Source organism: Quercus robur, chromosome 8 (assembly GCF_932294415.1).
Source record: "Quercus robur chromosome 8, dhQueRobu3.1, whole genome shotgun sequence".
NCBI classification, from domain to species: Eukaryota; Viridiplantae; Streptophyta; class Magnoliopsida; order Fagales; family Fagaceae; genus Quercus; species Quercus robur.
Window position 1 is genome coordinate 66331298 of NC_065541.1, and position 71042 is coordinate 66402339.

Below are 71042 nucleotides of genomic sequence, written 5' to 3' on the forward strand. Positions count from 1 at the left end.
ATAGATAACTAATAATTTCCTTATTTAAGATTTTTATTGCATTTTTTTCTTAGGAACCAAACAGAGCTTACATATGTGATTCAGGTCGTATGAGCTTATTTTTTGTGAAAGTTAGTGCGATGTTTGGTTGATTTGAGCTTTAAGTTGGATTTCTTGATTGATTTCGGTCTCTGTTTGGTTCAATGATGAAATAAGAGTAAAAGGAATCAAAATTCCTTGAGTTATGATAGAAAATTAACAATTTCTTTCTTTAAAAATCTTCTTAGGAACCAAACAGAGCTTATGTATGTGATTCAGAGCATAAGATATTATTTGTATGAAAGTTAGTCTGTTAGTGTGAGGCTTGGTTGATTTGAGCTTGGAGCTTGATTTCTATCTGATATATTGGCTCTGTTTAGTTTGATGATAAAATGAAAGGGAAAAAGAAAAAGAAAAAGAAACTAACTGATTTGAATTTGTGATTCAGATCGTACGAGCTTCTGGATTTGTTTTTAAAGAGATGCCTCATATGTGTGTTTGTTTTCTTAAGTTAGATGGATATAAATTAATGAAGAATCTCAAAGTCTTTTTTTTGTTCCTTTTTCTTCGAAGGAAATGGAACTGTGTAGATGAATAAGTGAGAAGAACAAAGTTACGGTACAGATTTTATGAATTTATTGGGGTCCTGGTTAATGAGCTAAAAAATAGTAAGAGGATTATAAATGTTTAATTTGGATAGAAAACTCTTGTCTTTTTTTCTAGCTAGCTGCATTGTAATGATGCAAAAAACTTGCTTCCATGTTCATAAGGAAAACTGCCTTGTTTGTAGGTTGCAAACATTTGCATTACATTTCAAAACCACAGCAAAACCTCTTTTTTGGTTATTTAGAATTTTATGTCAATTACCAAATAACAAAGGTTTCCTTATTTGTTGGTTGCAAACACTTGAATTACCTTTCACAACCTCACGAAGCATATTTTTTGGTTTATTTAGAATTTTTAGTCATTTACCAAATATCAATTTTTTTAAGTGAGAGAGATTAATGGTGGGTTCTCAAAATTATTGCCTTTCGTTCTCATAAGTTTTGGAAGTTCTATGTGCTAACTGGATAATAGCAAGTTTTTACTTGTCAAATAAAATTTTGGAAGTTCTATTTGTTAACTATATTATATACTTGTTAAAAAAAGTTTTGGAAATTCTATGTACCTTACAAAGCTTTTTTTTGGAAAAGTAATAAATAAGGTCTTAGCGGATGCTTCTTTGATTGATTGCATATTAATAACTGTCTTCAAATGTTTTATAAGGAATATGAGTAAATTGTTTATAGTTGAGTACCATTAGCCAGCAACTTCAAATGAGAAAACAGATCCCTTTGGTGCATGAAGAAAACAAAAAAATTTGTGAAAGTTTAATTGGGCCCCTTTCTGGAAAAATATAGTATGTTTTCGGTTAGTAAAATGTGATTTTTCTCTTGGATGGCTGAAATTCTGTTTGACATTTTTTAGTCTAATGAATTGAACCTGACATTTATGGTTGAATTTTGTGCTTAGTATTACATTACTTTATAGGCATATATTGGTTACATGTTCATATTTGTATAATCCTTTTCACTTAACTCTGCAAAGCGCAAACCATGGAGCCATTACCAAAGCTTGATCTGCATTTATATGCTTATTTGGCTCTCTTGAATTCCAGATTCTGTAGGGAGTACATCAAATATGCAGTCCTTACTTGAGAAGCCTGGTGTGGTACCAATATATAATGCCAGCTGGCCCATCCCTAGTAAATGGTGCACTCAAGGGTTGACAGTTGGTGGGAAGCTTGTTTTTTCACCAACAAAGCGGAAGGGAGCAATAGTATCATCTGTCAAGATATCTGAAGTTACTGAATCATCTAACAATGGTGAGGTTATTTTATGGCCAAAATGATGTAGAGTTTGTGTATCAGTACCTTTGATATTCTGTTTTTTTGTAGTTGTAGCAGACATGAAACAAAGTAGTAAAGATTATTATTTGTGTACTAAATAAATTAATTACCAGTGAGCTTATGGTCCATTGTTACCCTAGCCCCTTGTGCATTGCCCCGTGGGCACGCTATCCCCCCGCCCCCCTCCCAAAAAAAAAGATACATAAATTATGCTTCTGTTTCAGAAGCTGTGTGATCTTGCTCTATGCATAGTACCAGAAATGTAAAATATTTCTCAAGAGTGTGTGATTATGCGTAGGGGAAAAAAGGAAAAGGGAATACAAGCATTGATTCATTCATAATGGAGTGACTAAATTTTACATCCGCCATCTGAGAACCAATTTTTAATTTGGACACTAGAGAATGAAATGACCATATGTCGTTTTTTATCATCTTTATTCATACACCATATGTCATACTAAAGATAATAGTTATCGTTGAGAAATCTGGGTACATCTGGCATTTTACTCTTCTTCAAACATGACACCTCCTTTCTGCTACTTGATATCCATGGTATTCATGAAACCATGATGGTTTGAAGTTTCCTATGTATATGAATACGTGTTTCTAATATGTAATATTTTATTATCTGAGTTCATATTGTATTTGCATCGTGAAACTGAATGATTAATATGCAACAGTTATATCAGATAGCACCACCCAAGGACCATTGGAGAAGAAAACTCAAGGAACATTGGAGAAGAAAACTCCACGAACTGCTACTTTTCCTAATGGGTTTGAGGTTAGAATGAATCTTTGAATTTTGGTAGCTTTTTCCCTCCATATGTTTATCTGTTGGTGTAGTGTTGACTAATGATAGACCTACAGAAACTAGCATAATATTACCTGTACATTTTCTATTATTAAGCTGTCCAAAAACAGAAAAACAAAATGAAATGGTCATTTAGTTAATTGTTATTTTCAGTCGTGCTCTGTGAAGATCAAATGCTTCTAAACTTGCTAAGGTTGATGCATGATGAACTCATATATGATGATTTTCAAACTCCCGCAAATCTACAACCCTTACAAGCACATGCTCAGCGCTTCGCCTCAGTCTTTCATAACTATTATCCCTAAATTATGTTCATTTTATTTTTTTCTTATCATCTCTTAGTTGAACTTCTCAGTTTGTTGTTGGCTCACAATGATTAGGAATCTTGTTGCCTTCATGTTTTGCATTTTTTTTCATTATGTTTTAAATTGTAATGAGTAACGTATTGTTTTTAAATAATCAGGCACTGTTACTAGAGGTCTGTGATGAGACAGAAATTGCTGAGCTGAAATTGAAGGTTAATTTCCATACCCTCAGCTGCAGGCTTTCGGTTGCATTAGCATATAGGTATTCATGCATTATCTTATTTTGAAACCGATTATATATTGCTCTTTGATAGGTTGGAGATTTTGAAATGCATCTTAAACGAAACATTGGAGGAGCCACACAAGTTCCCATGTCTGGAATTTCGCCGACAATACCACCACCTATTCCAACTAAACCAATGGTAGATTCAGCACCTGTTGCCCCACCACCACCACCAACAAAATCCTCCCCAGAAAAGACCAGTCCATTCACGAATACCTCTGTAGAGAAGTCTCCAAAGTTAGCAGCCTTGGAGGCTTCTGGATCCAATGCATATGTCCTAGTGCCATCTCCAGCGGTATGTGGTGTTCTTATCTAGTGTGAATCCAATACATATGTCCTGGTTCTCACTATTCATTTTTCTTATCAGGTTGGCTCTTTCCGGAGGGGTAGAACTGTGAAAGGGAAGAAGCAACCTCCTATCTGTAAAGAGGTATCTGTGCATGCATAGATTTTGTTGTCCAATTATTTTTTGTATATCTAAAAGTGTTCAGACTTTATGTTGCCAACAAGTACAGGAACACGGCCTTGGGTACAAATACACATTCAATTTTTCTTATTTCTTGGATTTACAGGGTGGTTTAATAAAAAAAGGACAAGTTATCGGATATTTGGATCAGTTTGGCACTGAACTTCCTGTGAAGGTGATTAATCTGCTTCAGTTTCTTTATTTTTGTGATTTCTTCTCAATAGCTGCTTATCATGATGATTTCTTCTTGCTATTTTGAGCAGTCAGATGTGGCAGGAGAAGTCTTAAAGGTCCTCTTTGATGAGGGAGGTAAAATGGCTATTATCTCTTTATTTATGACTTGATATTTTTTATTTGTCTTGAAGCACTTCGTCAAAGGCTAAATTTTGGGGGGATTTTTGTTTAACGCTTGAGTACATTCACCTTAGGTGCACCAGGAGAAATTCATAAGCCGAAAACCATTATGATAATTTCGTGCTAGTTTATCACCGATGAGCTCTAGCTCAAATAGCACGTCCTTCCCTTGTAAGAGCAAGGTGGAGGGTGAGGTTATTGATTCAAGACCCACCAGATGTATGTAACTTACAAAAGCGCACACACATAGACACATTAGTGTCTAGTTTATAAGTCATATGAACATTCAGGATGAATATGAACAAGGATATAAAACTTAGATCTGTTAAAAATATTAATATAATTGTTAATATTTCTACTTATTAAAAAAATTAATATTTCTAGGATATAGTTAATAATTATATATTCCTTCCCTCCACTCTCCACTGAAATTGTGCATAATTTGCTCATAATATGTGAATCAATGCCATTCTAAGGAGCAGCCATAGAGGTTTACAAGATTCATTACAATTCTTGATGATCAGTTCATGTAATTGCCAACAGATTGTGTGAAGTGGATGGAAAAGAAACTTCAGGCCAGCTAGGCCCCTTTTCATGTGGTTTCTCTAGTGTTTGTTGCAGTATAGCCTTTCAAAAAGGGATTGGTGCCAATGAGCTCTAGCTCAACTGGCACCTCCTCTAATAAGTTCTAGGTAGAGGGTGAGGTTGTGGGTTCAAAATCTATTAGTTGCGTGTGTAAATTACAAATTAAAAGAAAGTTGACTGTGTGAAGTGATTGTGAATTAAGAATTTTTATGATATTTGTTTGAGACTTAGAATTTCGTACTTTAAAAGTCAGTGAATATGTGTTTCTCATGATGAATTCTGTACTTTAATTTAGTTACATCAATTGATGGATGAGTTTTATAGTAGAAGTGGTGATGACTCTCTTTTAACTGTTTGATTTAAACTGTTTATGGTTTGCAGAAGCTGTTGGTTATGGAGAACCTCTTATTGCTGTCTTGCCTTCATTTCATGGTATCCAGTGAGCTCTCTCCTTTTATTCCCGGTAATGTTGTTAAAAGAGCTCCGAAGTTTGTTTCTCTAGTCATGTTATTCTTTCCATCTTTTGCGTCTTTACCTTTTCTAGGTAGGGGATGCAAGTGTAGTTGGTAATCTGTACTTGATATTTCTTGTCAGTTAAATTGGCTATAGATCCGGGAACAAATTGATAAAGCATCATGTGTTGAGAAGGTGTCATTCTCTTAGAACAACGTCAATAATGCTCCATGTACCGTTTAAGCTGTAGATGTTTGTTACTTAGCTGGATATTGTTAAGCACAATATGCTTGTTGCATATGCAGGCAGGACATACAGCTTAAATGATTTTGAACCTTGTGTGACTAGGAAAATACATACAACACGTTCATTTGCTGGAAATTCGCTTCTTTTCATTTGCGTCAGGCTTCTTGATTGTTAAAACCACGGTAAATTACAAAGAGTTCAAGACAAGTCTTACAATTCAAAGGTCATATAAAATGCAGCCTCCAGCCATTTTGTGTTATTTAAATATTTAGACTTGAGATATATTTGATGTGTTTTGCTTTATTATTAATATTTATTTTAACTTTTAAGTACTTAAAAAGAGGAGGGAGAAGAGTCCAAAACGATGGGCTTCTTCTGAGCTTTCCAAACGCAAGCTCAAAATGTGATTAGTAGATTGAAAATGCAGTCAACCTCAAACCATTGAAGCCACCATTTTAGGTTCCATAAACTCCCGAAAAAGTTTTGATCCCCTTGAAATAGGAGGATAAAGGTGTCCTTCGCAAAACCATTTTAATGAACCAGGAGATTATATGCTCTAAAATCATATCTACCATCCTTTTCCTTTACACTCATTTACCTCTTTACCATATCAATTTCTGCAATTTTTCTGGTCACGTTTTTAAATGCTGAGGTTGAAATTTTAAAAGCGGCATTAACGAAAGCCATAAACAAAGCCCAGAATGCGGAATAGCGCTAGCATGGGATTGGGCCGGATGCACAATCTGATAAAAACAGTCCACATCAGATATAAAGGTGCAATCAAATCCAAGAAAAAGCTTATCTTAAGCCCAACACCTACACTCAAAATCTAATACCTGACTAGATCCTAAATCTGAAGATAGTTGCCCACGTAACACTGCTTCGACCGAAAGAAACTCACCAAATTTTTGGCCGAAATAAAAGGCCCATCATTAATATTTCTGGCCTCCTTCCTCTTCTTCCTGGTAAAATTGGATCTAAGAACACGAAATCGAACGAGACTTTTTTTTGGGTAAGAAATACTTATAGACCACTACTCTAAAGTGTGAACTATGAACACCATTGACACACATTAAATTTGCTAGAAAAAGAAACTCTTCAGTCCATAACCTCATAACAGAACGGCAGAGAAGGAGCACCTTTTCCCAACGCCTCTAAGTTTTGTCAACTGCCACCCATTACCCTCCTTGTAACACTCCACCTATTATCATATCAGAAAAAGATTTTTAAAAAGAAAAAACGATGCTAAAGAAGTCAATATATCTATGAACAAATTTAAAAGATTAAGCCTATGGGGATGGATGCATTTTGCATACCGTGTGCAATATTTTCAACTCTTCATTCACTCCCCCCATGACATAAATCGAATCTCCAATTACAACAGCACCGGCATACTTCCTGGTTTCTTTCATGGGCTCCCCCTTCATCCAAAAACCAACACGAGGGTCTAAGACCTCAACAGATGAAAGTTCATTAGCTCCATCATAGCCACCAATAGCATATCTGAAAAAAAAAAAAAAAAAAAAAAAAAAAAAAAAAAAAAAAAAAAAAAAAAACCTTCCATAGTAAATGACGTCTATACACACTAAGCATGCGTGTTGCTCCAAATTAAAAAGTAAGCTTATTTTACTATTTAACTTTTTTTGGTACTATTCATGTACCCCACTGCACTTTCAGCTAATTTTTACTTTCAGCTAATTTCAGGAAAATTTTAATTTTCAGCAAAACATATGACACTTTTTTTAGTGAAACCCTTTTCTAGTTAAGCTTCATTTTATATAGTCATTTAAAAGTTCTCAACAATTAAAATAATAATTAAAAAAAAATGGAACAAAGACGTGTAAGTTATAAAATGAGAGGGGTCAACTTACAGTTTCTCATTCAGCATAGACAATGAATGACTTCCTCTCCTTTCGGACATATTCTTAAGTCTAGTCCAAGATTGCTCCCGAGGATCAAATCTTTCCACTGAGCTGAGATAGTAGAGAAGTTAAAAACAAGCAATTAGGAGGAATTTCCTAAGTTCGCTCCATATCTGTAAATAACTTTGACATAATTTATGGTAAAGAGGTTGCATATTATTCCCATCAAGTTTAAATTAGGGAACCATCCAAATCATATTATAGCAAGATCAAATAATATAAATTTAAAAGTATATCCAATTCCGCATCATTTACAATATCATGGTGAGATCAATATTATCACAATGCTGTATCAATTAAAATAAAATCTTAATTGTGAAATGGAGAGGATCCCGATAGGTGTATCTAAGCTCTAACACCATGTTCGAGCATCCAACCCAAAAGCTTAAGCTAGTAAGTAGAGAAGCCCAACAAGTACATATACTCAACCAAGCACAAACCCAATCTATGTGAGATTCTTAAATATAACCATCCTTACCAGTTGGTTCGTATGGTGGAGATGCTAATGAAACGGAGTTTTTCCATGTCATAACAGGACAATATGACTACTCAACCTCCTCTAAAAAATGTCATGCCTATTTTATGTAGGGATAGCTAATAAAAGAAATAATGTGTTGAGGTAGAAGGGGTAGCACATCTTGTTCTTAATTCTTATAGGGCTATCAGCCATCACAAATTAATTGGTATATATATTGCTCTAGAATTTAAATATATTTGAGCAGATCTGTACAAACAAATACAAAATCCAAACAATCATGTATCAAATTAGTGCTCAAAAAAACAATAGTGTAAGGTTCCCCTGCATTACACTGAAAACTTATTAGTCCAGGATTCAAAAGAGCCAGATCCAAGAATAAAACATTCTACAACTAGAGAAATTGAGACCATATCAACAATACCCCCTCAAAGGAAAACAAAACAATTTAAAAAAAAAAGCAATTATTATTAAATGAAAATAACATAGCCTCCAATTTACAACTATTCTGGAAGAAATTCCAAGCAGCCAAGGCAGTGTTGCAACTGATCTTGGCTTTTCTAATATCAAGATCACATGTAAATGAAAAGGCCCAAAAAAGAATTATGTCTTTTTTTTTTTTTTTTTATGTCTTCGGGGATATTTATATTTCAACTATTCTTCACAACTCAAGTATAGCACAGTAGATTGACTTCAAGTATATGCCCACAGCATTTATTATGCAGTAAGTGTGGATGAACTCATCCTTTTTTCTTTTTCTTTTTTTAACTTGGATAAGTCGCAGAGAATTACTCATCCACCAAATAAGTAAAGATTTAGGGCCCGTTTGGATTGAGAGGAGAGGGAGAGAGTGGAGGGGAGTAAAGTAGAGTTGGTTGAAAATAGGCTAATTTTAGGCCAATTCTACTCTCCCTCAATCCAAACGGACCATTAAGAAACAAATATTGAAACTAAAATGACATCTTACTTCAAGTAATCCTTTCCATCATATCCTCCAGCAACATAGATCGCACCATTGATTTCTGCCGCAGCAGTCAAATATCTCTGACAAGGGTAAAAAAGGATTCTTAGTTGGATGGACCATACAGAATATCTTAAAACATATTCTTCTATCTCATAATAATTTGAATGCAAATGATAGCTAGGGTTGGACGTTGGTGTAGGGGTTGGACAAATTGGGGAGTTTGTAAGAATTTAAAAAAAAAAATAAAAAGGGTTTTTGTAGTGTTTAGGGGTTGTTGTACAGCAGTACCACATAAAAAAGAGAGAAGAAGAAATCACAAAAAGAGAAAGGGAGAAAAGAACACACTAATAAGTCAAAAAGGCCAACATGCCTCAATACACAAAAGTCAAAACACTTAATAATTTTATTAATCAACTCTATTTTCCTCTTGGAATACTTTGAGCACATATATATATAAGATAAGGACTCTTTCTTGTCCTAGTAGTCTTATGACTAGTTTGCCTAGTAAAGTAAAAACTTAATAAAAAACTAACTTAGACTATAAAAATAAATAAAAACTAAGATACTTAGAATCTCCTAGAAAATTCTAGATCAACTCAATTACCAAAATACCTTTAAATTACATGAAATTGCGTAAATTACAGATTTGCCCCTGGATACAAAATTGACCATAATTGATGAAATAAAAACCCAAATTAAAAACTGTTTTAACCCTAAAAGACCCATACCTAGACCTTGAAAAGCATACAACTTTTACTTCTATTGGACTTCACACGTGAACCCCACATAATAATTCTTGAATAAGCCTATTTGCAAAGTAATGGCAGACCAATCTTCCATGGCCCCATCACGTTAACTTCACATTGTTTGTTCGCATACTAATGCAAGTTAACAGTGAGAGGTCTCGCATGAAGAATTATTCATCTTTTGGAAAAATTCAGCATTTCCTTTTAAAGGTAACTACAGATCTTTCCATATACATAAAAACATTTTAGAATTACAATTGTGGATCATGTGACATCCTTGATTAGTTCTCACTTAAAAAATTATTATCAAAATGTAATTTTCTTTTAGAATGTATTATCATGCCACTATTTGGTGCAAGCAAACCTAATGTGAATCAACACTAAACAGTAAACACTTGAAACCCTATTAAGAGGTACCTTTTTTAGCATTGACTGAGTGGGAATCCACCTTCCTTCGTCTGGATAAAAAACATGCACCTCAGAGAAAAATTCAACGCCAATTCCACCACCAATTGCAAAAATCTTCTCATTCAAAGAAACTCCTGCTAAGCCCCCCTTCTTTTGATTCAATGGAGGACGACTGACCCACTGATTGCTTATTGGGTTGTATGATTCAACTTCACATAAGAACCACACTGTCATTGATTTGTGAACAAGGCAACTAGTTGCACAAAATGATAAGTTTAAAAGAAAAAGTCCTCGCTATTACCTGTATCATTCCAACATTCACCAAATACACCACCGAGCAAGTAGACTTCACCATTTAGCTTTGCTGCTGCAGCGCTTGATCGTGCAAAATTCATTGGACTAAGGGATTCCATCAGATCATAAGAAGGAGAATAAGAATCCACAGCTGATAACCACATAGAGCCATCATAACCTCCCACAATAAGTACTTTCTCATCAAGTTCTGAAGGAGGTTCATCACATGACTTAAATTCCTCTACAGTAACAAGTCCGCATCGATCTTTTAATTCACCCTAAATTTCCAATTTAATTAAGCATGTATTCAGGATCATTGCAAGGGAGATTGATCTAAGTAAATAATTATGTTCTGAATGTTATGTTTGCTCTGTTTGGTTCCTCAGAAAGAAAACAAGAAAAATTTTAAAGAAAGAAATTGTTAATTTTTTTTTATAACAATTCAATGGATAGTTAAAAGGATATCGTTGCTTTTTTTTTTTTTTTTTTTGATAAGTAAACAGGATATCATAACTTGCAGGATATTTAACAGATTAAAGACAGACACATTAGAAAAACAGTTAATTATAAATGCCTAATCTGAAAATTATGCTTTGTGATCAGAAAAATACCAGGTACAGCTCCAAGGAATTGATTTTTTCACTTTGTTTTAACTGAAATAACTTCAGCTCACTGACTTCTTGTAGCAACTTTAATAATACACCACAGACATTATACCATGTAAAAAGATAGATTAGTTAAACATGGAATTCAGAATTTTAAATAAATAAAAAAAAGTACAATAAACATTACTAATTACCTTGGCTACAATAGACTGAAATTCAGAAGACTTTGTTTCTAAAGTCCTTGATGCTTCTGGAATGTAAGTATCATCCGATGACATCTTATGCTTCTGGAATGTAAGTATCCCATGTAGCCCAGTGTCTTCGGCATGCTTATGCTCTGATGACTTCTCCTTTGTCATGGCCAAATTTGAGGAGCAATCAACACTTGGTTTTAAGTGTAAATGTTCGTTGTAATGCATTCCAGTGTCTTCGGCATACTTATGCTCTGATGACATCTCCTTCATCATGGCCAAATTTGAGGAGCAATCAACACTTGGGTTGAAGTGTAATTGTTCGTTGTAATCTATTTCTGATGCAACCTCATCCGTTGTTTCCTCATCCTTACCAATGAGATTTTCTACTGCCCACAGACAAGGAGCATCCCAGGACTCCGATTCTTCACTAGCCTGGTCTGGACGAGCATCGCATTCTAATTTATGAGTGGCATGAGTGTTTGAAGCTCTAAACAAATCACTCCACTTTTTCGGTGATGGATATGATGGTCCACAATCCCTTTTTTCCCTTTCAGCTACCCCCTCACCAATGAGAGCTGGGACTCTGCACAGACCAGGAGCATCCCAAGATTCCCATTCTACTCTGGCCTGGCCTGGATGAGCATTGCATTCTAATGAAGGTGTTCCAATGTTGCCACTTTCTTGGACAGATTTGAATGGGCTGCTCCACTTCTGTGTGTTGCTTGGGAGGGAAGTACTCACAATGACTGATGAAGCTGAAAACAAGGAAATCAACTTGTCTGTTTGCTCCTGGTCAAGTTCAAACCAAAACAGTCTTTGTTCATAGTAATTTTCGGCAATTATAGGTTTGAACTGATCTTCCAGCAATGGCTGGCACTGCTTACGGATTCGAATCTTGACCTTAAAAGCACAAACAACATAAAATGTATGAACTCCATTCATTGACTATGATATACTTGACAGAGTGGTATAATGGCATACAATACCTGTGCAGGAAATGGGGTAGACTCTGAACCATCAGTCCAAGCATATGGATTAATATTCATTTGTCCTGGACTTGCAGCCTCAAAGATACCATGAAGCCTTCTGTCACTGTAATTGAATAAGAAAAGTGGCAAACCAACACTAATATTCCTTATATAAGAGAAATGTAGAGCTGGTAATCCTGTTCAAGAATTTGAATCATATTTTTCTAGTATTAGTCAAACAGTATGCACAAATAATTTACTAAACATACACAAAACTTAACGTGTGCAACAAATATGAGGTGCTAGTCAACTAACCAAACAATTGTTTGGACAAACATTCTTTGATCGTGTGATGCTTACAACCAAAGATAACACCGCGTAGTTCGCTCTTCCTTAGATTCCTTGCGGTTGTACTAGAATTTTTCGAAATCAGAGATTGAGAATTCTCCTTCAATGAGTGTGTCTGTGTCTTCCTCCCTGCACCCATTCTGTTTTTACAGAAAACTACACGACCATAAATCCCTAACCATAAATTTCAGTAATTTTAAGTAATAACTCAAGGTGTAGTATATAAGGAACAGTTTTGCATCTTTTACAGTTTTACTATCTTCCCTATTCAGCATGCCAAAAATAAAAACCCGTAGAAGACACGAAATGCAAGTACTAAATCTTTTACCACCTCCAAAAGTAAAGGCTCTTATTCAAAATTTAAGTGCTAGGAAATTTTATAATCATAATTAATCAAGCAAGGTTTATCGATTTTCCATTAAGGTTACATTTGGATTTGAGGATTTAAAATCAAGGGTTTCGACGAACAATTCCTACTATAAATTGTTTGATATAAATTCAAGATTCAAGAACACGTGATGATGTGAGCTTCGGAGATTTTGCTTAAACAAAAAACCTTGTGATATTATGGATTTCAAATGACATCTTATAAGTAATACCTAGTCATTTCAAATCCATATACTAAAAAAGTTCAAATCCTTCCAAAATTTTCATCAAGAAAATAATTTGTTGTTTCATTCTCTATTCACATAATCTAAACTAAAAATTGAAATCCAAATCCAAATCCAAATCCAAATCTTCAAATAACTCTATCCAAACCTAGGTCAAGATAAATTGTAGAACACACATACATAGGAATTTTAGAACATATATATTTGATAACTAAGTAAAGGAATTATATAGAATATTTACTATCAACAACTCAACGAAATCTCTTTCTTGAAAATATTATTATTATTATTATTATTATTATTATTAATAAATAAAGAAATAAATAAAAATTGAGCAAAAGAGCTTTATAGCTCAAATGGCACCGACTCCAAAGCAAGGTACAGAGTGAAGTACTGAGCTCAAAACTGATCGAATGCATGTGTAAATTAGTCTAATACTTCATCAGATTCTACAAATAAATAACTAAATTCAAGAAGATTTTTACTCAGAGAAAGCGGTTGAAAAGTGAGAGCTATTATATATACATCTAAAAAGAAAAGATACAACGAGATGAGAAAGAAAGGTTTGCAGAGAACGCCATTTCCTCACCTTGAAACCGAAGTTTGTACGATCAACGATCCTCAGATTCTTTGTTTTCTTTTCTTTCTTTCCACGTCTTTGAGACGTGAAAAAAACACGGGAGTTTCGGCGTTTGTTTCTCGAGAAAATAAGCTCAGAAAGAAAAAGATATGGCTCCTAGGGTTTATACATTGTGAAAATTTGTGATGTGATGGTTCTGAGAACTGAAATGAAAGATTGAGAGAGAGAGAGAGAAAGGTGGCAGAGAAGAGAAACTATAGTCTATATATATGAAAAACTGAGAACTTCTCTGAAGCGCGGGCATGCTGATATTAGTGATATTCCATTCCATTTGTGCTTCAAAATCCGTACGGACTTTCACTAAATTACCATGCTACCCTTTGAAGATTTGCTTGTTTTCGACAACTTTTGGTGTTTCTGCCACGTGGCGATGGTCTAATGGCCCTATTCTTTTCCATCAATCACCACATTTTGATTGTCCAGTTAAATAATCAATTCTGTGCTTTTTTTTGGAAACTGGAAAAGGCCTTTCAGCTTAAAGTCCAGTTGGTGATGACTACGGTGGGGTTTGGTAGACTTAATTAAATGTTTGTTGATATTTATATTTAAGCGTCGGTTTGGGAATGGATTAAAAAAAAAAACTAAAATACAAAATTGATTTTTTAACTTTCTTTTGATTTTATTTTACTCATTTAACTCTACTTTTATCCATTTCAATCTTTTAAATTTCAGATTTATTTAATTAAGTCATTTTCATTAATTTTTGGTTAAAATTTTTTGAAAACAAAATCTAAAAAATATTTTTCAAACATTAATTAATTTTTTTTAATATAAAAATTTTGAAAATAAAAATTATACAATTGAAAAATTAACCACAACATATAATAGCAGTCGATAAAAAACTTAATTGAATAAACTTGAAAGTTAGAGAACTGAAATTAATAAAAGCAGAGTTAAAGGATTGAAATGAAATTTAAAAATTAACTAAGTTGAAAATTAAATTATTAAAAATAAAACTGAAATAAAAAGTGATGTGAAACTTGCAAACAATTCATAAAATAAGCACAAAATTAACTTATAATCATTCACTAAACACAAACTTAAGTATTCCCATAATAAGATTTTTTATTTTTATTATTATTATTATTATTATAGTAAAACCGACTATTCAAATTTTCAAATGAATGAAACTTATAAAAAATAGTTTACTCAAAAAAGAATTTCCTTTTAATAGGTTTGAAAAACGTACCGTTTGAATATCTCAATTTTCAACCACCACTTTACCAATTCGTGGAGTTTTCATTTGCAACCTATTTTACGGGTTGAAAATTTGAAATTAAATTAATATAACAAAGCTGAGAAACCACTTTTTTTAATAATAAAAAAGTTACCTATAAGATTTTTTTTTTTTTTTTTTTTTGCAGAGTACTTAAAAGAAAGTTGTGAGATGTGTGAGTGGAATGTTGAATAATTTTTTTAGCATGTGAGAATCTATGCTTTTATAAACTCATCTTTACTTTTTATCTTGTCTGGTAATTCAATAGCAGAGCCTACCAATTTTTATGACAAAGTAAAGTTATGGTCATATTATTTATATGTTACATATTCATTATATTTTCATGTGTTTTTAGCTTGTAATGTGCTTTAGATGCGTCTTGGACCAGGAATTAACTTATCTGGTCGTGCAAATCAAATCAAATCAAAAAAAAAAAACTTATCTGGTCATGCAATATGCATTTCTAAAGGAATGTTTGGCTTTGGCAATGACTGAAAGAGGGAAATTATTAAATGAAATAGAAGAGAGATGGTGAAATGTTATAAGAAATAAAATAAAAAATATATCTTTCCTCTTCTCTTCTTCTTTTTTCATCTCTTTTAATTTTTATCATGTATATACACATGAATTTTTTTCTTTCTTTCTTTTTTTTCCCTTTCTCTAAAGTTATATTTTTCAGGATTTTTTTTTTTCATTCTTTAAATATTATGCCTAGTGCAATTCTTTAGTATCTCTTCGGTCTATATTATGGAAAGTGGGTTTTTTTTTTCCCCGGTTTCAGCTGTTGATCAATTGAATGGTTGTAGTTGTTTTTCATTAGGGAAAACATCTTGACATACAATTCTAGCTTATCCAATAATCTTAGGATCTGATTGGGAATAGCTTATTTAGTTGAAACTATCAACTTTTTATTGAAAGTGTATAAAAAAAAGTTAAAAAATAAGTTGAATAGTACAATGAAATCTATGAATAGTATCAAAAATTGTAATGAGACCTATGAATGATGGCAAAAATAAGCTAAAATTACAAATAAACTAAAAATTTAGCCCCATCTCAAATGATCTCCTAGTATAATTTGGTGGGTGGCTTGTCCACACTATCTTGTCTCTACGTTGTTTGTACTAATGATGACCACTTTTCATATTGTGAGTTGCAAAGAATTTAGAGTTTTTTTTTTTTTTTTTAACAAACTTCCTTCAAGGAGTGAGAAGGGGGAATTTGAACTAAAGTAGTGTGATTTTCAAAAAAAATTCAAATTTCTAATTGGTAAAGAAATTTTTTTGGAAAAAATCCAAAAAAGATAAAGGTATTAATGGTCATTTGTTAACTTTTTAATTAAATTAAGAAAAATGTCAAGTCTACAACATGTTCAGGGTCGATGTCACTCTCACGGATTTGCTCAATTCCACATCGGGGAGAAACGCCTCCCACCTACAAGCTACAGCATATAAGCGCGAGCTCACATGTGGGGTGTACCACTCATGTACTGCACATGATTGGTACACCCTTCCTTAGGCTCAATGCTTATATGTTGTAAGTGGGAGGTGTCTTTCCCCGATGTGAAATTGAGCAAATTTGTGAGGGTAGTAGCATCAGCTTTGTGCCCATTTCCAAAGCGAATAATACCTAATTGGGAAAAGATTCATTCCTCCCACACTTATATTTTGAAAACTACTATTTTGAGCTTTAATATGATCAAATTAGAAAAGTAAGGGTTTACTTTGACATTTTTTTTTTTAAATATCTTATAAATAAATAAAAAATAGAAATTTATTTATATTTATAATAAGTCAAAGGTAAGCCATTTGAACTCATGTTCACTTTGTAAAAATAAAACCATAAATTTAAGACAAAACAAAACAAATAAAATAAGAGACACACCGACTTACAATAAGTTCTCAAATTAAATTTAAACATTTGTTTGTGTTGAGCTATAAAGTACAAACATTGTTACCATTTTCAAAGACAGTTAAATTAAATGTAACTATGTGTTTGAATTTAATATACTCCATTACACACCTAAGATACTTTACTTCAATTTCGCACACGTTAACCAAAAACCTTATAACTGAGTTGGTTAGCTATCTTTTGATGTCATCCAAGTTAAATCCCTCACCCCCAAACTATGTATTGAAAAAAAAATCACCAATGTTGCAAGGAATAAAAAAATGATATCAAACAAATCTTTTTAATAGGTATCAAACAAAGTTTTTCTTCAAACCTAATTCTAAAAAAAATAAAAACAAAATAAAATTCCCTTCAAACTCCTTAAATATATTTATATTGAGTTTGAATTTTGAAAATCTAACCATTAAATTGCATGTTCTTATTATATTATTCATGTTTACAAATTTTCAAGATGATCACAGATCAACTGCAATGTCATCAAATAAATATTAAGATTTCAAATTTTTATGATTTAAAATTGTATATAAAAAATAAGTTTATTAATTAAATAATAAATAATATATGATTTGAATAAAATTTGATAGACATATTAAGAATACAACGAACACAAAATTCAACAATTATATATTTTTAATTCATAAAAAAAATATATAAAAGGTTTGAATAATTTTCCTTTCAACGAATTTGTAGAGAAATTTTATTGGTGTTCATTGCGTGCGAAGCAGGTATTTGATATGCATCCAATGGGTACGAACTATGGGACCCATGCCATTTTTTTTGTAATGAGCACAAAAATTGGCATGGGTCCAAAACAATGGTCTGTACGCATGCTTTTAAGTTTTCAGGGCAGTGGCCTAATAGTACTCCTATAAAAGTCATAAAGTCCTACTGTCCCACTCCCACTACCTACCCCTTAAATGGCATTCTTTCCGCATTTGGAATCAGATAAGTCCAACTTGTCCAAGATTTAACACAATCACTTAATAAAAGTATCATATGAAAAAGAGTTCAAATAATTGTTTTTAAAAGTTCATTAAAGAAAAAGAATATTAAACGAAAAAGAAAAATAAAGAGATAGAAACTATTAACTTTTTCACTATGTGTGTGTTTGGGGAGGGCTGAAAGTGGCGTTTCAGTTCTGCGTTTTCATGCTTTTTTTTTTTTTTTCCCTGCACGTGAACAGTAAAATCACTGTGCAGGGGACAACAAATATTGTTCACGCACTGTTCACGGGTCCCACGACACTATTTACACATTTAAAAATTATTTTGCTATAGTATTTTCAGTTTTCAGTTTTCAGTTTCAGTAACAATAAGTTCAATCCAAACGGACCCTATATTGTTTGGATTCTTGTAAGAAAACAATGAGAATGCGGGAGGAAGAAGTCCGAGAAGCAAAGGTACGAGGCATAACCGCATAAGAACATCCTGAAGAGATAATTGGGCCTTACTCTTCATTGGATTGGGCCTAACCCAGACGAGGCAATCAAATGCTGAAAGTCGAGTCAAGTGTTCAGTCCGAGGAGTTTGAGGAGCGAGCTTCTCCCATGGAGTTGGGGCCCAACCTAGGACCAACATGATAGGTGGCTGAGGAAGAGAGTAGAAGTGTGCAGGCAAATGAAAGAGAAAACTTCCTGATAAAGCACCCATCGCTTCCTGCATTAAATGCATTGTACCAACTTAGCCTACCACATTTAATGACAGAATGACCCTTGAACAGTGTTTTTACAGCTTACAACCCACTACACCAATAAGACACTAATGGGACAAGTATCTTAGCAAGGATTCGTAACCGTCCGACTAAAGGGCTAGGATGAAACCCCAACTACTATAAAAAGGAAGGAAACTCCACTAAGAGAGAGAGAGAGAGAGAGAGAGAGTTGTACCGCTGAGAAGCGTATAATCCAAAGAATCATCTATCCTCAGCCAAATTGAGGAAGACCTTGAATAAGAATCTTTGCTTTTCCCTTTTATCATTCTTCTGTTAAGTTGTTGCATGAAAAGTCTTTCCTTTCTTTAACAATCACTAAGCAGAGTCATTAAGGACAAGAAGTTTGACCTTGATAACCCGTCTTTATAAATTAATTATAATGGGCTTGCTTAACAGCCTATCTTTGTTTGGATTAGGCCTGATCCTTGTTTTGTCTCGTACAGAGAAAATTCACAAATCGTATTTAGAAGTTTTTTATTTTTATTATTATTTTTTTTTTTAAGAAACCTATTTAGAAGTTTTTTTTTTTTGTTTTTTTTTTGAGAAGGTATTTAGAAGTATTTAAGATTGAATGAAAAATAACTTTATTATGAATACATTATTGTTATATTTTATTTTTAATTTTAATTTTGAAAGGCAAGAAAGTTTATGGCGTTAAAGAATGATTAAAATTTAAAAGTAAAACATATATAAGGGTTTTTTTTTTTTTTTTTTTTTTCCATATTAAGGCCAACTTAAATGAGACTTCTTGCGGGGCAACACCAAGTTTAGTTGGTCTAAAATTACACTCCCTAGTCATTTAAGCTCCTTATAAAGCTGCATAGTGCACATTACAATCAACAATGTCTTTTTCAAAAATTGATTTGAAAAATTGTGCTTTTACATTCATTTTTTACGTACACTGTAAATTAAATAAATGTGTATAACACATATTTGTATTAACAGTATACGATATTGTAAATTATTCATGCAAATGTGTATAAACTATGTAAATGTAATTGTAAGGACACGATTATTAACGACCCAAGAATGACATTAGGCTCGTACGTAAAGGGCCCAAACAATATAATTTGTAGAGTGTGGGCTTGAAAGGCTTGACTTTGGTCACTGGACAGCGGTCTGGTCATGGTTTTTGTGGAAGTTTATATGAGGGTGGACCTGGCGTGGCTGACAAAACCTTCTTTCGGTGTGACCTGTGGGGTTTTTGTCCTCGGACTCCGGCCGAGGAGCTTAGTGTTCTTCCCATTCTCCCTCTTTTAGGACTTATTCCCCGGGGGGGGGGGGGGGGGAATCCCCTTCTCCCTTGGTTCTACTTCCCTTATATACTAGTAGTTACTTTTATTTCAATGTCCACGTGTAAGTTTCACTTTCTGGAATGGAGACTTGTCCTATCAGCCCATACCTAGAGTGGTTGGGAAATAGACGTAAATGTTGAATAGCATGGTCAAGAGCATGGACCTGTCAAACGCAGAGTTCTTTATCACAACATTGGCAGCTTTTTCACTTGTCCTGCCCCTGCACTGAGCTCGTCATTTTTATTTTGGTGTCCTATGGGATGCTGAGCGTGAAATCGTTCTCGGCCACATCCTTGGGTCTTTTTGGGGCTTTTATTATGCGTTTTCGGCAATAGGTCTCCTCGGCTTGGGTCTTGGGCCCTAATGTAAAGTGGGCCGGGACCATAAATTCTCCGGCCCTATAATAGCCCCTCAAAATCCTACTGCCCGACCTCGTGGTTAGGGAGGAGAGTTTTGGTGATGTCGGGCCTAAGCCATGGCTTGCCCAACTCTGCACTTCATTAATGTCGGGGTTTCTCCATTTGCATGGGAGGGTGTCGGATTATGAGACATCCCCCTAGATTTACTCACGTGGCGTCCTCGACGTTTCAGTGCTCGAGGCGCGTCATTAATATGTCCCCTTCACGAGGCTATCCAAATCTTATGATTGTAGACGGCATTGGGAGTTGAGCAAAAACCGTCTCGTCTGTAGCATTTCTTGGGAACCTGTGTAGATTAAATGCCTCCAACTTTCCCTCTATATAAGAAGCAGGATAGGAGGTTACTCCCTTTACGTACAAAACCCTTTGGCCCCTTCAAATTCTTAATCCTTTAGTTGTGCTCCTAGTCTTCGTCTCCAGTGCAATCAAACCTTAGAGTAATATGTTTGAGACACGAATGGGGGTGAAGGAACCATACCCGCTCCAGAAGCACTGGGTCTCTCCGAGTATTAGGATGGCGCGGTCAGGGCAGGGAAGACAGAGACTTAAGACTGCTCTCCGCTTTCACAAGATGGGAGCGATTCCTCTGCCTCTTTAGTGAAAATCCAAAACAGGTACTGGTCGCGTCAGATTTTTGATGCGACAGCAGTGGGATTTTCCGTCATCAGCACCATCCGCTCTATCGCAAGTGCTGCTAATAGGGAGGCTCATCAACTTCCTGTGTGGCCACCTACGAATACCCAGCTCCCTGCACCTTTTCTTCAAAAGTGTTAATCCCACGTTAAGTTCTTTTGCCGCCTGAGCTATGGGCATGTAAAAGTATTGAGAAATGATTTCCTTAGACAACATTTTGGAACTGCTGCATCTTTCTTCTCTGCAGCTCTTCTTCTGCTTCTTCTCCTCTCCTTTGTATATTTTCTCTTTGCTTATGTAGTTAACTTTTAGTATAGGCTTACTTAAGCTCCTTCATTGTACGTTGTACGTTGTACTAGTTCTTTGTCTTAATAAAAGATGATTCTGTTTTATTCTAAATATTTTTCTTCTCTACAGTAATTACTTTGTGAATGGATGTATTTCATGTGTATTTTTATTTAACGATGCTTGGGGCGGGAAACCTTGTAACAAAAAGCTATTAATTTGAACTTATTGAGACTATCAAATATAATAATACCAACCCATAGTAGATTAAACTTATGAGACTAACCGAGATAACAGCTGAGTGCTCCGTAATGCGCGTGAGGTAGTCGTCCGAGAATGAGAAACCCAAAATAAACCATTCGAGAGGGTTGCCGAGTAGTGAGGAACTTTGGCCGTGTTTTTGATAACATCTAGCCTCTGATCCAAGGACTGAGGTATGGTTGTACCGGGCCCCAACACATTCGCATTAGTTCCCTTGGTACTGAGGATCCGAGGATAGATCGGGACTTTCATTCGGTCTAGGGATTAACCCCATTATTAATGAGTAACCCCTCCATAGGACAGAGTCCTGGGACCATACAACGTCCGGGTTGTGTCCAAAACTCAGTATTTTTCTTCTAAGTAGTTGGTTTTCTCATAGGCTTGAGTTCGATGACCATACAAGGCCTTGGTTCTGTCCAAAACTTGTAGTTTTTCCTTTAAGTAGTTGGTTTCCCCATAGGCTTAAGTCTGAGGACCATACAAGGCCTTGGTTCTGTCCAAAACTTGTAGTTTTTCTTTTAAGTAGTTGGTTTCCCTATAGGCTTGAGTCCGAAGACCATACAAGGCCTTGGTTCTGTCCAAAACTTATAGTTTTTCTTTTAAGTAGTTGGTTTCCCCATAAGTTTGTCCAAAACTTGTAGTTTTTCTTTTATATCATTTTTTTTTTTCAAGGATTGGCCCCTCGACCAAGGTGGGGGGCGTTAGCTTGATGTTGGAAGCCCCTAGAGCTGCCCGTGCCATTGACACTGCGAGGTGTAGCCCCTAGCGGAAATTTATGTCGGGACAACAACAACATGTTGCTGGAAATGGAGGAGCTTTCGCAAACCCTTGTTTGACAGAGGCTTGACTCCGCCACCACCTGTGCCAACGCGCGAGCCTTCCCACAAACAGCGCCAATTGTAGGGACATGATTGTTAACGACCCAAGAATGACATTGGGCTCGTACGTAAAGGGCCCGAACAATATAATTTGTAGAGTGTGGGCTTGAAAGGCTTGATTTTGGTCACTGGACAGCGGTCTGGTCATGGTTTTTGTGGAAGTTTATGTGAGGGTGGACCTGGCGTGGCTGACAAAACCTTATTTCGGTGTGACTTGTGGGGTTTTTGTCCTCGGACTTCGGCCGAGGAGCTTAGTGTTCTTCCCATTCTCCCTCTTTTAGGACTTATTCCCCTGGGGGGGGGGGGAAATCCCCTTCTCCCTTGGTTCTTCTTCCCTTATATACTAGTAGTTACTTTTCTTTCAATGTTCACGTGTAAGTTTCACTTTCTGGGATGGAGACTTGTCCTATCAGCTCATACCTAGAGTGATTGGGAAATAGACGTAAATGTTGAATAGCATGGTCAAGAGCATGGACCTGTCAGACACAGAGTTCTTTATCACAACATTGACAGCTTTTTCACTTGTCCCGCCCCTGCACTGAGCTCATCCTTTTTCTTTAGGTGTCCTATAGGATGTTGAGCATGAGATCGTTCTCGGCCACATCCTTGGGCCTTTTTGGGGCTTTCATTATGCGTCCTCGGTGATAGGTCTCCTCGGCTTGGGTCTTAGGCCCTAATGTAAAGTGGGCCAGGACCACAAATTCTCCGGCTCCACAGTAATAATTGTCTTTCTATTTTTTAAAAAATTTGCCAAAAAACTTTGCGGCATATCCCATACTTGGGGTGCAATTCTTATTGGCAAAAACATGCTACTCTAGAACCTAAACGGCAATAGGTGATGGCCAAACCATTAAATTTTGGTTCCAGGATTAGTTGCTTCATGCTTGGTGGCCCTTTGCGTCGTTTAGTCATTAGTGGAAGGGCCCTTGTTACCAATGAGTTCTCCCTGACTAAAGCCCAAGTAAGATTTAACAGTTTGATAGTTACAATGAGTAGGGTATTTAAATTCTTAAGGGGGTGTTTGGTTTGTGTTTTCAAACAACAATTTTTAGTTTTTAAATAATATTATACGTATTTTCACACATTTTTTCACCAACAAGTATTTCCACACATGTTTTTAAACAATAATTTTTAGTTTTCAAACACATGTACCAAATGGGTCCTAAACTTTTCCGCTAAAAACATAGGATAGAGATATGTTGAGGGTATAATTAGTTACTAAACTTTAGATTTTTCGTTCTGGGTTGCAACTTGCTTGACTCGGGGTTACACCCAAATCCAGCTTGAAATGGATTTTGTACTAGCAATAAATTCGTTAACCTATACAATGTCAAATTTCTCCCTACTCCTAAGAATGCAGTAGCAACCTAGGATGCAGTGTTTTTGGTTTTTGGTTTTTTCTTTTTTTAGAGACCAAGAATGTATAGTTTAGGCTAGTCTTTTCGCTTTGTGGTTTGGCTGTGTCTTTGTTTAATTTCGTGTGTGTTTGGATTGGTATGAAAAATTAAAATTATTTTACTATTTAACTTATTTTTATTACTATTTATGGGTCTCACTGCACTTTTTGTTACTATTCATGGTCTCACTGTACTATTTTAACTAAGTTTTACCTTTATCTATAATACTTTCAGTAATAAATTTTCAGTTTCAACAAAATAAGCAGTATCCAAATACACCCGAATTCGTGTGTTAAAGCTCTTGTATAACATAAAAAGTATCACATTTTAGTCAACTAAATTTAAAAATTACTCGTCCATGTAAAATTGTGTAAAAATATATGATTGTGATAATAAGTAGTATTTGTGTAAATTTATATTGATACTGCTAATTTTTCATTTAGTTTATTATTATTATTATTTATTTATTTATGTATCTTGCGGGTGAAGGAGTAATTGTATAAATTTTTTATTTTTTTCATTTAGTAACTGTGATAATTGTTGTATATGATAAAAGAAAAATATTTTTAAAAAATTAATGTTTAAAAAAAAATATAAAGGATAAAATTTAGGTACTATACGTGAGGTGTTATTCCTTAAAAAAAATTAACATACACTTTTTAAAAAAAAAAATTTACATGACAAAAAAAAAAAAAAAAAAGAGAATAATGTACTATTAAAATAGATAATTTGGTTTTGAAGATAGAATAGGCGTTTACCAAAAAAAGAAAAGAAAAGAAGATAGAATAGGTAAAATATAAAACAATCGTACTTATCAAATGGAGTGTCTGGGCGAAAATGGCCAAATGGCCTTAAAAACCAAACTATCTAGTTAGTAGGCAAGACTTAGAAACATATTTCATTTATAGCATCTCGAGTCTTAAAGACTCGATTTTGGGCTTCAAAATCGAGTCTTTAAGGCTCGGTTTGTATGCTTGATCACGTCTGATGTGGCAGAGTTGCCATCTGGTATTAACATGGAAATCGAGTCTCTTAGACTCGATTTCCACGTGTATTCCAACCGGAAATCGAGTCTTAGAGACTCGATTTCAATCCCAAAATTTAAAAAAAAAATTCTAAGTCTCTACATGCCAAAATACCCAAACGCAGATCAGATCAGAGGGAGAGAAAGAGAAACACACAGCTCAGATCAGATCAGAGGGAGAGAAACAGAGAACCTCACTGCCAAACCTCACCAGATCAGATCAGAGTCAGGCCGCGCGCGACCTGGGGCTCGCGCGAGACTCAGGCCGTGCGCGACCCAGGCTCGCGCGAGCGCGCGCGGCCTGACTCGCGCGAGCCCCAGGCCGCGCGCGGCCTGACTCGCGCGAGCCCCAGGCCGCGCGCGGCCTGACTCGCGCGAGCCCCAGGCCGCGCGCGGCCTGACTCGCGCGAGCCTCAGGCCGCGCGCGGCCCAAGCTCGCGCGAGCCTCAGGCCGCGCGCGACCCAAGCTCGCGCGAGCCTCAGGCCGCGCGAGCCCCTGGCCGCGCTCGACGCTGGCCGGCGCGAGCCCCTGGCCGCCTGGGTCGCTGGTCAGTTTCTGGTCATGCCGCGCGCGCCTGGGCTCTCCGATCTCGATCTTCTCTTCCTCTCTGTTTCTGGTTTTCTTTTCTTTTTTTTTTTTTTTTTTTTTCTCTGGGTTTTTTCTCCTCTGATGCTCTGGTGTTTGGTGTTATATATAAGGGTTGGAAATCGAGTCTAAGAGACTCGATTTCCATGTCAATACCAGATGGCACCACTGCCACATCAGACGTGGTCAAGCATACAAACCGAGCCTTAAAGACTCGATTTTGAAGTCCAAAATCGAGTCTTTAAGACTCGAGATGCTATAAATGAAATATGTTTCTAAGTCTCGCCTACTAACTAGATAGTTTGGTTTTCAAGGCCAGTTGGCCATTTTCGCCAGTGTCTGCTTGTATGAATGCTCACGTGCATGTACTTTTACTGTCCAAACACCCAATCCAAACTCGTTTGTGACTTTTGTTTACTTCAAGCCTAAAAGCAAAACAATCATACTTATCAAATGGAGTATAAACAATAAAACAAACGAGCCATTGGGCTTGTAGCCTAGTGTCACCCGGGGTTATTGTATACCTATAGCTCGGGATTCTATCTCCTCATTTACCCGGCGAAAAAAAAGAAAAAAAGAAAGAGGGATCAAATCTACCCGTATTTTATCAAGGATTTTATTAATGTGTGCCCTTAGGGCACATATTAATTTTTATTTTTGAAAAAAAGTTTTTCGATAATTGAAAAAGTAATGATAATTTTTTCAATTTTTGAGAAAATATTTCATGAAACAGAAAGTTTAACCGGACCCTTTTACCAATTTATGTGGCGCCAAAAAATTCCAAACATGTAAAGGGCGCCAAAACAAACACGTAGTTATGACAGAGACACAAAACTCATCCAAAGCTGAAAAATAGTACTACTACTCTTTATCTCTCTGACTCTATATGTTAGCCATGAGTCCCTGACAGCTCAAACATTGTTGCCCGCGAAAAATGATACCCCACACTTACATTGTCTTGGACACTCCACCACCACTACTACTACACACAACCGGTACCTCTACTCTCCGGCGACGAACTTTCCGGCGAATCCCTGCCGGAAACCGCCGCCACGTAATAAAACTCTCCGCCAGCGCGCACACGAGACGGCATGTCTTACTGGCTCCGGTCCTCACCGCCGGCGCGTATGCTCTCCGATCTGCGGTGGCGCATGCGGAGGATAATCCGCCTAATCTTCCGGCGATGAAGGAGCCGGAGAAAGCGAAATCTGCGGCGGAGGATGATGTGGTGGTTTCGAGGATTTACGACGCGGCGGTGATCGGAGAGCCGTTGGCGGTGGGGAAAGACAAGAGGAAGGTGTGGGAGAAGTTGATGAACGCGAGGGTTGTGTATTTAGGGGAAGCGGAGCACGTGCCTGTTCGGGACGATAAGGAATTGGAGCTCGAGATCGTTAAGAACTTGAGGAAACGGTGCGTTGAGTCAGAGTCTGATAGGTCAATTTCTTTGGCTCTTGAGGCATTTCCTTGTGATCTTCAGGACCAACTCAATCAGTACATGGATAAAAGGTTTTCTTTCTTTTTCTCTTTCTTTAAAATGAATCAAATTCCTTGTAAATTTGAATGTATTATTTTAGTTATTACTAGTTAAGAAGCTTGAGAATTTCATTTAAGTTTAGAAGAATTTCAATGAATGGTTAGGAATTGATTATGACAATTTATGTCTCACTAACCAGTACTGATTTCAATTTATGAATGGTTGGACTAACTTTACACTCCACAAGGTTATGTTAGAACTGTGACATGTAAATTGAAGATCCTAAACCCAGTTTTCATGGCTTATAGTTCTGACAGCTAAAGTAAATAGGTAAATAAGGTAATGATACAATAAGCCAATAATTATGACTTACTACTCAGAATTGAAGTAGTAATTTTTTGATAATGTAGGGAACCTGTTGAAGGAATAACCCTTTGGACTTGCCTCTAGCCAATTGAAGGAATTGAGAACTTGGAATTGGAGTGATAATATCCCATGGACCCTAGAAAAAAGCAAAGCGCTAGTTGCTAAGTGCTAACACACTGCATTTGTTACTGTAATATCATAAAAGGGTGTCTTTCATAGTGTATGAGTAGATAATGTATCCTTTATGCTGTGGAACATGAAGATGTTTGTGCAGTTTTTGAATAGTTTGTAACACATATTCCCTTTTTATTCTTCATCCATCACATTTCTCTGCTGCTTATGTCAAGGTCTACATGATGGCAGAATAGATGGAGAAACATTGAAGTCTTATGCATCACATTGGCCGCCTCAACGCTGGCAGGAGTATCAGCCTCTTCTAAGCTATTGTCGCGATAATGGAGTTCAGCTTGTTGCTTGTGGTACACCACTAAAGGTACTCCTGCATCTTTTCACATAAATCAATAGGTGCCTTGCTAAGTTGTTCCTTATACTGTCTTGGGTAGGGAACTGATGATATATGCACATAGAAAACAAAGTAATCTATTTGCTTATAGTATCACTCCAAGCAAGAACTTTGAGTATGCCCTGGTTTTAAAATATGATACATTATCAAGTAATTTTTTTAAGATGTTGGACCATAGTAGTAATGCAAACCTTCTAATGGTCTTTTGGCTTTTGACAGTTTATAAATGGTACATGACTTATAGCTGCCATGGGTCTCACTATGGCATAGTTCTTTCACTATCATTTTATTCTCTCAGCTTATGCATGACTTGATGTAGTAACTTTGGAGAACATGAAAATTATTCTGATATTAACAGGTTTTAAGAACTGTCCAAGCAGAAGGAATTCGTGGGCTTTCAAAGGCTGATCGTAAAGTATATGCCCCTCCAGCTGGTTCGGGCTTCATTTCAGGCTTCGCTTCCATCTCACGCAGATCACCAATTGATATGAATTCTCCAAATCAATCTGTTCCTTTTGGGCCAAGCTCATACCTATCTGCACAAGTAAGAGTAGTAGAGGAATATAGCATGTCCCAGATCATTTCACAAACCATGGTGGATGGAGGAGCCACTGGCATGCTAGTAGTGGTAACAGGTGCAAGCCATGTTATGTATGGATCAAGGGGGACTGGGCTGCCGGCAAGAATTTCAAAAAAGATGCAAAAGAAAAACCAAGTGGTTATATTACTTGATCCTGAAAGGCAACAAATAAGGAGAGAGGGAGAAGTTCCAGTTGCTGATTTCTTGTGGTATTCTGCTGCCAGTCCCTGCAGTAGAAATTGTTTTGATCGTGCTGAGATTGCTCGGGTAATGAATGCAGCTGGCAGGAGGAGAGATGCCCTTCCACAGGTTAGTTCTTAATGGTTTTCATGGAAAAATGATGCCTTATATTGATTTGCATGACTTGGTCGATTCTTACATTTGTCTTCTTTTTGGATGTACTATTTAGAATCTGAGGTCCTGTAATTTGAATTATTATTTTTTGATAATTAATAATATTTATAAAAAGAGAAAATTACTTCATGTTCACGATAATGAACACAAAAAGTATCTTAAGTATTGACAAAGAATCATATAGAAAAAGGAATTTGAACTATTATTGAGTGGGCTGGTTAGTTGACAAACCTTATCCATTTAAATTCTTACTTCTATGAATAATTTACAGTACTCAAATAGTCAAATTAAATAGTTGTGGCTTTTTCATTTGTCTCCTCATGCACATATTATGTTTATTAAGATCGAAGATCTGCAAGTTATTTGTCTTTTCTCAAATTATGGTAAAAGTTGGCACGGAAATTCTATTGAAATTCAATTGCAACTTCTAAATTTCTATCTATGGTAGGTTGAGGTGTAGAAAAGCTCAGACGATGCACTCTAGGGTGTCATTCCAGAGGAGATGGCTGAAATTATACCACCGTCTCCTTCTTCAATTTTTAGTAACATTGGTATGAGTAAAAGTTTCCCATAAATGTACACAAATAGTTGTAGCAACAGAAATTTTGGAGGACCAACCTGTTCCTCTGAAGACTTCCACAAGTTGAGATAATTGTCATCATAGAAGTTCTTTATGACTTGTTTAGTGGTGTCACCTTGTTGAGATTCATGGATGCACAAGTTGGTATTTATATTTAATATGAAATGAATAATTAGCTATCATGAAACTTGAAGAGAAGCATAGCATGTACACCAATACGAGAATATGAAACGAAAAAAAGAATGACAATCTGAACAACTGAGTGAGTTAATTGTGTAAACAACAGTTGCTGAATCAGTTGAAATTTACCTTTTAAAATCAAATTAGTATTTTGAATTTGATAGATGGATTATTCTGGTTGCAAGTCAAAGTAGCCAATAATCAGGTAATTCTCTACTTCAAACAATAACCTGTTCTTGTCAATAAGGTGGGTTGGAATTGATATTTTATGCCAGTGTTGATGGTGAACCAAAATCTATACTGTGTCACATGATACGGCATCTTGTACTAGTCTATATGTGTAGAGATATTATTTGTACATGTTCCATGAATTGAGGAACTGGGTTGAGTTTTACAATGTAAGATAAATATTTGTCCTTTCTTTTTTATGATTTGATAGGTTGATGACTAATGTAAAATTTAATCACTTAATTATTTGACTTAAAACAGTAGTAGTTACTTATATGAATTCCCCCAAAAATTTAGGTCTAAGGCTTGGCAGTGATGTTGGTTGTATTTGGATATAACTACTCTGAATATAATGGCAGGAAGTTGTAGAATGTGGTGGGCTTGTTAGGTTTGCAATTTAGGAATGTTTTTATTGAGTGTCATCTCCCTAATGAACTTCATTTGTCTTATGAAGTCCTTAATGTTGATATACTTTTCAGGACCTTCAAAAAGGACTTGATCTTGGTTTAGTATCACCAGAGGTACTACAGAACTTCTTTGATTTGGAGAAATATCCTCTTATTTCAGAACTGACTCATCGTTTCCAGGTATTTTGGTTTGTGAACGTGAAAGTTTTACTTTGGTATTTGATCAAGAGAATTTTCTCTATGTTTTATTATAAAATTTTGTACATTTTTGGACCATACCAATTGTTTATCTTCTGATGTTATGAAGAAATAGAGAAGGAAAGTCTGAATTGGCACACAAGTTGACCATAGCTCATCTTGATGCAGGGTTTCAGGGAAAGATTGTTGGCAGATCCTAAATTCTTGCATAGATTAGCTATAGAAGAAGCTATCTCTATAACAACTACTCTTCTAGCACAGTATGAGAGGCGTAAAGAAAAGTTCTTTGAAGAGCTTGACTATGTCATTACGGATACTGTCAGGGGAACGGTTGTTGATTTTTTTACGGTTTGGCTTCCTGCTCCAACCCTGTCGTTCCTTTCACATGCTGATGAGATAAATGTTCCTGATAGCATAGATGCTTTGCAAGGTCTCCTTGGGTCCATCCCTGATAATGCATTTCAAAAAAATCCTGCTGGGAAGAATTGGATTCTCAGTCATAGAGTTGCATCGGTGCTTTTTGGTGGTTTGAAACTTGCTAGTGTAGGATTTATTTCCAGTATTGGAGCTGTGGCAGCCTCGAATGTTTTATATGCAATTCGTAGGTTCCTCAATCCAGCGCTGGTTGCTAATCAACGTACTAAAAGATCACCAATACTCAAAACAGCAGTTGTCTATGGATGCTTTCTTGGAACTTCAGCAAATCTACGTTATCAGGTAGAGAGAGTACTAGTTTCAGATGCTTGTACTAATCAATTGTATTTTAGTATTGTTATTACAACTTTTTTGCATTTAAATAATTTAGTGACAAAGATACATCCTTCTTCTTCTTCTTCTTCTTTTTATTTTTTATATTTTATATTTTATTTTATTTTCGTAAGTGTAACTAAAGTACATATATATATAGTAATGACAGTTTTTTTGAAGGCATTGAAAAACACCTGGCTTCCTTTTGATTGGGAAGGGCCTGCTACATTATCATTACATTAGAAATATGTTCTAAGAAATGATCTGAGATGATTCTGTTGAATCAATCATTGATGAAGTAAAGATGGATATTATTCAGGAAAAAAAGAAGTAATGGATATGGATATAATACATATGCATCTTTAAACTATTAAATGTAATGAAGGATGGCATTTTGCCTTGTATACTCTGAGAGGTAACTGCATAATATTTATTGTAATCTCTTTGGAACTTTGATGTCATATAAGGCATATCATATGATTATTATCATGGATATATAATATATTACCTTTCAAAATTAATTCGTGTGAGTTGGTATGTTTTTCTGTTTCTTTTCCTCTCCCCCTTTCCCAAGAGTAATTATTAAGTAATCCAAGAGTACAACAACGTGGTATTCCCTCCTCTCATATTAATGGTGGATCTTAAAAATTAAATTCATTGTAGGAGCCAACGTTCGTGTGAGAGGAGGAAGTACCATGTCGTTGTACTCTGGGAGTACCTAATAATTTCCCTCCCCCAAACCCTTTCTATAGATTTATTATTTCAAAATTTTGTAAAGCCTCAAATATGCACCATTTCCACTTCCTATGTAATTACATCTTTTTAACACTATAGTTTGTTCAGTGGTATTTCAAGTGTCATCTGAGTGATGTCATTTTTTATGCTTCAACCTATTTTCTTGGTATCAGCTTCACATTAGCCTGTTTGTGAAACAAATATGAAGCTCCCAAGTTATCAAAAAGTACTTACTAGCAGACAGCTCTCTCTCTTTACACAACTGACACTTAAAAATATATAAATATTTGCATCTTAATTGTGTATCTGTTTTAGATTGATAATAACGTCAGAACGAATTGTAATGCAGATTATAGCTGGGATAGTGGAGCATCGGATTTCTGATGAGTTTTCTTCTCAAATATTACTTGTAAATATGCTATCATTTTTTGTTAGGACAATCAACTCCTACTGGGGAACTCAGGTTAGAATCATCTTAATATTCTATATATTCTACTCTTTATATTTATGTTTTGCTTAATAAATTTTCTTCCCTTTCTGGATGGATCATATGAAGTTAGGACAGCCATATAATTCTTTGTAAGAACCATTACAGAAACTTAATTTCACATATTTTTATGTATGAAATTACGTAATTTATGTTATTAGAGTACATATGCTTGTCAAAAGAGAAGAAAGCCTGTGAGGAAGATATCCATGCCTTGTTGTTAATGTAAAACATTTGTAAAATCAATAATTTTTTTTTTTTTTTTTGATAAGTACAAATTTATTAAAAGAAGAGAAAGAGTTCTACCCAAGTACATGGGAAGCATACTAAGAGTATAACACGACCAAAGCATGGGGAAAAAAAGAAGTAAAAAAAAAAAAAAGAATTTATATTTTTTAGTTTTGATGAGTTTTGTTGATTTTGCAATGAGTGTTGGGGCTCGTGCTTCTGATAGAATGTGCATTGCACAGTTATTTTAGTGGTGGTATCTTTCCTACCGAATGAATAATTCTTTTTCCTCAATATTGGTTTAAAATATTCTCACTTTAATGCTGCAGCAATGGGTTGATCTTGCACGGTTTACTGGACTGCAAGCTCAGAAAAATGGACAGCCCTCTTATGAAATACCAGATTCTCCTAGTCATGCTGCATTGGGATGCAAAAACACAGAAGAAGTCACTGTTGATGAAATCAAGAATCAATGAGGTGTCAGGTGAAATCTGACTTCTCAATTTCATACTAATTTGTATATCATTCTTTAAAAGTTGTTGTAGAGAGATCTGAGAGAAATAAATTATGGTCTTTATGCTTTATACATCTCTTCCATGACCTGATTGTAGATTTAATATAATTTTTCCAATTTTGGTAAATATAAGGGCAGGACACCTCCCTGTGAGCATTAAATAGGAGTTACTTTTTGCTAACTCATCATTATATAAACAAATATACTCATATAATCTCAATTCAAAACAAATTATTTAAGATTCTTAGATCAACATTAATAAAAAGATAAAATACACCAACTCAAAGTTTCATTTGTTCATTATATACTAAGAAAAAAAGAAAAAACAAATGATACAGTACTGACCAAAACAATTGAAACAAGCTGAAACAGCCGATACAGGCCAAAACGATCCTGTATTTAAGTTGGTACATTTCAGGAGTAAGTGTACATTGGTGGTCTGAATGATAAATTCCAGCCGGTATATTATTTATTACTTTGATTGTGATGGCCCTCAGTAATTTGTGTCAACTAATTTCCATATTTTGAGCACATTCATGTATAAATATGTTGCTTGGATAACAGGAAGGCATCTCAACATCAACATCTGTGGGATAATATTAAATAGGTCAAAATAGAAAAGTGTAACTCCGCCTATGCCAATGCTTAGTGTCAAAACATTATATTAACAGTTGGTCCCAAGACCAGAAAAAGGAGGTTTGCGGTAGGTTGACAACCATTGTAAAATTCAGTCATTTTATTATGAAAAAATCCACTACATATACATATTGTGGTACTATAAATGTGGTCAACCCTAACTAGTTTGTTCTAGTTTGTTGAGAATCCATAAATAATCCCAAAATTTTGGGACTTAAGTTTGGGTAGTTGTTTTGTTGTCAAAATATGCAACTGAGAGTCTTTTATGGTTTGGATCTTTACCACCTGTTGTATCAGGTTCTATCCAGACGTGAATCAATTTGCAACAATAAAGAACTTACCTCTCTCTCTCTCTCTCTTCTAAAAAAAGCCTTTTGAGTGGTACTTTGGATAAGTTCTCTAACTTCAATATTCTCAGACAAAGGTTTAGATTATCCTTCATTGGTGTCATCTCTTAGAACTTTTTTGGATTGGATGTCAATTTTACGTTGTCAATCCTTATGATCTGTTATTGATTTGCTAGATTTATGTGATTGATTGTAAGGTCCCCTTTTGTATACTTCCTGTATACTTGGGTGACTTTTTTTTTCTTTATATTAATAAAATATTACATTACTTATACCCTCCAAAAATAAAAGGTTTAGATTATCCTTCAAAGCTTATCCTTCAAATACAAGAAAATAGCTTGAAGCAATATCTATTAATACATCTTTCTTAATGAGAGTACTCCACGTCTTTAGAATCGTTCAAATCCTTCTCCTCAATCATCTTCTCTATCAGCTTCTGTTTAACTTTCTGCAATGCAAGTTCAAGGTTTTGTAGCTGCATGACATATCAAGTCAACTGTTAATTTATCAAGCTAGTGTGTGTTTGGAATTTTATTAAAGACATTTTCAAAACATAGGCAGCTGGTCCATACCTCTTGCTGGGCAAATCTATTATGTACAAATAAGCCACTGAACAGATCAAAACTATCGTTCATGGTGCCCTCTTTCTGCATATAAGTAACATTAGTGTGTCTCTTCATTGTATATCCTTTTTTAACTTTTTTAGTTGATGAGAAGATGGAAGAAAGAAGAGAATATTTATAGGAACTAGAACTGATTGAGCATACCAACTGAACAAGTGTTTCAAAGCGCTTTGTGTTTATAGATGTGGACTGGATCTCCATTTCTGACAGAACCCTGCAAAGTGGAAGCTTCAGTTTTATAATGATGGCCTTTTTGAGTAATTTTACAATTGTGATTAGGTGGCTTTACCTGCCAATGGTATGAGTTAAAAACTGGCTTCTAGCAGCCAATTTATCGTGTTCTTCGCAAGACATTTTGAGCATTCTGCAACCCTGATATATTGTGTTGTTATTCAAGAGTTCAATACGAAATATTTCATTAAAAGAGAATTGCAGTGTTTGGGCTAGTTGTTAAAAAATGAGAGTGAATAGTTGTGAAGTTGGGATGAAGTACATTGGGAAGAGGCAATGGCTTAACTTTAGACATGTTTTGGTCTTGCCCAATTGTATTGTTCGTTAGAAAATACTATTAGAACTTGACGTCTTGGTTGACAAAACCATCTTTTGAAACAATTAAACAAAACCAAAAAAGAAAAAAAAGAAACAAAAATCTGTAACTGTAGGTGTAAGGCCTTTAAAATAATAATATAAAATAAAATCTGTAAGACTTTTGCATCCTTTTGTGTCTGATGTTTTTGGGTTCAAAAGATGGAAGTGGAAGGGTGATTATGCACGGGTTTGCTTTCTGATTGGAGTTTTCTATAACAAACTTTTTGGACAGGATTGGGTTGGAACTTTAGCCAGGTCAATATGTGGCCCATGTAATAATAATTTTAAGAAAAACGATAAAGACATTTTTTTTTTTTTATTAAAAAAAAAAAAAAAAAAAAAAAACGATAAAGACATATATGGCTATGTCTTATCTTTTTTCCCTTTAGTCAAGTTCTGACTGTCTGACCCAAAAAATAAAAGGAAGTACAGGTTTTGACTGGTGATTATCCCAGAACCATCAAACGTGTCCCCCACTTATCTGGATATCCTCATGACTAGTATATGGATAAGTCACTTAGGGAGGATTCAAATGCTGGTTCTCCCTGTTGGGAGAGTCATGTAATGGCACTACAAAACATTTGATAATAAGGCATCGTATTAATTTCACTAGTTATAAACTTTTCAAAGGCATTTACATATAGTGAATTCTATTAATTAAATTTATAAAGGGGTCTCTTATATATGTAAGAAGAGGGAGAATTACAGTATTTAACATTTTTAAGAGGTTTAAGAGATAATAGTAATAGGAGATAATGGGAGTATTGAATACTATTAGAAGTTACCTCGCTTTCAAAAATTTGGAGGAAGCTTGAGCAGATAGCTTCATTTCTTATTCTAACTTTCTCGTACATGAAGTTTAGACCCTTCCACCCATCTTTCCCGCTCTCTGGTCCAAACATAGGGTGAGTGCAAAGCACGTCATACTCCTGTGGCAGTACCTATTCAACACAAAATACATATGTGATCATGTTTAAACATATGTAAGTAAATGTATGAAAGAATTTTGATAATAATGTTAATGGGTATCAATGTGTAAGTATACTCGCAATAGAACGTTTCTTGGATGCTCTTTAACTGAGAGTACGTCTGCGAAAAGTGTTGGCCGTTTCAGATCATGGAGTGGCATTGACTTGAGAACCTCTTGTAGAGATAGGATTGATGTGCATATCAGAATGACATCATTTTCGGCTTCAAGAAATGCACCTACTTCCCTGAAAGTGCATAGGATATGTAATATGCACATTGAATAGGCATTCGAACACGCCCTCTTGTGCATTAAGAAATATGTTCTATGTAACAATACAAAGTGAATTAAGGAATATGTTTTTTTTCTTTTTATTGGTAAATAAAAACAAGGAGAAAACAACTTCCTTGGTACACAGGGAGTGTACAAGGAAAGCAAAAGCCTACCCAAAAATACATAAATCTACTAAATCTAAAACAGAGGGTATGGCAAGACCACTCAAAGTGGTCCTCCATTCAAATAAAGACAGAAGGAAAACGCGCTTCAACTTGATAATAAAACGCTCCTCCCCTTCAAAGATTCCATTATTCCGTTCTCTCCATATGTTCCACATAATATACAAAGGAATTCATAAAGAATTCCCCGAATTCCCTATTGTCGGTAGTCTATGCATATTACTGTTGTGCTATGTCTGTGGAGAATTGAGGTTATGGGTTTTAGTTTTAATCATACCAATATTCTAAGCTTCTTCAAACTCTGGCAATTAAGTTTTACTTAAAATAAACCATGTTCTGTGAAACTTTAGTAATTAAATTTTCTTAAAACAAATAAAATTAGTAGTGATTGAGATAAATGGATTAGTGATTTGCAGCAGATGTTAAAGTTTAACGTTTTTATAGCTTCCTATAAAAGTTGTAATTTCATGTGTATTAACTCATGTCATTTTAAGGGTCTTTTTTCTTGCATGTTAGACAAGTGTAAGGCTGTTATTTATGTTTAAATAAAAAATCTAAAATCAATATAGTAGAAGAAGAAAAATTTACAGACCCTTTCTCTCCCTTTTGTTCTGAAAAAAAGAAAAGAAAAAAAGAAATGGTTGGTGCTCCTTTTGAAAAATCTGATCTTTGAATGCAAGATCTTAGAAATATGTATCAAAATCTTTGTGCTACTGTATTCTATAGCCAACAGCAAAAAGAAGATACTTGGCCTAACTAGGACTTTTAAAAACATAACTTATATCATATAGTATACGAACACTTGCATACATGTACCTTACCTGAAGAATGAGATACCCGAGTTGGCACAGAGTTCAGAGTAATCTGACCGTGAAGTTGCCCTTAGAATATGGCCTTGTTTGATCATGGTCTTTCCCAGAAACTGGCCGAAGGGGCCAAAGCCTACTATGCCTATTTTCAGAATTCTTGAATCCGATGAAGCAGACATGATGCAGAGAGAGAGAGAGAGAGAGAGAGAGAGAGTCAAAGAGGGAGAGAGAGAGAGTCGAAGAGGAGATTTTTGCGTTTATTTTAGAGATATATGATGTATGGACAGGACTTGTAAATGGTTAACTGACCATTAGTAGTGCACCTAATGGCCCAGATTGAAAAGTTAATTATGGGCCAATGTGCCAGCTTTTTATATGTATGGTCTTAGTGCCGATTCTTCGATGGTGATTCTTTCTTTGCCTCCATAGCCCATAGGTTCTTTTATGGTGGTTACTATCGTGCATCAAAGAAATGTTATTTTCAAATGTTATCTTGGCCTTGTAGTTTTTTTTTTTTTTTTTTTAATCTTAGATAAAATCTACTCTAACCTAATATATGTGTATGTGTATGTGTATGTGTATGTGTATGTGTATGATACTTCTTCTTGGAGTTAAGGGTGCAATATATATATATTGTGGTAGCGGAAATCATACCCTAAATAACTAGTGATATTTTTAAATATCTTTTCCTAAACCATGAACTCAAAAATAATAATAATAATAAAAAATCTTACACAGATATTTGAGGATATTTTGAAATGCATCGTACTAATGACTTTGGGGGTTTCGATTTTGATATATATAATATTTTTTTGGTATAGAATTAGGCTTTGCAAACCTTTTCTTCAAAAGAAAACATAATCAAAGTCCAATACTTCTTGTATGTCTAGTGGAACAGATTCTATCCATACCAATAAAGGTAACGAGTTTATAACTTTTTTTTGCTAAAGTATGAGCAACCCTATTACCCTCATGCCTTACAAATGAGAATTTATAGTGCCTCAATGATTTTGTTGTGGATAAAATGTATTGCAATATATATCAACCCATAGTATGCTGAAAATCTCCACTATTCAAAGCTTTGATGATCTTGTATGAGCTTATAGCTTTTTTTTTGGTAAAGTATGAACAACCCTATTACCCTGCGCCTTACAAGTGAGAATTTATAGTGCCTCAATGATCTTGTTGTGGACAAAATGTCGTGCAGTACATATCAATACACAATACGCTGAAAATCTCCACCATTCAGAGCTTTGATGATCTTCTCTAAATCACTTTTGAATACTAATGATGTGATCCCAATTTCTTGTGCAAACTATATTGTTTGATACGTTGCTAATGCTTCCACACCCATCAACCGATGAAGGTAAAGGAATTTTCTTTGAGAGTGCAACGATAACTAGACCTTCGTGGTTTCGATTACAAAGGGGAAACAATTAATGGGTAACGTGGTTTTAATAAGAAAACGTTTTCTTTCTTGTTGTTTATAGTTTTTTTTTTTGGAATTTTTTGGAATTTTTTTTAATAACAAATTTTGAAAGTTTAAAAATCATTTTTGTGGGACTCAATAGTTTGGATGGAGGTGAAAGAAAGAGCTAGATTAAAAAGAGATGAAATTTTAGAGATTTAATTGAAACTATATATAGACAAAAAGGAATGTTCACTGAACTTAGAGAGTGTAATTTATAATTTAGTCAAATCATATCATATTATATACTATATCATAAACGTTGAGCTTAAAAGTCGTGGTTGCGCCAAGTGGTTTTACCAAATTGCAGAAATTTTTTTAGATTACATATATACTAGTATTATGCCCGTGCATTGCACGGTTTTAGTTATAAACTTTTAGTATAATTTTATTGAGAAATAATAAATCAATAATCACTTGAATCTAGATTATATAAATTGCATATAAATTATTGTTCTTAAAAGTATCAAGCAATAACACAACATATTTATATGAAAAAATTCCTAAATTTAGTAATTAAAAACCTATGGAAACTTAACCAAAGGTATTTCATTTGCCAAAAAAATAAACATGATTCTCTTCTAATTTATCAATTGTCTTATAGTGACATTTTTGTAGCGCACACATATAATATTACTAAAAACAAAAATAAAAACGAGAAATAGGAACATAAAAATTTTACTATTCAAGAAAATTAATTTAATCTAATAATGCACAAATAAGTATAACGCAAATACAACCTAGAAATAAAAAAAGATGAAACCCTTGTTGTAGGAGAAAATACAAAATTTGATAATTCTTGAATAATAAATAGATAAAGCCTATGAGAGACAAAAAAAAAAAAAAAGAAAAAGAAAAAGAAAAAGAAAAAAGATGAGTACAAATAATTCATAAATGCAAAACCAAAAAAAAAAAAAAAGGAAGAAGAAAAAAACTAAACATATTTTTGTAGGATAAAAAGGAAGAATATTATAGTGATAGAAGGATAAATCTCCATCCCTTTAAGTTTAATTCAAATAATAATTGATGTGGACAAATCATGAAGCTTAAATATTTATAGAAGAAGGTGAAATATTTATAGAGGTTTATATGGTAGATTTCATGGATTTAAAATTAACTTTTAATGACTCATAAGCAAAATTGTAAATAAAAAAAACACACACACAAAAATAACAAAGAAGAGAAACATACCTATAATAATATTGATGGTGGCTAAGCATTCTACTACAAACAAAACCAACTCAAATAATAACTAATGCTGGACATATTATAAATAATGTGAAATATGTATATAGGCTTATATATGAATTTCATGGATTTAAAACTGACTTTATGACTCATAAACAGAATCATAGAAAACAAAAACAAAGAGAAGAAACATACCTTTAATAGTGTGGATGGTGGCTTTGATAAAACATTCTACTACAAACAAAACAAACTCAAATAATAATTGATGCCTGACAAATCATAAAAGTGAAATATTTATAGAGGTTCATATAATTGATTTCATGGATTTAAAATTGCATTAATGACTCATAAGCAAAACCATTGAAACAAAAACAAAGAACAGAAGCATACCTGTAATAGTGTGGTTTTAATAAAGTAGTTTACTGCAAACAAAAAGAGAGATACAAACTTAATATTAATAATGGGGAGAGAAAAAGTTGATTAGAACAATAAGTAGTGTTTCTATCTCCAAAAAATTTAAATAAAAAAGAAAAAGAAAAAGAGAAATATAATTATTAGGAAAAATATATGTATTAAAAAAATGATCACAATTAATGTTAAAAAAAAAAAAAAAAACGTAAAACACTAAAACTCATCACTTAGGATGCATTGACTTGGGAGAGTTCTATTAGACATAGAATTCAAATTATATTGAAGTTAAATTATAAGAGAAATTATTAGATGGTTTGGAATTAAAGAAACACCTATCCTATGTGAAATTCTAATCAATTATATATTGTTAAAAAAATTTCTATCCAAAAAAAAAAAAATAGCATATATTTTTTTCTAAAATTATTTTTTATCTATAATTTTAAATTTTAAATAAAATACTAATGGTTACACGATCCTAATCTAAGTAAATTAGTTATCTTATCCATGTTTCTAAGGTTTTATTTCTATTTTTTATGTGTCTTATCATTTTAAATCTAAAAAAAAAAAATTATGCTATATTGATTAGACTTTCATTAGTAATATATAACTTTTTTTTTATATAAAATTTTTCTTACGTATAGTGTAGTAATTAAAAAATAAGAAAATTGTTGTTGTTTTATTTTTTTAATACACTAAACGTAAGTAAAGATTAATAGCTATGTCATCAATAAATCACTTAAATTGCAAGTTTTTGTAGTTTAAAACTATGCATAAAATATAAGCTTATAAATTGTATAGTAAATAATATTCGATTGATACAAAATTTGATATGAGTATTAAGAGTGTAAAGAACATATAATTCAATGATTGAATTTTCAAAATATGCAGTAATATTTATTTTATTGAGTAAGGTTGTAATATTAAGTTACAATCAATTTTGTAGCTAAATTTTGTCTTTTTTTTTTAAAATTTTTTAAATTTTTTTTTTATTTTATTATCAAAACAACAATAAAAACAATTGTGGGTTCAGAGAATCTGCGACCTTGGCCCACTTTACATTAAGACCCAAAGCCTAAGCCGAGTAGAGCAATTACAAAGAACGCATAATGAAAATCCAAAAAAGGGGCTAAAGATCTGGCTGAGGACGATCTTATGCTCGGCACCCCACAGAACACCTGAAGGAAAGGGCGAGCTCAGTGCAGGGACAGGACAAGTGAAAAAGCTACCAATACTGTAATAAAGAACTCTGCGTCTGACAGGCCCATGCTCTTCACCATGCTATTCAACTTTTACATCTACTCCCAACCACTCTAGGTATGGGCTGATAGGACAAGTCTCCATTCCAGAAAGTGAAACTTACACGTGGACATTGAAAGGAAAGTAACTACTAGTATAAAAGGGAAGAAGAACCAAGGGGGAAAGGGATCCCCCAGAAGAAGAAGTCCTAAAAAAGGGAGAATGAGAGGAACACTAAGCTCCTCGGATGGGGTCCGAGGACAAAAACCCCGCAGGTCGCATCGAAAGAAGGTTTTGTCAGTCACGCCAGGTCCACTCTCATATAAACTTCCATAAAAACCATGACTAGACCGCTGTCCAATAACCAAGATCAAGCCTTTTAAGCCCACACTTTACAAATTATATTGTTCGGACCCTTTACGTACGAGCCCAATGTCATTCTTGGGTTGTTATTAATCGAGTCCCTACAACAATCATTACCTAAGAATTTTTTTTTTGTTGATTTATACAAAGCTTTATCATAAATTGCTTTTCGTTTGGATATGCTTTAAAAAAAAAAAAAAAAAAAAAACTGTCCTTTTTCCTGACCCAGCCGTTCTTATACTTTATTTATTATAAATTTTGGCTTTTTTATTTTTTATTTTTTAAAGGGCTCTTAGTTCTAAGAATACAAAGAAGAAGTGGTATATTAAAAAATAAAACCGTAATCTTTTTTTTTTTGGTGAGAAAATACTCACCATAGTCTTTAGTAAACCATAGTCTTTAGTAAAAGCATTCAAAGAAGAGGTGGTGTATCAAAATACAAAAACATTGTTATTGTAATCCTTTACTACTATTTTTCAAATAGAAACAACAAACTAAAATGTTATTGCATTGTAATCCTCTACTACTATTTTTGACAAATTGGAGTTTTCAGCATGTAAAATGGAAAGTAAATACAATAGCACACACTCTTGCATGATTTCCTCTTTACGTGCAACTTATTTTTTAGATTTAGATTTCAACTTCACACCTTTACAAAGTAGACTGACATTAAACTTTTTGTTTATATCAACTTCTTTAATGTGGTGTGTGTGTATATATATATATATATAAAAGATAATTCATAATTAATACCTACCATACGGCTATTTCCTCTATTCTTCCCTTCTTCCACCTACAGCCTTGCACTGTTTTTTGTTCATCTAATTGAATAGGTTTTGTGTATTTTTTGTCTATTGTTTAACATAATTTCGTTAAGTTTTATCCTATTTATATGGTTATTGTTTGAGAATCAATATTAAATAGAGTTAGACATGATTTTTTAATTATTATTTTGTACATCATATATAAATGACCATCAACTAGAGCACACTTCTGTTTAGTTTAGTACAGAAAGTCTAGCTCCATTAGCAATCACGCATGTCCATAAAACATGAGTTACAGTTTCATTTGAAGTTCTACATATTAGACAAATTGCTTCAGCAGGAACACCATGCCTAGATAAATTGCACATTGTAGGTAAAGAATTACTTAATGATCTCCAAAGAAAAAGTAAGACATTTTTCCCCTTCACTTATTTTATTCTATCCATGCCTCAATTACCTTTTTTTTTTAGTTTTTAGTTTTTTTGCTTCTTCTTTATTTAATTATTTTTATTCATCATTCGTATTACTCATATAGTTAACTGGGAAGCTATTGTCTGCTATTCTCTTTACAGTTTAAGCTTTACTCTAGGTTGATGAATTTCTGTATTATTGGAATTCTACTTTAGTTGATGTGATTAAGTTTTGTATTTTTTAGTTGTTATTTTTTTATTCTCTTTGATTTCATAGATGTTATCATATTGCATTATAAAGATAATATATAAGAATATAATGTTATTTTATTACATAACATGATTTAGATAATTTGGTATTTATTATTATATTTTTTATTTTTACTTTTTTCCTTCTCTCTCACATTCTCTCTTGAAAAAGTTGTTATTCTCTTTCTCTTATTTTTTATTCTTTCTTGCAACTCTACTTTATATTGATGAATCATTGTGATTTTTAAAACTTTATTTTGGGTTCATACGTTTTGGTGTAGTATTTTTTAGTTCCCCATCACAAGTAGTATACTCTCACATTTTCTCTACAATGAAATTTAGAGAATAACCTATAAATATTTAATATAAGTTTGATATGAGTTTTGATTATCATGATAATCTCTTTTAAGATAATGAATAATTTATGTAAATAAAAATTATACATACATACATATATGTATATATATTTATTTATTTTGCTTAAATATATAATCAACTTCATACAATTCATTTAAAAGTAATGACTTTAAAACAAATGAATAACTACCATAAAGATTACATTTACATATTCATAGTCTTTATGTTTATAAAAACTTTTACTTAAATTTAACTTTACTGAAGTGGACTGAAATGTTATATAAATGTGGTTTAACAAAAGTGTAGTAACAATAAATATTATTTAACAAAAGCGTAGCAACAATAAATGTTAAGTTTAATATTTTAGATATTTCAAATTTCCTTCAATTAACATATCTCACTTTACAATAACAAGGAAACAGCCTATATCCTCAACCTTGTTGAAGTACTAGTTCTGTCCATTGATATGGCCCATGACCCACCTGTGCGTTCATCGAGCAGAACATCACGAACATGTTGATCTCTATCACCGACCCCAGCTAGCCTGCCCATTTTTTGTTGTTGTATCACCAAAACTGATGCTGTAATCCCAAGATCCGGTGAAGCAAGCATATCACCAATGACTCCAAGCTCAGGGCACTCACTCCAATCGCCAAGTCCATAAAGAAGAGGAGAGTCTTGGTGGTGTCTCCCTACTAGTATTAGATCAAAACAATCTGCCATTTCTCTTATAGATGCAGAAAGATCAACTCCATTTCTTACCACCTCTTCCACAATCACGAATCTCTCATTTCCTGCATTTGCTTCCCTGTATTCATTAATCAAGTCACTCTCGAGCTTTCTATCTTTAGTATTTTCAGCTCCAAAGATTAAGAACCGGACGACAGTTAGATCAACTTTTTCATTATCTGTCATTCGGGCACCATAGGCTAGTGACTCTGCATCATCTACACCACCAAGGTAGATTACAGCAACATGATATAATGGATGACCAACTACAAGTGACATTGACCCGTTAAGGACTCCCCGGTCTATAAGGATTCCAACTGAGCACGGTGCACTTTCGAGCACTTTAAGGTTCATTGCCTTGATGCCTCGGTTAACTGACTCAATGGAACCATCTATAGCCCATTGCTTATGAAATGGCACAATCACAATGGTGGCCCTTTTGTCTATTGCCACCCTACAAATGTCATTGTGAGTTATTTCGAAAGGTGAAATGCAAGTGAATGCCTCGACGCTGGCACTGCCTTCACTTTGGAGCTCATAATGTGTTAAGGCATTAATGATTAGATCACTGCCGGTTGTGTTTGTACGTTCGGTTCTAGAGGCTTCGTGTGGTATAAGCATAGGTTGTCTTCTACCCTCAAGCTCAACGAGGGCAATTCCTATTACTGAAATGTGGGTCTCTGGGGGAGCATGGGAAATTTCAAGAAGATTTATAATTGTACAAACATTTTCCTGGCTGTGAGTGCAGACTAAGATTCTGAGGTCTGATTGACGGTGGCAATGTTGGATGGTACTTCTCTTTATTGCAGTGTATTGCCCGGAAGAGTCATAGAAGAATGTTATTAATGTCGTTATGATTGCAGTTATCACCATCACTACGATCACTGCCAGAGTAAATCCTTCATCTGTGAGAACCTGCAGTTGGAAAGAGAGAGTATCATTTCAGGGCCAACAAAAATATATGAAGGCAGGTTTGCCAAGCGTGCTATAGAAAATCTTTGTTGAAAAATGACTTAGTTCAAAATAGCTGGAGACAAAGGCTTTTTCATCCCTTTTTAGGCTCCTCTATTCTATACTAACCAACAGTAAGAAATTATTCTATATCCACTGTATAATTTGTATTACTCATCCTTCTCAATAGCCACATAATTTTCGTGTGAGAAATTTATATTCAACTTCTAAATCTGAGCCCACTGTTTGGGGAGATAGGTCTTTTTTTAAAGAATTGAGTTCCATTAGTTATCTCTAGGCAAGTTACACTGGCTAATAGAACCCATTCAATCATAATGAAAAATGTTAAAACGTTAATTTCAATTTTATAACAAAGAAGCATACAAACTGATGTAATATAATATATGTAATCGGTGCCATATTAACAACCTAACAAATAAATTTCTAAAGTTTACAATTTATAATAAAAAGGTGATTTTTTGTTTCATACCTGAGCGTTCCGAAACACGTTGTAAAGCATAAGCTCACTGACGCCTTTGGCGTTCATAATAAGCGCAACAATAAAAGCATCTCTTACGGTCATCTCATTATAGATGGCTACTACCATAACCACACACATCTTGACCATGCAACCAGAGAGAACAATAACCGCCACAACCCAAAAACTCTGGAAATGAACTTTGAAGATGTTGGTCCTCAGCCCACTAATGGCAAGGTAACTTGGGTAGAAAAGCCCTGAAGAAAAAGCATCAAGCTTTGATACCAAGGAAGCTCCAAGGGGTGGTCCTTCAGGAACAACAATGCCCAAAGCTAATGGCCCCAAAACATAATGCTGCCCAATTACCTCACTCAAAAGCCCCGTCAAAAGAACTGTAACGAAAATGGCACAAATCCAGCTCTCGCCGATGGGTTTCCCACTTGGTACACGTTTTATCATCCGTTGCAATATTGGCCTTACGATATGTACAACAGCAGCTATAAGTGCAACCATTGATCCAACTGACCATAGCGGTGCTAGTTTACTGTTGCCATTTCCAGCAAATGCTATAGTAATTGCCGACAAAGAAATACCAAGTGCATCACAAACCATTGAGGTAGAGAGGGTTAAACGGCCAATATCACTGGTTAGCATCTTTAGCTCGGTTAAGAGGCAAGCCACGACTGGAAAAGCTGAGAAAGATTGCGATAAGGCGATGAGGGGGAGCCAGTTTTGATCTTGCATAACAAGATGTTGGGTAAGGAGGAATGCTAATGAACCACAGACTACGAGTGTTGAGAAGAATGATGAAAATGCAATGGCCAAGGCCTTTTTTCCTGGCCGAATTATACTGACAGGATCCATCGTCACTCCTACTGCGAATAGGAAGAACATGAGGCCAAATGTAGCAACTGTTTCAATCACCATGCTGCCTCTTAGTGGGAACAGTGTTGCTGACATGACATCTTTATCCCCTAGAAGGGATGGCCCAAACACCATACCACCCTGTTGCCATTCATGCATGATTTTGTCAAATACAATGAAACATATATATAACTTGGTGATATCACGTGTAATAGAATTTTGATATTTACATTTTGCTTGAGCTTCTAGTTATAAGCTTTTTTATTTCTTTTATTTTTTTCATCTCATTTTATTTGATTTTTTGGCTAATATTTTCTAAATATAGTTTTTAAAAAACTATATCCTATTATTCTGGTTTAGAATAAGATTTTGAAAAAAGAAATAATATGTCCACAACATTTTTACAATATATCTTAAGTAGCAGGTTGTTATTAATTGTTATTGTTGGGGTAAAAAAGTAATCTTAGTGTTAAGTTAAAATTTGAACCAATAACTACTAACCACCTATAATTTGTTGTGAAAATGTGAAAATGTTGTAAATGTAACACATCTCTTTTGAAAATGGCTAAGAGGGTGTTTTCAAAATACAAAAAATGTTTTTAATGACATAACTGTAAATAAATTGAAAATAGTGGATCCCAAATATTTGTCCAAACTCTTTTATATCTTCTTAAATTAAGGAGCTTATCTTTTTTTTTTTTTTTGAGAAATGATACGTCTACAACATTTTTACAACAAATCTTAAGTGGCAGGTTGTTACTGGTTGTTATTGTTGGGGCAAAAAAGTAATCTTAGTGTTAGGTTCAAATTTGAACTAATAACAACTAACCACCTATAATTTGTTGTGAAAATATTGTAAAAATGTTGTGGACGTAACATTTTTTTTTATAGGAATTTATCTTTATCACAAAAAGAATTTTCACACTTCAAATTTAAAAATTATCATTAAAAAAAAAAAAGAACATGGTAAGCTCTATACCCTTATTATTATCAACAAAAAAGAAGAAGTAATCTACAGATTCTTCATATTAATTTTTGTAAATATTTTTTTAAAAAACATCTCAAAAATAGATATGGTCCCCCAAACAAATTTTTTTTTGAGTATTTTGAAAATTGTTCTTAAAAGTGGCAGCCAAATACATATAATATAAAAATTATTATCTAACAACTAGTTTCAAGTTCAATTTTTTGAAAATTGTTTTTATATTGTATTGAAAACATAAACAAAAATCATCCTACCAATCAGGTCCTTAATGGTTCTAAATGATGCATGTTGGTCTTGTAGTGATGCATGAGAGAATTCCTAATTGTTATGAAATGATGAATTTATAAATTTTTAAAAAATGGGATAACGGAGAGAAAATTTGAACTCATGTGCCTCTGAATCATAATAAATTATAAAATTTTCCAAAATTTTAAGTTATTAAGAAATTGTGAATTTGATCACTTAATCATTAATCTAACAAAAATGATATTGTTTGATGAAATATGCAATTGTAGTATTATTTTGATCACTTAACCATTAATCTAACAAAAATGATATTGTTTGATGAAATATGCAACTGTAGTATTATTTTTCTTCTAATTTAATTTTAGAACTTTTATAGGTTGTACACTTTTTGCAAATGTGTACAAAATTGTATATATTTTGTGTGCCTACAAAACTAATATTTTTTCCTTTAATAAAGTAAAGTGGAAACAGATAGTAATAAAAAAATGGTCAAAGAGCAGAACAGATCATGAAATCATGCAACACAAACTGGGGGGGAATATGCATGGAAGAGAAACCTTACAAAAATCTGTGATACAACGCTTGACTGTCCAAGAGGCCTGAGACAGGTGTTTATTAGGATCGAGACTAAGGAAATTAAAGAAATTTGCACCAATAGAAGTGATGTTGGGGACATTATAGGGTTTCCACGAAGCCAGATAGTTGTTTCTGGCACGACGCGGGGATCATGGCATACCAGAGTTTTGCCCCCAACACTCAGGACCATGTCAGCGATAGAGTGATTAGATTGTAATGTTGAATTCATTGTGATTTGCTTCCAAGGAGGATCAAAGAAGAATATGGATTGAAGAAGATGAAGAAGAAGAAAGTACAAGAGAAAGATGGGGTTGTTACACACCGAGAGACACAGAGAGAGAGAGAGAGAGTGAATGGGACACGTTTTTATCCCCCTGTTCTAGGAAATTAAGGAGAGGTCGACCACTTGTTTTTTGTTTCCTAAATTCTGTACGGTTGAACTTCAACTAAGGCAGTTAGTTTTTTCTTTTCTTTTCTTTTGTGAATCAGTAAGATATTTGATCATATCATGTGAGATATATATATCGCTTGGGTTTTTTTTTTTTTTTTTTTTTTTTTTTTTTGAGGGGATTCTTTTCTTTTCTTTTCTTTTGTACTTGACTCTGTTTTTTTTTAATAAAATTCTTCATGTTGTTCATAATATATGTATATATATATATATATATATATGTGTGTGTGTATTTCGCTTGTTATTACTGGCCTAGTATATAGGTACAATCTGGTTCTGTTTTGTGAGATATTATTTCTGACATTTTCTCTAACATTGGTATAAAATTGTTTTTAATAAATTATATCCATTATAATTTGGGATTACTATATTTTCAAATCACCAAAAAAAAAAAAAAAAAAAAAAACCTAGTGATAAAAATCTGATAAGTATTTTGTTGTACTTTATAAAAATCTGATGATACACAATAGAATATTATACGGATTTGTAACAATGTGAAAGAAAAAAAAAAAGTAATAGATGGACTTTAAATATTCTATGAATAAATAGCGAACACTAATTTTTTTGATAGATTAAGATAAATATGAAAGTTAGTTTGTTTTTTATTTTGCGCATAAGAAAGACGTCCATTAACTATTTAAAATTTAAAATACTCAACTTCTAATCCTTATCTTATCTTTTATTTTATTTTTTAATAAAATAAAACTTTTAAAATTGTTTAGAAATCTCTCTTACTCGGTTAATCCTTAACTAAATTTAAAAATTTTAGATAAGTAAAAACTTAAAAATTCTTTACGCGTTTAAGGCTTGATAAAAATTGGTTAGGATAATCAATTATCACTTTTCTTTACACGTTTCTTTTTTGAGAGATGCTACGTCCACAACATTTTTACAAATTTTCACAATAAATCATAAGTGGTTAGTTGTTATTGGTTTAAATTTGAACCTAATACTAAAATTACTTTTTTGCCCCAATAATAATAATCAGTAACAACCTGCCACTTAAGATTTGTTATGAAAATGTTGTAGACATATCATTTTTCTTTCTTTTTATTAGAAATTCTATTAAGAAAATGTGGAGAAGGTAAATATATGGAGAGTTTTTTTTTATTTTTTTTTTATTTTTTTTTTTACAAGATAGAATTCTACTTTAGCCTAATCTAAGTGTATATGTGTGTGAAATAGGAATTTATTAGAAGTAGGAAGACATTTCATCGTAGAAATAGGAATTTATTATTTTTTTCAGTTTACTATTTTAATGCCATTTTTAAGTTTTAGGTAGGGGTATTTTTGACAGTAAAAAAAGTAATAACTAACTTTCTTTTGCCAATTTACTATTTTAACCTCATTTTTAAGTTGTTGGTTAATTAATTTAGGGGTATTTTTGACAGAAAAAAAACAATAACTAACTTTCTGAATCCTCATAATATATACAGACAGATGAGAAGTACTACATTCACAATATTATCACAACAAATCCTAGATAATAAGTTGCATGGGTGGCGCTTTATATAATTGAGGATAATTGAGGGTGGTCATAGGACCACCCTATACTTGGAAAAAAAGACTATACTAAAAAAATGAATTCTAAATTAATATGGGTTGTTGACCACTCTAAAAAAAACCTTGACCACCCTAAAAAAAACTTGAACATCCCAAATAAAAATTTTCCCATTAAAAATAAAATTTGACCTCTTCAAAATTTTGGTTTATTGAAGATTGAACCAAAAAAATTGCAAGAAATACTATGTTTACAATATTTCTTTCACAACAAATTTTAAGCAACGGGTTGTTTCCTGTGGACAAAAAAACAATTTTAGTATGTAAATAAGAATTAATAACAATTGTTAATTAGAATTTGTTGTGAAAATATTGTGGACGTAGTATTTATCAAAAATTGACCAAACAAACAAATTAGTCTAAAAGCTCAAATCAAATGTTTAATTGTAATATTTAATTTTTTTTTTTTCAAAAGGCATATTTTAAAATTGCTATTTAAAAAAAAAAGCATATATATATTGTAAGGACTCAATTTGTGACGATCCCAAAACCAGTTTTGGGTTCGTACGTTAAAAGGCCTAAACAATATAATTTGTAGAGCGTGGGTGTTCAAGAACTAGATTAACCTCCGTAAAATAAAAAGATTCAACCTCACGTTTATTGATGGATCAGAGCTGATACAACAATCGGTTTTTCTTTAAAACAAATACAGTTCTTTTCTTTTCAAGTTTCTTTCTGAGTCTTCTCTTTCTTTTTCTCTCTGTTCCCATCCTCCTTCTGCATGCTTTTCTTTCATGTTATATACCGCCCTCTTTGTTCCATCTTCACCACACACGTGTAGGTTGGATTCAGGGGATCTCTTTCTGTCCCATCTAACACCTTCTGGAACCTCCTTCTAGCAGCTGTAAGGCTGCTTCCTCACTGTTCAGGCATCACTTCCACATTAATGCGGCCAGAGAGTTGGTTGAGAGGCAATTAATGCGGAGGCAATTGTTACCATAGATATTTGTTTGCCTTCTCTCTCTCACCTTTGGCCCCTTATCCCACCTTTAGTGGTGACGTAGCTCCGAGGTACGTTTGTAACAAGATGACATCCTGATCATCCTCGGACTCATATTGCCGAGAAGGGTTCTGTCCACGGACGAATACTGAACTCTCCTTTCGTGATATTCACTCTTCCCTTCGTTTGGTTACACCTTCAATCTAATATGGGCCTCCTCGGGCAGGTTTGCATCCTCAGATGGGCCACAGGCCCACTTAACTTGACTTTAACAACTTTAGTGACCGACCGGCCCCCACAATAGCCCTTCAAAATCTTGCTTTTCGACTCCTCGGGAGAAAAGATAGATTTTGACGTCATAAGCCCATACCCAGTTATGTTTGGAGGCATGCTTCTGACGCTTCAGTATCCCGATTCTAGCAGCATTAAATTTTGGCGATGCCCTTGTCTCCCACGTTTGATGGTGAGATGCAAGTCAAACGGTGGAGGGCCTGTCTCGTTTCATGAGCGGGAATTTTACCGCTCATAATTTCTACACGACTATAAAGGCGTTTCTCAAATCAATTCTCTTTCTTACCTTCGGTGACCACACAGCTCCAGAGCTCATACACTGAATCTGCCTTTCTCCTTTTTTATCATTTTCCTGGTGCTTACAAATAATCACATCTTGTCCAAGGTTCCTCTTTTAAACTTGTAAGTCTTCTTAAAATCTTTACCACTTTTATCTTTAAATTCATTAAGTTCTCTACTAAATCCTTTAGAAAAATGGGGAAAAAGAAGAGTCCATTTCAGTGTCTAGTTGAGTCTGAGAAAGGTATCAGAAATTTCCGCTCTAAGTATGGGATTCCCTCCACGGTGGGTATGAGATACGCAGCCCAAGGGGAATGGGTCGATGCTAGGCAAACAGGGGAAGTGGTTATTCCCATGATTGCCTTTATAGAAGGTGGGATGACCATCCCCATGGGTAGTATTACTAGGAGCTACCTTAGTTTCTTTAGGCTATCCCCTACCTAGTGTGCCCCAAATATGTTTAGAGTTCTGGGAAGCATAGATGCTTTGAACAAGAGGATGGACCTAAAAATGACCCACCATGATGTGAATTGGGTGTACAATCTCCACCACTTGAAAGGGCAGGGGTACTATCTTAGATCGAGATATCCCGAGGTGAGGCTAATTCAGTGCCTTCCCACTTAGAACAAGAACCTAAAGGAGGATTTCTTTATCTTCTTCGGGGAATGGCATAATGGTATGCCATGCCCCACAGTGGAAGGAATACCAGGTGGGAGCATAGTTAGAGATTCATAACATTTGGTTTCTGTATACGCTTTTTTTTTTTTTTTGGTCTCATGATTCCTACTTCTAACAACGCTTTGCTTCAATTCAATGGTTTTACAGATAGACGTTACACAAAGCCCAACCTTAGGTTAGTCAACAAGGCGAGCTTGGATAAGGTATTGAAAGCCGAGATATACGTGAACAAAGCTGACGGTCAGCTCCGGGCAGCACATTTAATCCTTGGCTATACCCCCCTATCATCCGCTTTCCAGGCGCCGAAGTACGTTATTAGAGCCCGCGATCCTCGGCTTCACCGTATCAGTGTTGCCTATACAGGGTTCATAGTCCCAGAAGGTATTCCACTTCCCCAATACACATCCCGTACCGAGCCTCTTTTCGAGGCCAAAGTCTCTGCAAGAGCCTTTTTATCCCAGCTTACCCCCTGAGAAGAGGAAGTAGAAGAGAGAAAGGAAGAGGAAAAAGACGATGAAGAAGTTGTAGAGGTCTCTGAAACCTCGGACGACTTTGAGATTTTTAATCAATCCATAAACTCTGGGGAAGATCTTAACGAGATGGGGATACAGAGAAAACCCCAAAGAAGCTTGCTGGAGTTGATGGAAGGTCAGCCGGGGAAGAGTGTGCCGGCAAAATCAACACAATCCCAGGCTCCATCTTTTCCCGCTAGGTCTCCTCCTCCTGCTCCTCGCCAGCCTTCTCGCCAACCTCCTCAGCCAGCCCGTTCTGACACTGCCAACTTAAAAAGGCGCAGGGAGCAAAAGGGGAAGGAGGTGGCAGACGTTGGCAAGTCTCATCCTACTCGCGAGGAGGATACCCAACGAGCTGCAAAGCAGCAAAAAACCAGGCACCAAGTTACGCGGGGCCAAGAGAGATTTGATTCCCAACTTTCAGAGCCACAAGCATGGTTGCTAGCACCTATGCACGGTGGGGAGCCCCTGTGAGATGATGCATCTATAAGGGACTTCAACGGCCGCATAGGGTGTCACGTAGCCTCGGTCATAGAGGAAGCCTTATTGCTCTTAAAAGATATGGCTGAAATAAAGAACATGAGGAAGAGTGAACTCATCCTTGACAATAAAAGATACTTAGGCATGGTAAGAGGTTGACTTTTTTGCTCTTTCCTTTTACGATCATTACTCACTAATATGTACTTTTCACTAACTATAGTGTTAACCTCTTTTCTACAGATTATCCAAAATACTTTCAAGCTAGATGAGATGCTCAATATCTGCTCCGATTAGCTAGATGAGGAAAGGAAGAGACGGACAACGGCTGTACAGACCTTGTCCAAATTTGAACAGGACTTGGCCGATGTAAAGAAAAAGTTACATGCTGAAGAGCAAGCTCGCAAGAGCGCCAAGTCGGCACTAGAAGGTTATCAAAAGCAGGTCGAGGACCAGGGGAACCGCTTGCGTGAGGCGAATGCCGAACTGAAGAAGGCTCAGGAACAGGTCCTAGTTCTTAAGAAGCACTCGGAGGAAACCCAAAAGCTAAGGGAGCGAGCTGAAAAGTCCAGGGAGGAAGCTGAGAAAGCGAAAACCGAGGCCGAACGGGCAATGAATGAAGCTGAGCAGAGAGGCTATGAGGTTGGTATAGCTGAGACTGAGGAGGCTTTGAAAGCCGAGGTTCCAGCAGTGTGCCGTATCTACTGCGCAAAAACTTGGGATAAGGCCCTTAACTGTGCTGGGGTGGAGGCTTCATCTGATTTACATAAGCCAGAGAATGTATTCTATCCTGAGGCGATCCGTCCTTTAGCTCTTCTACCCCATCAAGCTGAAGCTCCTCCTTTAGTCGTTAACCTCAATGAGGAGGTTTTGCCTTGTAGTTTTCCTCTCTCTGGCTAGCCAGAATCAGCCAAAGGGGGGATTGTCCCTTCAGGAGCTTCCTCGGACAAGACCGCAACTATTTCGGAGGCAGAGACGGCCTCCCAAAGTTTTCAACAGGATTTGGCTTCCACAGTCTTGCCAGCTGAGGGCATTACTAGGGATAGAGAGGAATTCACTACTTCGGACGCAGACAAATCTGCTAGCCAGGCCCCGAAGAACTAGGGATGGCAATTTAGATCCGACCCGTGGATACCCGGCCCGGCCCGACCCGACCCTAATGGGCATGATTTTACCCGGCTCGATAAAGAATAGGGTTAGGGGTGTACACGACACGAACCCAACACGGGTTTTTCCGGGTTAGGGTTGGGCCTTAATGGGTTTGGGTCATAAATGGGTCGACCCGAAAGCGACACGATAAGAAATGTGTCATAAGCGGGTCAACCCGCATAACCCGCAATTGACACGTTTGACACGCCAATTTATTTGTGTCAACCCGAAATGACCCACTTAACACAAACCGTTTAACTCGTATAACAAATAAATATTTATTTTATTTTAGATTTGTCAAATACCTTTTATATCCAACATATATTTTAAATTTGAAAAGAAAAGTGAGTAATTACAAAAATTTAAAAGGGATATAATTGGAAATTAAAACTTTACAGACCCTAGAACTACTAATACTTTTTTTTTTTTGGCATAGAACTTGCACAAATGAAATTGAATGAACTTGTGGAAGATGTTATGAATTTGGACATCAATAAAGAATTTATGGATGATAATCGTGGTCATAGTCAGGATTAGTCTACTGTTTACTCAAATTCTTTCAATATTGATACTTAGCATTTAGCGAGTTCCAAGGATATTATATTTTTGTTGAACTATTTAATTTTATTTTTGTTAAACTTTGTTATTTTGAATTTGGGTTGAAGTGTATGCACTTCTTTTGGAGTGTAAAGAACTTATTTCTAGATGAATGTTATATTTTTATCGAACTATATTATTTTGAATGTGGGTTGAAGACTTGAAGTGTATGCCCTGTTTTTTGGGATGAAAAAAAAAAATTTCTAGATGAATGTTATATTTAATATTATGTAGGTTGAAATAGGTTGTGTTACATTCGTGTCAACCCAACATGACTCGTTTATTAAACGTGTCAAATGGATCAGGTCAGGTCAACCCGACTTATTAACAGGTCGGGTTAGGGTTGAAAGATTATGACACGATTATTAAATGGGTCGGGTTAGGGTTGAGTCATTTAGTTGAATACCTCTACCTCGACACGACACGGACCTGACACGCTAACCCGAATTGACACCCCTAAATAGGGTCGGGTATGGGTTTTTAAAAAAAAACCCGAAGCGGGTCCGGGTTTTATAAAAAAATCCGAAACCCGACCCGGTTATATATATATATATATATAATTACTAAATTACCCTCTCATATATATAGTCAAAAACCCTAAACTTTTCTACTCCTCTCCTCATTTCAGACTTTCAACTCACACAGTCACACCTCCGCCTCTCCCTCTTCATCTCTCAGCTCTCACACACACACGGCCACAAGCCCACAACACCCACGGCCACAAGCAGACTGAGTCCTCTGCCCCTCTCATCTTCCTCACGTCGCTGCCGTACAGGCTTTACCCACGCCGCCGCCGCACAGGCTCTCTACTCTCTCAACTTCGTTTCGTCCTCGCCGTTGCCGATCTCACACTATCGCACAGACGGCGCAGTCCTCTACCCCTCTCATCTTCCTCGCCCATGGCCACAAGCATGACACGGCCTCACTCCACCTCATTCTCCATTTTTTTTTCTTTTTTCTTTTTTTCTTTTTTTTCTGGGTTCAGTTCGCCTCAATCATGTGAGTTTGTGTTTGTGTTTATGATTTCTGAAAGGGAAAAATGAAAATCATAGATCTGAAATTTGAGTTTGGTTTGTGATTTTGAAAGGGAAAATCATAGATCTGAAATCTGTGTTTGTGATTTTTGTGTTTATGTTTGTGTTTGTGATTTTGGGCTGAAAAATCATAAATCAAAATTTTTGTTTATGATTTTCTCTCAAAAAAAAAAATTTTTGTTTTTGATTTTGGGCTGGACTGGTCATGAGGGACGGGGCCCGCGGGGCCCGTGGGGCCGGGTCCGGGTCCCAGAAAAAAAATCCGTTTAGTAAACGGGCCGGGTCCGGGCCGCGGGTCTTGGCCCGCGGGTCGGGTTCGGATATGAAAAAACCCGGTCCGAACCCGACCCGTTGCCATTCCTACGAAGAACCAATTCAAATTGAAAAAGTAGGAAGTGTTTTGTAGTCTAACTAGAAATTTAGTAAGGACTCTCATGTTTATTTTCTCACTGCTCTTGCTACTTTATGTTATTCTTGTACTTGTTTACTATGTTACTGTAATTTGGATGGATTCATTTCAACTATCTTTTGATTGCATGGGGCAATTCTACTTATAAACATCGTCAATTGGCAATTAAGAATAGATGATAAGCATTAATGCAACGAGGTTTTAGGGAGATGTTTTAGATACGCACGTATTCTTTCCAATCAATTGCAGTTTTTTATAAAAGTTCAAAAACTGAATAAAATTATGCCTTCAGTACTTCGATTGTACATTAAGTGACGTTCATAGATTCCTCTTTAATACTTCAATAGATGTTATAGGGTGTTAATTTCCACTAAGTTTGTGATCCGAGGACCTACCACAACTTAGTTACTGTTCGACACTTCAATACACATCATAGGGTGTTAATTTTTACTAAATTTGTGATCCGAGGACCTACCACAACTTAGTTACTGTTCAACACTTCAATACACATCATAGGGTGTTAATTTCCACTAAGTTTGTGGTCTGAGGACCCGACACAACTTAGTTTCTGTTCAACACTTCAGTACACATCATAGGATGTTAATTTCCACTAAGTTTGTGGTCTGAGGACCTGACATAACTTAGTTTCTATTTAACATTTCAATACATATCATAGGACGTTAATTTCCACTAAGTTTGTGATCCGAAGACCTGACATAACTTAGTTTCTGTTTAACATTTCAATACATATCATAGGACGTTAATTTTCACTAAGTTTGTGATTCGAAGACCTGACATAACTTAGTTTCTGTTTAACATTTCAGTACATATCACAAGATGTAAGAACACAGGATGTATGGTTAACGCAGGTTAAAAGAAAACTCGAATTGAACTAGTTTTATTAATAATAATACCTCTTGAGATTATTTACATTCCAAGGATGAAGTACAGCTTTTTCATCTAGGTCCTCCAAATAATAGGCTCCTATTCTGGCTATAGAAGTGATCTGATAAGGCCCTTCCCAATTAGGTCCAAATTTTCCCCAATTTGGATTCTTGGTGGTTCCTAGAACTTTTCTCAGCACCAAATCTCCTACGGCTAACGGCCTCAATTTCACATTACTATCATAGCCTTGCTTGAGTTTATGCTGGTAGTAAGCTAGTTGAACCATCGTGCTCTCCCTTCGCTCTTCGATCAGGTCCAAACTTTTCTCCAACATCGCATCATTATTGTCCGAAGAGAATGTACTGGTCCTTAACGTTGGGAATCCAGTTTCCAGGGGGATGACTGCCTCGGTCCTATAGGTCATGGAAAAGGGAGTTTCCCCCGTTGAACATCAAGGTGTTGTTCGATATGTCCAGAGAACACGTGGCAATTCTTCCACCCACTTCCCTTTTGCGTCATCCAGCCTCTTCTTAAGCCCATTGACTATTACTTTGTTAACAGCTTCAGCCTGCCCATTCCCTTGAGGATAAGCCGGAGTGGAATATCTGTTTCTTATACCCAGATCCGAACAGTATTGCCTAAAGGCATTACTATCAAATTGAAGTCCATTATCAGAGACAAGAGTGCGTGGAGTTCCAAATCACGTGACAATGTTCCTCCAAATAAACTTCTTAACATCTATGTCTCTGATGTTCGCCAAGGGCTCAGCTTCGACCCATTTAGTGAAGTAATCCGTGCCGACCAGTAGATACTTCTTGTTTCCTAGGGCTTTAGGAAAAGGGCTGACGATGTCCAGCCCCCATTGAGCAAAAGGCCAAGGGCTGGAGAGAGGGTTAAGAACTCCTCCTGGTTGATGGATATTTGGAGCGAATCTTTGGCATTGATCACATTTCCTAACGTACTCCTGCGCTTCCTTCTGCATATTTGGCCACCAATACCCTTGTGTGATGGCTTGGCATGATAGAGACCTTCCCCCTGTATGACTTCCACAAATGCCCTCATGCAATTCTTCTAGGATTGATTCTGCAGTCTCAGGAGGCACACAGAGTAGGTATGGCCCAGAGAAAGACCGTTTGTATAACCTTTTATCCTCAAATAACCAGTACCGAGGAGTTTTCCTCCATATTTTCTCAGCTTCTAATTTCTCTTCAGGCAATATGTCACTTTCAAGGAATTTTATTATGGGATCCATCTAGCTCGGCGCCAGATTGGTTTGATAGACTTGGAAAACGTCCTTTTCTGGTGACATGGGGGTATGCAAGTCTTCAATGATGATCAACCGAGGAAAATTCTGTACCGAGGAGGTGGCAAGGGTTACCAAGGAGTCGGCGTGAGTATTTTCACCTCGGGGAATATGCGATAAGTCGAAAGACTCAAACTTCGTTTGCACATGCCTAACCTGGCTTGATACCCCTGCATCCTTGGATCCCGGGCCTCCAGTTCTCCTCTCACCTGGCCGACTACCAATCTCGAGTCCGAGAATAATTCCACTACCTTTCCGCCCATTTTTTGGACCATACTCATTCCAATCAACAAAGCTTCGTATTCCGCTTCGTTGTTAGTAGCCGAGAACCTTAACCTCAATGACTTCTCGATGATGACCCCTTCGGGGGATATCAACACTAATCCCAATCCTGCTCCCCGTTGGTTTGCTGCCCCATCCACGTATACCCTCCAAGCGGATCCGCCTTGTGTGGATATTAGGCCAACCGATTTTTCATCCATGTTATCTTGCTTCATATTAACTTCTTCTGGGCACTCGGCGAACTCGGCCACCAGATCGGCAAGGACTTGGCCTTTCACAGAGGTGTGAGGCATGTACTTGATATCGAAAGCACCTAGAATCGTGCCCCACTTAGCAATTCTTCCGATGTAGTCTGCACTTTTGAGTATGGACTTGAGAGGTAGTTGGGTCAAGATAACCACAGTATTGGCCTGAAAGTAATGCGGAAGTTTGCGTGTTGCATGGACCACCGCCAAGATGGCTTTTTCTAACGACAAGTATCTCACCTCGGCCTCATGGAGGGATTTGCTTACATAGTAAACTGGCCTTTGGACGCCACTGTCCTCTCATATCAAGACGAAACTAACTGCATGAGGGGCAACCGCCAGATAAGTAAACAATACCTCATCCACCTCAGGACTAGACATGATAGGTGGCCTGGATAGGTATTCTTTCAACTGTTGGAATGCCACAGCACACTCCTCGGTCCATTCAAATCCTTGCCACTTATGCAACAGACGGAAAAAAGGACGACACCTCTCGGCTGACTTGAAGACGAACCGGTTCAAAGCAGCAATCATTCCAGTCAGTTTCTGCACTTCTTTTGGATTTCGAGGTGCTTGTAAATCGTTAATGGCCTTAATCTAATCTGGGTTCACTTCAATTCCTCTATGGGTTACCATGTACCCCAAGAACTTCCCAGAACCCACACTAAAGGAGCACTTTGAAGCATTCAAGAGTAACTTATGTTTTCTCAATATCCCAAAGATACTCGTGAGATCTTCCACATGCTCAGACACCACTTTACTCTTCAAAACCATATCATCGATATAAACTTCAATACTTCTACCAAGTTGTGGTTCGAACATTTTCATCATCATGCGTTGGTAGGTAGATCCGGCGTTTTTCAAACCGAAGGGCATCACCTTGTAATGGTAGTTCCCAATTGGGGTTACAAAAGCAGTCTTTTCCTGATCGTCCGTGGCCAGCGGTATTTGGTGATATCCTTGGAAGGCATCCAAGAAACTCATCCTAGGATGACCCACGGTTGCATCCACCAACTGGTCTATCTTCGGCATGGGAAATGGATCCTTGGGGCAAGCCTTATTGAGGTCCGTGAAGTCCACGCACACCCGCTACTTTCCAGTCTTCTTTTTTACCACCACCGTATTGGCCAACCATTGAGGATAAAAAACTTCCTTGATAGCCCCAGCCTGTTTCAGTTTGGCCACTTCACTCCTAACCGCCTCGGCATGCTCTTTCGATGGTCGCCGAAGAGGCTGTCTCCTGGGAATAACGGCGGGATTCACATTGAGTCGATGACAAATGAAATTCGGGTCTACCCCTGGGGCTTCATACGGGTTCCATGTAAACACATCCACATTTGCTCGGAGGAATTCCAGCAACCTTTCCTTCTCTTGCAAAGGCAACTTAGCCCCAACCTGGAAGATTTTTTTTGGATCATCAGCAACAATTACCCTCTCCAAATCTTCACACTCTACCTCATCTGTTGGTACATCCAAGCGCAATGCTGGGGGTTTTAATTGCTATAATTCATTGTCGGCCGTAGCCGAGGTTTCTGCTTCTGGCCGATGCTGTATAGCCGCTACTATGCATTGCCGAGCAGCCGCTTGACTCCCTACTATTTCCAACACTTGGCCTCCGGATGGGTACTTCACTTTTTGATGCAAAGTGGACGAGACCGCTTTAAGGATATGAAGCCAAGGTCTGCCTATAATAGTCGTGTACGGAGAAAAAACGTCTACAACAATAAAGTCCACCTCCACCACATCCGTACATGCTTGTACAGGCAGCCTGATCAATCCTTTGGGAGCGACCATCCTTCCTTCAAAACTTACTAGAGGGGAGTTGTAGGTTGTTAAATCCTCCGGCTTCAAACCTAACCCCTTATACAAGTCTGGATACATTATATCCACTGCGCTACCCTGATCTACCATCACCCTTCTGACATCGTACCCACCAATTCTCAGCGTTACCACTAAAGCATCATCATGGGGCTGTATGGTTCCAACCATGTCCTCATCAGAAAAGCCCAGAATCAAGGGGACATCCATCCTAGCTCACTTCGATACTTAGGAATGCTCCTCGGCCGGGGTTCGGAACACCGACAGTACCCTGGAAGGGCAAGATCCAGTCCTCCCCAGGGCCGCAAAGATAACTTTAATCGTACCCAGAGGAAGTCTTGAAGAAGCGTCCCCACGCATCTCTGAACCTGCTTGGCTTGCCCTACTGCTGGAGTGATGCAAGAGCTGCTTTAATTTCCCTTCTCGGACCAACTGTTCCAAGTGGTCCCATAAATTCCTGGAATTTTCCGTCGTGTGCCCATGATCCTGATGATAGTGGCAATATAAGTTCGGGTTGCGTTTCCTAGGCTCTCCCGCCATCTTGTTCGGCCATTTGAAAAATGGTTCATTCTTTATCTTCTCCAAAACTTGCTGCACTGGCTCTCGAAATATTGCATTAACCACCTAGGTGTCCACAGAACCCGACTGCCTGACAAAGTCCTTCCGGGGTCGGTTATTGTTGTAACGGTCCGACCTGAAATCCCTCCTCTCCTGAGGGATTACCTTGGCCTTCCCCTTTTCTTGAAGTTGATCCTCCTCTATCTTTCTATACTTATCTATCCTGTCCATCAACTGGTGTACACTGGTAACAGGTTTACCCGTTAGGGATTTCCTTATATCGTGATCGGTTGGGAGGCCAGCTTTGAAAGTGGTTATGGTCACACCATCGTTCTTTCCTTCTATTTCATTAAACATTTCCCAGTACCTATTCGAATAAGTCTTGAGAGTCTCGCCCTCTCGCATAGACATAGCCAGCAAAGATCCCAAAGGCCGAGGAACCCTGCTGCTTGTAATAAAGCGAGCGCCAAAAGCCCAGGTCAGTGTTTTGAAAGATTCAATAGAGTTGGCACTTAAGCCGTTGAACCATCTCATCACCACCGGACCCAAACTCGATGGAAAAACCTTGCACATCAAAGCCTCGTCCCTGGAGTAGATAGCCATTTTCTGGCTAAAATAGCTTACATGTTCTACCGGGTCCGACCGACCATCATATAGGGAGAACGTAGGCTGATGGAATCACCGAGGAAGAACTGCGTCGTCTATATTCCTCGTAAAGGGTGATTTGGAAATTTGGCTTAAGGCGTTGTTCATGGCATTGTTACCCAAGCCCCTGCTAGGTGGACTTCTGTGCCTACGTCGATGGCGGTGCTCCTCCTCATAGGAGAAAGTCTTGCTTGGCGGAGTTCTTGATCTCCGCCTATAACTAGCTCCATCCGACTCCTCGGATGATGGTTCGAAGCAAGGTGGGGAGCGTTCCCGCCGAGCATGACGCAACTCTCTCTTTAAATCGGCAATCTCATGTTACAGATTCTCATCACGCTTTGCGTGGGAGACGTGACTCTTCCCACGAGAGTGACTTTTAGTGGTAGGAGTTGTGCGTACACTCCCCTCACGGCCTTCTCTCCATTCGGGACTCCTATGGGGATCACCATGCTGGGAGCCCGTTAACTCTGCCTGATGCGGGTTGGCATCCTCCTGATGCGGTCCCACCGCGTAATGATGTGGACCCACTTCCTCCATCATAAACGTTGCACCAGAACTTTTTTAAGTTAATACAAGCTCTTCCCACAGACGGCGCCAATTGTAAGGACTCAATTTGTGACGATCCCAAAACCAATTTTGGGTTCGTACGTTAAAAGACCCAAACAATATAATTTGTAGAGCGTGGGTGTTTAAGAACTAGATTAACCTCCGTAAAATAAAAAGATTCAACCTCACGTTTATTGATGGATCAGAGCTGATACAACAATCGGTTTTTCTTTGAAACAAATACAGTTCTTTTTTTTTCAAGTTTCTTTCTGAGTCTTTTCTTTCTTTTTCTCTTTGTTCCCATCCTCCTTCTGCATGCTTTTCTTTCATGTTATATACCACCCTCTTTGTTCCATCTTCACCACACACGTGTAGGTTGGATTCAAGGGATCTCTTTCTGTCCCATCTAACACCTTTTGGAACCTCCTCCCAGCAACTGTAAGGCTGCTTCCTCACTGTTCAGGCATTACTTCCATATTAATGCGGCCAGAGAGTTGGTTGAGAGGCAATTAATGCGGAGGCAGCTGTTACCATAGATATTTGTTTGCCTTCTCTCTCTTACCTTTGGCCCCTTATCCCACCTTTAGTGGTGACGTAGCTCTGAGGTACGTTTGTAACAAGATGGCGTCCTGATCGTCCTCGGACTCATATTGCCGAGAAGGGTTCTATCCTCGGACGAATATTGAACTCTCCTTTCGTGATATTCACTCTTCCCTTCGTTTGGTTACACCTTCAATCTAATATGGGCCTCCTCGGGCAGGTTTGCATCCTCGGATGGGCCACAGGCCCACTTAACTTGATTTTAACAACTTTAGTGACCGACCGGCCCCCACATATATATATATATATCTAAAAGTTAAAGAGTAGCATTTATTGTTGCTCCAGTTGAGTCACATCAGCGTTCACGTCATTATCTTCCCCACTACTTCTCCAACTTTTTTTTCCTCCCTTACCTTTTCATCTCCCCACTACCCTTTACATTAATATCGTTCTTCATCTTTCCCTTCATCTTCCTTTATTTTTGTCTATTATTATTCACATCCTTTTACTATAAATTCATCACTATCTCTACCATTCCATGTATTGTTTTCCCTCACAAAAAAAACTTTTTCTCTCTCTCTCTCTCCCTCAATTTTTTAGTGGATTTTTTTATTTTTCTTGTATCTCTGCTTTAGGTTGATAATTTTTTATGTTCTTTAAAATTCTACTTTAGGTTAATGCGATTTAGTTTTGCCTTTTAAATTGTTATTTTTTTTGTTCTCTTTGATTGTTAAATTTTATCCTATTGCGTTATAAAGAATTAAGTATAGCATATAAAAATATAATATTATTCTATTACATAGCATGATTTGGATAATTTGGTATTTATTGTAATTTGGTATTTATTCTATTATACATCATGATTTTTTATAGTGCTCAATTTAGAGGTTAAACTATGAGACTTTACTAATTTTTGTTTATTTTTTAATTCTTTGTGGTGGACAAAGTACTCCTAATAGTTGTATTAAGTAGTCCTAATAGTTGTATTAGAAGTACTCCATAATAACATTTATTTAGAGAAAAGTAAAGGTTAGCTAAATGAAAATAATCAAATGGGTGACAAATTTTAGCTTTTGCAATTTTACTTTAATTGTTATTATTATTTTATAACAATGCATATATAGAAATTTAATTCTTAGATTTTGCTAATAATTGTTTATTTGATAATATGTTTTGGGTGGACGAAATTACAATTTCTGCAAAAAAAATAACTTTAATAGATTATCAACAACAGATTGTTTTTCCTAATTGATCCAATTAATCATTGTTAAGTTTATTAATTTTCTTAGTTGCGTTTTTCGGCATTTTGGATTGTAGGTAGAAAAAATAAGGTTTGAGAAAGTTCATTTAAAACTAAAAAAATAATTTCCAAATTTTATATTCTTTTAATGATTTACAAAATGTTATAAATAACTTTTATTAAAAAATGAATATTTTCGTTAACTTGCCTTTTGAATTTCTGAGAAAAATTATATTGTTTTCATTTTGGTACGACAAAATTTATATTTATAATTTATGATTGTGCTTATATTACATTTATAATTTTTCCTATAATAAATAAAAATATGATTATGAAATAAATTATTCTTTATTAAATTAGTTTAAATTGTAAAAAAAAAAAAAAATAAAACCACCATAAAAATGATTATCATGCACAAATAGCTAAATTTATTGGATTTGTGTGATACATCTTGTACATACACACATGCACTAAAATAATACCTCAATAGTCAATATTTTATTGAACATGATTAATGTAACTATTTAATACCTAAGTTAAATATGTTGAATGAACTTATAATTTACCCTTTATTTTTTTGTTTGCACTATGGACAAAATTCTTATAAGGAAATCAATTTTATTGCAAAATTTATCTTCTAAGCAAATTTGTATTCACTTGAATAATCTTCTTTTAGATCTTAGGTTATGATCAAGAGAAAATAAAAAGAGCATATTTACAAAGATGTTCTTGTCAATGTCTTAGCCATGATTTCCCTAAAAGAAGAAATTAGTGGAGCATTGCATTGATTTAATCCTGATTAGTTTAAAGAATACAAAATATTGGTTGGACACTTTGTTTATATTGTTACTTATTTAGGCAAGATGTTGGTAATTGAAAGGGAGATCAGTAGTTTAATGATTACTTGATTGTATATATTGAAAAAGATGTACGTAGCTGACAGTATTAACAATGAAGCTATCATACAACAATTTCAAAATATGAAAACTCGTAGAAGGAAATTCTAAAATATTATGTATTTGCGACTGTTTTTTTTATGTCAATATATTCAAGTTTTATTTTTATTAAATTTTGTTTAGTTTAAATTTCTTAATAACCACCTTGAACAAAATTTTTAGAGCCGCCACTGATAAGTTGTTACCGATTCTAATTTGAACCTATCACTACAACTTGTCATGTTTTCATTTGACTTTTCTTATGAAATAAAATATATATATATATATATATATAAACATGTCATTATTGATGAAATATAGAGTAAAACACAAAAGATGGGATTGGAGATTTGCATTCATACAAAGCTTGTGCTATTTTGATTTAAAATGCTAAATGACCATAGTTGATAGCACGACAATACCTAGTTATTCCAAAATTTCAATAGGAAGAATATGTGAGTCTCCCCTCCTCCACTTATTGTAAGAGAAAAAGAAAAAGAAAATGTAAAATGCCAATTTTGAAGAGTTTTTTTCTTTGTCTTAAAAAATGGAAAAAATTAATCAAAGTAATTAATCATACTCCAAGAATACAACAATATGCTGTATTTTCCGCTCATATACATTATATTGGGTTTTTTTATTTTATTAAATTCATGATGAGATTGACTAATTTTTTTTTTTGATACAATGATGAGATTCACTATTAAGGTGAGAGAAATGAGTACTACATTGTTGTATTTCGAGAATATTGCATTGATGTACTTTAAGAGTACCTAATAATTGTTTAATTAACCAAGGATAATGCTATAATCATAAACTATTTTACAACATTTTTTCAAATTACACTACAAGAAAATGTATTTTTAGTGACGAAAAAATTTGTCACTAAAAATCCTGATTTTCGTCACTAAGAACCTTTAGTGATGAAATTGGACTTTTAGTGACGAAATTCATTTCATCGCTGTAGCCCTGTCGCTAAAAGTCCTGGTGACGAAAAATTTCGTCACTAAAAGTCCCGATTTGTTTTTTTAAAAAAAACTTTTAGTGACGAAAACGTTTCGTCGCTAAATGTTTTCCTCGCTAAAAACAGTATTTAGTGACGAAAATATTTCGTCACTAAAACCATGTCAATTTATTAAATCATATTTAGTGACGAAATATTTCGTCACTAAAACTATTTTCGGGTACATTTAGTGACGAAAAAATTCGTCACTAAAACTTATTTTCTGTTTTTAATATTTTCGTAGCATTGATATTAACCTGTAACCTGTCATTATATTATTAAAACCTCACATTTGATTAACACATTTATTTCAACAACACATTTATAAAAAGTCAATCCATACATTCTACAAGTTAAAATTAAAATAAGTATCCAATTTAAACTCCTTCCATACAATAATTGTTTGCAACACATACAATAATTATTTGCAACACATAAAATAACTTAAGATGTTTTATAACAATACAAAAAATGTGGCATAATATAATTAGAACCAACGGAAGATGTCCTCATGTCTTCAAATAATGCCTAAAGGAAATCCCCCAAAGCCACCAATAAGAAATCTGCACAAATATAAATCTTTAGTTAAATATAAATCTTTAGTCATATAATTCTACATAGTGCCAACAGAAATTTCACTTTTATATCTTTAGTATCATAAACTAAAGACTGAATAACCTATTATGTGACAAATATTAGTTTCAAATGATACATAAAAAATGAAGTGCTCCAACACAACAACCCACCACAAAACCAATCACAAACATCACAAGTATAGAGTGCTTACAAGTATTGAAATCGAATAAAATAATATTCATCACATCTAATCAACAATACTCATTCACATTTGCAAGAATTAAAAAACACTTCCAATATGTATTTAAACCACCTTATAACACCATGCAAGCCACCCGCTTACTCCAACACAACATACCACCACAAATCCAATTTCCAACATCACAAGTATAGAGTTTTATAAGGTTTTCAACTAAAATTTACTTACTTTGCTCAAGCTAAGTTTACAACTTTCAGAAAAAATCCAAAGTTATTGTAAACAATGTGTATTTAGCCTGCAAAAGAAAAGTTAAATTTATAAGTACTTCAACCTTTATAACGAATAGCTCTTATGGAATCCTTATGAAAGGACCCGCTGGTATCATCCACCAAAGAAACTATACTAACCCACTTTTATTTTCATTATGTAATAATAACACTACATTGTTTTATCCTCAATGTTCAAAATAACATGAATTTCTAAACTCAAAATACTACACATTGGAAAATGTACTAAAAAAACTAAAGCTACAGTATCCACAACATGGCATTGCAATAAAATACTACAACTATTGAGTTTTTCACATAACAATACAATTTTGCCATTAATAGACCAATTAATAACACTGCTCAACGACTATAGCACACCTCAATTACTTAAGGGGGAAAGCAAAAAAGAAAGTAAATGAAACTAATTATGGTTCAATAACTTACCATCTTCAGCACCAAAGGCACAACACAGACGCAGAGTTTTAAGCCACATCACAAACACTTATTTCTCATAGAGCTAAATGCACTCTCTATTTATCCATACAACTCTGTTAATAGGTTAACAACAACGTCTATCATTCTCCAAGTACATCAAAACCTTAAGTCAATTGTTTAACATCCAAAAAGCATATCCCTCTATTTTGAATTCCATAGAACAATTCACAAATTCAGCACAGAAAAGTCTTTAAAATAAGTAACAATTACATATAAAAAAACTCAATCACAACAATGTCAACATATATAAAAAAATAAAAATTCAATTGCAGTATCTCATATTCTTTCTGCCAAAAAGTTAATAAAATACAATGCCCAAATATCACCTATCATGAGACATAGAAAGTTTGCAAATCAATACATCATTACATGTGACCCAAAATATGGCAACTACTCAGGCATGGGAAATAGATTATCCTGGATTTCAGTTTCCTAAATATGAAAACAGGGGACACATAAATGGGAATATGTTTCCAAGTGTAATAAGCATCTTAACACTTATATCCCTGCAGTTCCCATCATTATTTATAATCTATATTTCCCCTTCTCAACAATCAAATCCAAAACCATCATGAAAATTAGAAGTCTGATACATATATACGCAACAATGAAATTAACCACAATATATACATAGATTTTATAACTTACACATCAATCAGGCTAGGCTTGGATTTCCCCTGCCAATCCTCTTCTTTAACAATTGATAAAATCTTCCCCTCCTTTATTTCAACTGCTCATTTTAACATTTCATTCTCAACAAAAATAAAAATAAAAAACACATTCTAAACAAACATGAGCTGAAGGGAATGAAAGAAAAAAAATAAAAAAATAAAAAAATAAAAAACCTTACCGATTCAAAGCGTCGGCATCGATTTGGAGACGAATGGTCCAAATCAGTGAATCGGCAACGAATGGGAATCGTCGAGAATCGGTGACGGTTCAAACCGTCGCCGTCGCCGTCGATTGAGAACAAGGCGAAGCTTCGACGGCGATTTGGAGACGGTTCAAAGCGTCGCCGTCGCCATCACCGTCACCGTCGATTGAGAACAAGTAGACGCTTCGACGGCAATTTGGAGACGGTTCAAAGCGTTGCCGTCGCCGTCGATTGAGAACAAGGCGTCGCTTCGAAGCAAGCTTCGACAGCGACGCTTCAAAGCGAGCTTTGACGGCGACGCCTCGAAGCGAGCTTTGACGGCGACGCTTCGAAGAGAGCTTCGACGGCGTCGCTGAGACGCTTCGACGGCGACGCTGAGCTCTTCGACGGCGATGCTTCGAAGCTGCTTGAATGGGTTTCTCTTTTTCCGTTTGGGTTTCTTTCTTTTTTTGTTTGGGTTTCTAGGTGAATGTTTTTTTTTTTGGCTGAGTGGGTGAATGTATGGTGCTTTTTGTTTGGGACTATATATAGTGGAATTTAGCGACGAAAACATTTCGTCGCTAAAGGCCACTTCTAGTGAGGAATTTATGTTTCGTCACAAAAGGTCCAGAATTTCTTACACTTTTAGTGACGAATTTTATTTTCGTCACTAAAGAAACCATATTTTGTCAAGATTTTTAGCGACGAAATTCTAATTTTGTCTCTATAGCATACTTTTAGTGACGAATTGATATTTCGTCACTAAAAATATATAAGTGCAATACTATTATTATTTTTAGTGACGAATATGTTTCGTCGCTAAAGGCCACTTCTAGTGAGGAATTTATGTTTCGTCACAAAAGGTCCATAATTTCTTACACTTTTAGTGACGAATTTTATTTTCGTCACTAAAGAAACCATATTTTGTCAAGATTTTTAGCGACGAAATTCTAATTTTGTCTCTATAGCATACTTTTAGTGACGAATTGATATTTCGTCACTAAAAATATATAAGTGCAATACTATTATTATTTTTAGTGACGAATATTTTTCGTCGCTAAAGGCCACTTCTAGTGAGGAATTTATGTTTCGTCACAAAAGGTCCAGAATTTCTTACACTTTTAGTGACGAATTTTATTTTCGTCACTAAAGAAACCATATTTTGTCAAGATATTTAGCGATGAATTGATATTTCGTCACTAAAAATATATAAGTGCAATACTATTATTATTTTTAGTGACGAATATTTTTCGTCGCTAATTCTTCCTTTTAGCGACGAAAGAATTTTCGTCACTAATACTAACTACAACAATACCTACAGTGACGAAATATTTCGTCACTAAAAATATTAATTTTTAGTGACGAAATATTTCGTCGCTATAGATTAATTACACTTGCGCCAAAATTTCCCTCCACTAGCGCCCATTTTTTAGATCTCAATAGCGACGAAATTTATTTTTCGTCGCTAAATGTTATAATTTTTTTCACTATTAGTGACGAAATTCATATTTCGTCACTAAAGCTGTATTTTTAGCGACGAAAAATATTTCCTCACTAATTTTCGTCACTAAAAATACATTTTGTTGTAGTGTTATTGATGTGACAAATTTTTATTAGTTTTTTTTTGGGCCCACTACTAATATTAATTTTTTACTTGTTAATAGCCACTTATCATATAGTAATTTTTTTTTGAGAAATACCATATGGTAATTTGTAAAATAGTTTGTAAGTTTAACATTTTTCATTTGATTTTTTTTTTTAATTGTAAAACATTGATTG

At 35.4% G+C, this 71042-nt stretch overlaps 6 protein-coding genes and 1 long non-coding RNA gene across 11 annotated transcripts in view; 2 read left to right on the plus strand and 5 right to left on the minus strand.

Moving 5' to 3' along the window:
- LOC126697795 (uncharacterized) overlaps positions 1–5544 on the plus strand; it is a 6656-nt gene extending 1112 nt beyond the window's left edge. Inside the window, exons 2-10 of one of the 4 annotated variants that reach the window (XM_050394897.1) lie at positions 1676–1882; positions 2587–2687; positions 3181–3234; positions 3337–3600; positions 3673–3735; positions 3878–3946; positions 4035–4080; positions 5092–5173; positions 5305–5544. In XM_050394897.1, coding sequence (XP_050250854.1) covers positions 1676–1882; positions 2587–2687; positions 3181–3234; positions 3337–3600; positions 3673–3735; positions 3878–3946; positions 4035–4080; positions 5092–5153 — 866 coding nt within the window. In that variant the 3' untranslated portion in view covers positions 5154–5173; positions 5305–5544. Of the gene's footprint in view, positions 1–1675; positions 1883–2586; positions 2688–3180; positions 3235–3336; positions 3601–3672; positions 3736–3877; positions 3947–4034; positions 4081–5091 lie in introns of all 4 variants that reach the window. The other 3 variants (XM_050394898.1, XM_050394899.1, XM_050394896.1) reach the window with 3 other exon arrangements.
- A 567-nt stretch (positions 5545–6111) lies between these two features.
- Positions 6112–13813, minus strand: LOC126697794 (uncharacterized). 2 transcript variants are annotated; one of them, XM_050394894.1, is made up of 11 exons: positions 13534–13813; positions 12301–12473; positions 12004–12182; positions 11018–11917; positions 10830–10907; positions 10226–10496; positions 9934–10133; positions 8774–8850; positions 7281–7382; positions 6726–6912; positions 6112–6610 (listed from the first exon to the last, which is right to left on the minus strand). In XM_050394894.1, exons 2-11 carry the CDS (start codon positions 12470–12472, stop codon positions 6521–6523), a joined length of 2256 nt encoding a protein of 751 aa, XP_050250851.1. In that variant the 5' UTR covers position 12473; positions 13534–13813; the 3' UTR covers positions 6112–6520. The 2 variants fall into 2 exon arrangements, with proteins under 2 accessions (XP_050250851.1, XP_050250852.1); XM_050394895.1 differs by having other exon boundaries at positions 12301–12489.
- Positions 13814–26042: 12229 nt separating this feature from the next.
- LOC126697796 (protein RETICULATA-RELATED 5, chloroplastic-like) lies at positions 26043–32867 on the plus strand. Its single transcript, XM_050394900.1, has 7 exons — positions 26043–26702; positions 27400–27529; positions 27918–28448; positions 29961–30068; positions 30255–30803; positions 31918–32031; positions 32613–32867. Exons 1-7 carry the CDS (start codon positions 26131–26133, stop codon positions 32757–32759), a joined length of 2151 nt encoding a protein of 716 aa, XP_050250857.1. The 5' UTR covers positions 26043–26130; the 3' UTR covers positions 32760–32867.
- A 1099-nt stretch (positions 32868–33966) lies between these two features.
- Positions 33967–37503, minus strand: LOC126697797 (arogenate dehydrogenase 1, chloroplastic). The gene is made up of 7 exons (XM_050394901.1): positions 37235–37503; positions 36037–36205; positions 35777–35932; positions 34693–34775; positions 34548–34617; positions 34353–34427; positions 33967–34255 (listed from the first exon to the last, which is right to left on the minus strand). The coding sequence occupies exons 1-7, from the start codon at positions 37399–37401 to the stop codon at positions 34148–34150; spliced, it is 828 nt and encodes a 275-aa protein (XP_050250858.1). The 5' UTR covers positions 37402–37503; the 3' UTR covers positions 33967–34147.
- Positions 37504–44091: 6588 nt separating this feature from the next.
- Positions 44092–48687, minus strand: LOC126696660 (cation/H(+) antiporter 15-like). Its single transcript, XM_050393347.1, has 3 exons — positions 48484–48687; positions 45839–46831; positions 44092–45312 (listed from the first exon to the last, which is right to left on the minus strand). Exons 1-3 carry the CDS (start codon positions 48685–48687, stop codon positions 44092–44094), a joined length of 2418 nt encoding a protein of 805 aa, XP_050249304.1.
- Positions 48688–62028: 13341 nt separating this feature from the next.
- LOC126696661 (uncharacterized) lies at positions 62029–62565 on the minus strand. Its single transcript, XM_050393348.1, has one exon. The coding sequence runs from the start codon at positions 62563–62565 to the stop codon at positions 62029–62031; it is 537 nt and encodes a 178-aa protein (XP_050249305.1).
- A 4659-nt stretch (positions 62566–67224) lies between these two features.
- On the minus strand, positions 67225–69768 carry LOC126697798 (uncharacterized). Its single transcript, XR_007646256.1, has 4 exons — positions 69261–69768; positions 69059–69140; positions 67875–67941; positions 67225–67434 (listed from the first exon to the last, which is right to left on the minus strand). It is a non-coding gene; the product is annotated as an uncharacterized LOC126697798 (long non-coding RNA).
- Between the last annotated feature and the right edge of the window lie 1274 nt (positions 69769–71042).

Coding starts and splice junctions, on each gene's coding strand:
- LOC126697794 (XM_050394894.1), bottom strand. CDS start 12,472: ATGGGTGCAGGGAGGAAGACACAGACACACTCATTGAAGGAGAATTCT. Junction 12,183..12,300: donor TTTGTCCAAACAATTGTTTG/GTTAGTTGACTA, acceptor ATTCTTGAACAG/GATTACCAGCTCTACATTTC. Junction 8,851..9,933: donor CTCAGTCAATGCTAAAAAAG/GTACCTCTTAAT, acceptor TACCCTTGTCAG/AGATATTTGACTGCTGCGGC.
- LOC126697796 (XM_050394900.1), top strand. CDS start 26,131: ATGATACCCCACACTTACATTGTCTTGGACACTCCACCACCACTACTA. Junction 26,703..27,399: donor AATCAGTACATGGATAAAAG/GTTTTCTTTCTT, acceptor ACATGATGGCAG/AATAGATGGAGAAACATTGA. Junction 28,449..29,960: donor GGAGAGATGCCCTTCCACAG/GTTAGTTCTTAA, acceptor TATACTTTTCAG/GACCTTCAAAAAGGACTTGA.
- LOC126697797 (XM_050394901.1), bottom strand. CDS start 37,401: ATGTCTGCTTCATCGGATTCAAGAATTCTGAAAATAGGCATAGTAGGC. Junction 35,933..36,036: donor CAAGAAACGTTCTATTGCGA/GTATACTTACAC, acceptor TGTGTTGAATAG/GTACTGCCACAGGAGTATGA. Junction 34,428..34,547: donor TTGAAACACTTGTTCAGTTG/GTATGCTCAATC, acceptor ACTTATATGCAG/AAAGAGGGCACCATGAACGA.
- LOC126696660 (XM_050393347.1), bottom strand. CDS start 48,687: ATGGTCCTGAGTGTTGGGGGCAAAACTCTGGTATGCCATGATCCCCGC. Junction 46,832..48,483: donor GCGTTGTATCACAGATTTTT/GTAAGGTTTCTC, acceptor GAATGGCAACAG/GGTGGTATGGTGTTTGGGCC. Junction 45,313..45,838: donor ACGTGTTTCGGAACGCTCAG/GTATGAAACAAA, acceptor TTCCAACTGCAG/GTTCTCACAGATGAAGGATT.
- LOC126696661 (XM_050393348.1), bottom strand. CDS start 62,565: ATGGCTATCTACTCCAGGGACGAGGCTTTGATGTGCAAGGTTTTTCCA.